This window comes from Miscanthus floridulus, chromosome 18 (genome assembly GCF_019320115.1).
Source record: "Miscanthus floridulus cultivar M001 chromosome 18, ASM1932011v1, whole genome shotgun sequence".
Taxonomy (NCBI): domain Eukaryota; kingdom Viridiplantae; phylum Streptophyta; class Magnoliopsida; order Poales; family Poaceae; genus Miscanthus; species Miscanthus floridulus.
In genome coordinates this window covers 83,499,381-83,571,469 of record NC_089597.1, presented here as the reverse complement: position 1 = coordinate 83,571,469, position 72,089 = coordinate 83,499,381, and the positions used below count along the sequence as shown (strand labels likewise).

Below are 72,089 nucleotides of genomic sequence, written 5' to 3'. Positions count from 1 at the left end.
GACCGCGTGGTGGTGAAGCTTGAGCAAGACTTGGCGCCGATGGACGATGGCAACGGTGAAGAGCAAGTAGAGTCAAGATCGATGAACCAATATGATCATGTGATGATATGAAGTGGATCATATCATTGTTGATCGTGTTGGTGCATGTGTTGCATCAACATTGAAGGAGATGGAATGGAATGCACAAGGCAAAGGTATAACCTAGGGCATTTCATTTCACCGGTCATAGGTGTGTAGAGAAGTTTATGACCAGGTTTAGGATAGATGGCCGTACTATCAAGAGGGGCAAACTTGTTTGCATATCGGTCATCTAGTGCCACTCGAGTGATCTAACTTTGCATTGTCGCTAGGATCGAGTGGCGTGGCAAGTTGAGTGGCTAACATCCTTTGGGAAATGATTGTGAAAATGCTAACACACATACACATGGTGGTGTACACTTGGTGGTGTTGGCACATTTACAAAGGAGGTGGTGTTTGCAGGGATGAGATGGGTTTGGGTCCCTCTCTCCACCTCCTAGATGGAAAATGGAATGCCTACTTTCTATTGTGCCGGATGCAAATTCTTGTGGTTAGCACACTAGAGCAAGGGTGAAGAGAATGGAGGAGATGCCAGCGTCGGTCAAGGACCGGACGCTGGATCAAATTGCACCAGACGCTGTCTGCCTGTGTCTGGTCGTGCTGACGAATGATGACGCAGAAGCTGGAGTGTGACCGGACACTATCTGCGTCCGATCAAGTGTGACCGGACGCATCCGGTCGAGCTCGGGAGCTTACTGGAAATGACCGGATGCTGAGGGTCCAGCGTCTAGTCAGTTGAAGCTGTTGTGTTCGGTCAAGTCAAGTGACCGTTGGAACTGGGACATGTGGTCGTCTGTGGGCGACCGGACGCTGAGGTCCAGCGTCCGGTCAACACGACCGGAGCGTCCAATCGGCCCGACCGTTGCCCAGTGAAGGGGTAACGGCTAGTTTAGCCCTTGGGGCTATAAATAGAAGTGGCCCTCGGCCATGGCTGTAGTTGAGCACCTCAAGGGACTTAGTGTCCATGCTTGTGAGTGCTTGGGAGCCCTCCATCACATATATACTTGATAGTGATCATTCGATTGTGTGAGTGAGCGATTCTAGTGCGATTGCATCATGAGGTTGCATCGAGTGGCACTAGGTGATCGAGTTGCAAGCTGGTGGTGCTTGTTACTCTTGGAGGTTGCCACCTCCTAGACGGCTTGGTGGTGGTCTCCGTGGAAGCACGCAAGAAGCTTGTGCGGCGCTCCAGAGAAGTGCTTGTGAGGGGCACTTGTGCTCGCCTCGTGGGAGCCACGAAGAGCAACTCTAGTAAAGCGTGTCATTGAGCTACCCTCACTCAAGGGGTAGGTTCTTGCAGCGCCCGATGTGCGGGCTTAGCGGGTGATGCTAATTAGCCGCCAAACCACCAAGTGAGCGGTCGACACAACGGGGACTAGCATGTTGGCAAACACGTGAACCTCGGGAGAAAAATCATCGTGTCAACCTTGTTCTTCCCATTGGTTTGCATCCCCATTACACAAGCTTGCTGTTACTTTTATACATATTAAGCTTGTGTAGTTGCTCTTGTAATTAGATAGCTTGTGTAGCTTGCTAATTACCTTCTTGCTTGTGTAGCATAGAAGTAGCTCCCTTGCGTGGCTAATTTGGTTTTAGTAACCTTGTTAGTCACATTGCTTAGTTTGTGTAGCTAAGTATTTGCGCTCTCTAATTAGGCATTGGTTGCCTTGTTATTGAGCATTGCTAGTGAGCATCGTTAGCTTTGTGCTTTTGCTTACTAGCATGTGTAGGAGCTCCCTTGTCGCTTAAAGTACTAGTGGCATAGGTTTGTGTAACCTTGCTCCTAGAATTGTTTAGGAGAGCTCTAACTAGCCCAGCACCTTTGTTGCATAATTGTTATCTTTGCAAGGTGCTAGTGAACATATATAGTGGGGTATAGTCTTGGCTAGACCGATAGTTTTAATTCCACATTTGTATCGGTTAGCCGACGCGATTAAGTTTTAGAAAAGACTATTCAACCCCCTCTAGTTGCCATCTCGACCCTTCAAGTGGTATCAGAGCTCGGTCTCTCATTTGTGGTCTTCACCGACCCGAGAGGATGGCGTCTAATGGGCTAGATGGTTGTGAGAATCACATTTTTAATGGCACTAACTTTGCACTTTGGAAAAATCATATGCTTGATCATTTTCGTGTAAAGGGACCTAAATTTTGGTGGATTGTCACTAGTGGTCTCTCCCATGTATTGGATCATAGAACTCTAACCAAAGCTCAAAGAGTCCTCTATGAATTTGATGCAAATGCTTGTTGTTTTCTATTGGATGCTTTACATTTTGATTTGATGAAGCAAGTAAACTACAAGGGGACCGCTCGTGAGATATGGGACTCCATCAAGGACACCTTCGGTGATTCCTCCACATGGGATGATGGAAAATTCAAGAAGGAGGATGAGCCCAAGAAGGAGACACATGAGTGTGTTGAGCATAACCACAATTTGGTGATTGTGGAAGATTGCTCCACCTCATTGTCAAGTGAGGATGATGATGATCAATCCACTACAAGTTCACTTGACAAAGTTGATGATGTTGCCACAAGTGTTGCAAGTGACGATGCTACCCCATACACACTTGATGGTAATGATGGTTCATGCTCAAGCCATGATGATGCTACTACAAGCCCATCCACTACACCACATTGCTTTATGTCACAAGGTGACACTAAGGTATCAAATGATAATGTGGTTGATCATGTTGATTCATATGATGAGCTTGTTAGTAGACTTGCTAGCATGACCATGTCTTTAGAAAATGAGAAAGCTAAAACAATGAAATTAGAAAATGAAAACTCATTTCTAAAGAACTCTTGTGAAGAACATAAGAAATTACTTAATACTTATAAATCTTCACTTGATGAGCTTAAATTGAATCATGAGACACTACTTGCATCTCATGATGAATTATTAGAAAAAACAAGCTTCTCTCATTAAAATATTTACAAAGAAACTTAAAAATAATGAGAGCTCATCACATGGGTCAAATGATCAATCACATGTTGTTGCTAACCCTTGTGATGTAGGCAAGAAGCATGTATCCACCTCTTGTGATGATTTATTAGATATGCCATGCTCTTCACATATAGATGCTTGTTCTACTTCTATGTCTTGTGAGACTAACCTTTTGAAGGAGAACAATGAGCTCAAAAATGAAGTGAAGAAATTGAGCAACAAGTTAGAGAGGTGCTACAACTCTCAAGTCACCTTTGAGCATATGTTGAAGACTCAAAGAAACTTTGGTGATAAGAGTGGAGTCGGCTTCATGACTAGCAAAGTCAATCATAAAGAAAGCCGCAATGACACAAGTGGCATTAGCTTCAACAAGAGCAAGATCAAGGGCAAAAGATGGGGCAAGAGAAGATATGAAAGAGAGATGAAGAAGCAAGAACAAGAGAAGCTCTCTCATTTCATGTGCTTCAAATGCCATGAAGTGGGACATCTTGCAAATAGTTGCCCAAATGAAGAAAAGCTCAAGTTGAAGAAAGAAGAAGAGAGGCTAAGGCATGTGAAGTGCTTCAAGTGCCGCACTTGGGGTCATCTTACCTCAATGTGCCCAACCAAGCAATTGGTGAAGCAATAAGTGAAGCCTCAACCAAAGCCACAAGTTGAGTAAGAGAAGACACCCTAAGAGCAAATCAAGATCAACCAACATGATGGTGATGATTTGATGATCAAGAAGAAGAAAACAAGAAGGGGTGGAAAGGCAAGGCATCCAATGCAAATTCAAGATGACAAGAGGATGAGCAAGAATGACAATGCGAAGAAAGTCTATGCTCACATCAAGTGCTTCAAGTGTGGAAGTATGGGACACTTTGCCTCTAAGTGTCCTAACAAGCTTGAGAAGAAGGCTCAAGCAATCCATGAGAGGCAAGGCAATGAGAAGCACCACATGAGCAAGGAAGAGAAGGCTCAATCAAAGAGAAAGTGCTACTCATGCCGGGAAAGGGGACACATGGCACATTCATGTCCCCTAGGTAAAATTTCTAAGCCTATTTCAATTGATAATCATGATATGCTTAGAAAGGATGGCAACGGTACCTCATTGGTTGCAATTGCAAAACATCCCGCTACTCATACTAAGGCGTTGCCTAAGTATGTTGCTCCTAACTTGAGAGGACCCAAACTTGTTTGGGTACCATCAAAAAGTGGATGATTGTTTGTAGGTATCATCGGCATTGGAGACTTGATTCAATTGATCTCACATTGTTCATCATATGTTGAGTCAAGATATGAAGCTTAGTGCACATCCAATCCCAATGCCATGACAAATTGAATGAAGTCCAAGTGCTACAACATACAAGTATCATATTCAAGTTGTGGTGATTTATTGGAATATTTGATGACTTGCAAATAATTGAGTTGAAGCTTGCTAGTTGGATGATCATGAGCTAACTAAGGTATATCTCTTGTTGATCATTTCATTTGGGTGCATATGAGTTGATTGAATTAGATAAATATGCAAAGTTGCTTGCTATAAGATGATTGAATGGATAATTGCTTAGTAATCAAGTTTGGATTGATTTGTGTTGGATAAATTCATGAAATGACATTTAGTAAGTGATTTGAATGGATATATGTCTTATGGAAGTATTCAAACAAGTTAGTATCAAGTTTAATTCATATTTGATGAAATATAGCTCAATTGCTTGAAATCTGTCCTATATTCAAAATCTGAGCTAGCTGTGATCATAGCCATGTTTGAGTGATCAAATCTTATTGGATTGGCTTGAAAATTGGTGTACATGCTCTAGATTTATGGTATGAGATGCTGTAGAAATTTCATGGAAATTGGATAAGAAATGCTTCGGTTTTGGAGTGGTTCTTGTTAGCTATAGTGCAGCAGTTTTCAGCATGTAGCAGTGGTGGAAGAATTAAAATTTTGGCAGTCATATGAGATCAAATGAAGCTAAAATTTTTATGGCTGCTATATAACTTAGTGAAGCTCATCTCCACCAAATTTTGTGGTATTTGGATTTTTACTTTGGGATATATGCTTATTTCTTTGAAGGGTACAAAATCTGCCAGAAAAGTGACAAGTATTGGATTGATCTAGAGTCACTTTGATTGAAAGGTCCTCAAGTTGGAAACATGTTTATAAGTGATTGAGGTACCTAAGTTTGGTTTTGAGATGATCTAGTAACATGTTAAACAAAGAGTACAAGGCCATTTGATTGAGGAGTGTACTTTGCACACTTTTGGTACTCAAATTAGAAGATCAAGATCAAACTCAAGATGAAGTTGAAGTTTAAGTTCTAGTGACTATTGGAAATCATTTGGTAGAAAGAAAAGAACTTAAACAAGAAGAAAGAAAAGGACTTAAAGAAGGAATCAAGGTTACTCATCAAATTAAGTCCATCACTTGGATCAATCAATCAAGTTATTTCAAGTGAGTATCAAGAATGGTTCTTGGAGAGAGGTCACTTCTCCCTAGTGTAGGGGCTTGCCGCCTATGTGTAGGTAAACCAAGTGTGGTACTTGGAAGGCTAACATAGAAGTGGTGATCCGAGGAACATTTGAGATGCTTAGTTGAAGCAATCAAAAGGGTTGATCAAGAAAAGCAAGCAACACCCAAAAGAGAGCTAGTCATGACATTTCAAGTAGTATTCTCAAATTGATGCTCTCATGCAAGCAAAGATCAAAAGATAAAGCAAGTCAACCACAACAAGAAAATGCACTTGATCATAAGTGGTATTCATTTCATATGGGTGATGGATAAGATTCAAATTGGTATCTATTGGTCTTCACCAAGCTTTTAATTGGACTTCACATTGCTATTGGAGTAATGAATTGGAATCTATGTGACTATCCTATACTCCAACATAGCAAAGGTATCATTGTAATATGCATGATCATTTCATCCCTTACTAGTAACCTTGTTAGTCACATTGCTTAGTTTGTGTAGCTAAGTATTTGCGCTCTCTAATTAGGCATTGGTTGCTTTGTTATTGAGCATTGCTAGTGAGCATCGTTAGCTTTGTGCTTTTGCTTACTAGCATGTGTAGGAGCTCCCTTGTCGCTTAAAGTACTAGTGGCATAGGTTTGTGTAACCTTGCTCCTAGAATTATTTAGGAGAGCTCTAACTAGCCCGGCACCTTTGTTACATAATTGTTATCTTTGTAAGGTGCTAGTGAACATATATAGTGGGGTATAGTCTTGGCTAGACCAATAGTTTTAATTCCGCATTTGTATCGGTTAGCCGACGTGATTAAGTTTTAGAAAAGACTATTCACCCCCCCCCTCTAGTCGCCATCTCGACCCTTCCCCTTGCACTCCAAAGGTGTTTCTCAGCTGAACAAATGGGCAAGAGACCTCCTATGGATGAGTGGAGTAAGTATTTATACCCCCTCATTCAAAACATAACGTTTGGAGGTTGAGTCAGCACTCTGTGGGCTGACCGAACGCTCCGGTCAGGGTGACCAGATGCACCGATCAGTTATACCCGCCACTGTGTCAGAGAGAGCCATTAAGCTCTAACCGGACTCTGACCAATGTCTAGTCAGCATCAACTGGACGCGTCTAGTCAAGAAAAAATGTTCTGGAACCTTACTGGAGTCGACCGGATGCAGGCACCCTAGCTTTTGGTGCTCCTCCACTCAGCATCCGGTCAGTACCAGACGACTGCAGTTCATCGAATGAACTGACCGAACTCACCCTCCAGTGTCCGGTCATAACCAAACCAGCGTCCTGTCAGTCATTTGACCCTCCATTCACTTCCAACTCGAAATCCTATGTGAATGAGGTTGACTCCAATTGATCTTAGGGCTATTCCTAAGCTACCTAGTGCTAGGTTTGATAAGTGTGCACCACACCTAACCCACTAGACTCGTCTAGGTCAGGCTACTAGTCCATACCCTCCTTAATAGTATGGCTCAAGGAAAAACAAAGTCCTAAACTACTCTAAGTGTCACTTCAACTCCAAATGACACTTAGAACTAGCCGTCCTTATCCTTGCCGTCCATCCTTTAAAAAATGAAATGAATTCCATCGACGGGAGCATGAAGACCATAATTGCCCAATCAATTGCCATTACTATGACCTAACTAAAATTGTCTCTGTAAAACACACGTTAGTCATAGTAATCTCGTGTCGTCATTAATCATCGAAACCCAATTAGGGGCCTAGATGCTTTCACATGTCAAAGAGTTAAAGCTAAACACCAAAGACCTGCAGGATTATTACAACCAATGAAGATACCTAAATGGAAATGGGAAGAAGTTGGTATGGATTTCATTATTGGGTTACCACGCACTCAGGGAGGTTATGATTCAATATGGGTGATAGTGGATCGGTTAACTAAATTTGCTCACTTTATACCGGTCAAGACTACTAATAATCGACCGAAGTTGGCCGAATTATATATGGAGAAGATAGTGTGTCTGTATGGAGTTCCCAAGAAAATTATGTCTGATCGGGGTACTTAATTTACATCTCATTTTTGGCAGCAAGTACATAGTTCATTGGGGACAAAGTTGAATTTTAGTATAGCATATCACCCTTAGACGGATGGACAAACTGAGAGAACTATTCAGGTATGGGAGGATATGTTTAGAGCTTGTGCGTTGCAGTACGGTACAAGTTGGGATAAGAGTTTGCCTTATACAGAGTTCTCATATAACAACAGTTATCAAAACAGTCTCAATATGGCATCTTTCGAAGCTTTGTATGGACGAAAGTGTAGAACCCCGTTGTTTTGGAATCAAACGGGAGAAACTCAAGTGTTTGGACCGGATGTTTTAAGAGACGTAGAGGAGCAAGTAAGGATGATTAGAGATAACTTGAGAGTGGCGCAGTCTCGACAGAAGAGTTATGCTGACACTCGGAGAAGAGAATTGGTTTTCGAAATAGGGGATTATGTTTACCTAAAAGTGTCACCAATGAGAAGTGCGAGAAGGTTTAATATGAAAGGAAAATTAGCACCAAGGTATATTGGGCCTTTCAAAATTATGGAGAGACGTGGAGAAGTGGCTTATCAGTTAGAATTGCCTGATAGTTTGTCAGGTGTACATGATGTGTTTCATGTGTCTCAATTAAAGAAGTATTTGCATGTACCTGAGGAGCAGATACCGTTAGAGGAGCTTACAGTTAAAGAAGATCTCACATATGAGGAATTTTTATGAAGATTTTGGAGATGATAGAAAGGGTTACGAGGAGCCAAGTTATAAAGATGTGTAAGGTTCAGTGGAATCGGTATACAGGAGATGATGCTACCTGAGAAAGAGAAGAGGATCTGAGGAAAACATACCTGCAGCTTTTTGGGTAAGCATCGTCCGAATCTCAGGGATGAGATTCATTTTACGGGGGTAGAATGGTAACACCCTAAAATTTGAATCATTTTAAAATAGGTGAAAATGAGTTATTTATGCGTTTTGTGAGCATTTAAATTTAGAGAAATAAAAACTTTGTTAAAATTAAAAATCAAATATAAGGTCTAGCTACATGTTTGTGCTACATGCTGCTGCACATTTTTTTGTGATGCTTGGTTTGATCAAAATTGCAAAGGAATTTGAATTTGAATTGATTTGGATTTGAAAATGTGTTTAAGAAAATAAAAAGGAAATTCTTTCCCCTTTTCTCCCTCTCCTTGGCATATGGCCCAGCTTCTTCCTCGCGCTTCCGCCTTGGGCCGGCCTAGCAAGTAGCCGCATCGCTCGCGCCGCTCCTTTCTCCCGCGCGTCTTGCTGATGGGTGGGCACGCTATGTTAGACGCGTCATCTTCCTCACGTGTCCGCGCCGGACTCCACTGAGACACTACGTCGCCCCTGACTCCGCCCGTGCGTGTGCGCCCCACGTCTCCCCCGCCTTAAATACCGACTCCCTGCACCGCGCCGCCTCTCCATCAAGTCTCGCCAAAGCCTCTACCTCGCTGAGTCACCTTCCGCCATCCTGAGCCGCGCGTCGCCTCTGTCCACTCCACGCCGCAATTTTTCACCGTGGTGTGTTCGCCATCGCTTTCTCTGTCTTCCGGTGCCCTTGCTTCGTGCTATCGTGACCCGTAGGCCGGTATCTAGTTACGCCGACGAGCTTCCCATCTCTGGCCATGGCGCCGTCGCCAGCTCGCCATCGATCTGCTCTCTCTCTGGTCTATTCTCAGTCGTCCATCATCGATCCAACGGCCGATATTCACCGGTACCGTTTCGGTCGGTAGTTTTGCAAAAGAACCCCCACACGTTTGTAGATTCGAACCCGCGGTCCAAAGCGTATTCCTAGAATACATTTTCTCTTTTAGAAAGCATAGATTCCCTCTGTTAGATTCAAAATACATTTTCTTCTTTTGAAAACGTAGTTTCTTCGGTTACATCCAAAATACGCTTTCACCTATTTACAATTTTGTCACTAGTTTTATTTAGGCCATAAAATCTTCGTTTTAACTCCGGTTTGATCCGTTCAAGTTGCGTTAGATTCGTAATTGTGTAATATATATGTTTATACTACTGTTAAGTATGTTTTCAACTTTTGAAATTCGAGGTTAGATTTAATTTATTATTTTATTAAAGGAAATCTTGTTTATTTCATAAATTCTTCGTTTTAGCTCTAATTTTTGTAATCTTCGCGTCTGTGTGTTTGTAGCGAGACGTAGATTCGTTCTATAAACTTTTTATCTTGATTTTATACTGTTCGTGTACTGTTCTAATCTATAGACTTTGTTTGCTATGCATGATTGCTCTGGATGCTTGTATGTTGTTGTGATTATCGAGTATAGACGATGAGCAATTCGTGGGTGATCAAGAGGACTACTTTGACGAGCAGGATCAGCAGAAACATTTTGATCAAGGCAAGTATAGTATGTGATCATCCTTGTTACCTATTCACTTTAATAATCAATCTATATTTGCATGTGTCACCTTGATAAGGATTTCCTAGAATTGTACTTATGCCTTGACTCATATGGGATATGCATTGGGTAGCTTTGCTAGTGCTCAACAAAAACCATGATCTTGTAACTTGACTAATGGTATATGCAATAAAGACTAAAACATGACTTTTAGCAACTTGGAAAAATAGGGTTGGAGTGTTTAGCTACTTTCTAAATGCTTCAGATTTCTCTCCCTAAGGACTTATCTGTAAGTGATCATCTGGGACTTACAGTACAACTGTGAGGGCCACATGGCTCTAGCTTTAGGTAAGTACGAGGATATTTTCTAGCTTGTTAGTGGTTATATTTATAGCGCAAGAGGGCCTTGACGAGACGGGTATATGATAGTCTCTACTCTTATGTATATAGCCGTGAAGGAATTGTGCCATTCGACAGGGGTTCCTATATCTGCTTGCCAATTAAAAACCTAGACGAACCTTTGAAAGGCTTCATAGTGTACCATGTCTGCTCACCTTGAAAGTGTTTTGGGAGTTATAAACCCAGGCATATGGATATCACAACTCACAGTGAAAGTGTACGGCCTCTGTAGAGTATAAAACTATTATAACAGCCGTGCTTACATTCACGAGCGGCATTGGAACTCTTATGGAATAGATGATCACTATTAAGTAATTGTTTTTGCTATATATTACTGATGTTTACATTGATCATGTGTTTTATTTTGGGATTAGAACAACTTGTTGCTACTCTTATGCTAAAATTATGACCACTAAAAGCTAAATGTTGTTAAACCTGTGTCAAGCCTTCGAGCCTCATGAACCCCATGTTACACTTGTTGAGTACGAGATGTACTTACGCTTGTTTATTTTCATTAGTTGGATAAAAATTTCGGATGGGTAACAGATTGCAATGGTAATGACGACTTTCCTGAGGATTACTAGACCTGTGGTCGACCAGTTGACGTCCCTGTGCTATGGAGTTTCTGCGAGAGAGTTATCTTTATGTTTCCGCTGTATTTATGTGAAGACTATGTCATATTATTCGTGATGTAATAAACCATTGTGATGATACTATCTATAATTTATCGGTTTATGTGTATGACTGATCTCTGAACGCACATAAAATTATGTATCCTATTTTATCCTTAAAATCAGGTGTGACTGAAGCTGCTTCTTCATCCGAAGACAAAGAAAAACTACAACAGTGAAGTAGGGTTGTACCAAATACGTCCTTAATAAGTTGGCTTCCCCCCGGTTTCTGCCACCAATCCAACTGCCTCGTCACGGTGGGCGACCAGGATGGCACGACTATGAGCCTATCATGTACGCCTGGGACCGCGAACGAACCGTAGGGGAGGTTGTACCGCCGCGGGAGCGAGTCAACCAGCTACTTCTACCTGTTGAGCGGTTGTGCATTCTAGCAGATTGGCATAGCCTTAAGCGACATATTATAGGTGATAAAAGATCATGAAGCACGTAAATATTAAAAGAGTAGCAAATTTGTTAGACTTTATGTTTGTCACAAGCTAAGCATCGTCATAGGCTTATATGGAAATTTATACCCCGTGCAACATATATATATATATATATATATATATATATATATATATATATATATATATATATATATATATATATATATATATATATATATATATATATATATCAATGTTTAAGCGATATGAACACTTTATTATTACTCACTAAATTTTCTTTAAAAAATTTATAGGTTATTAGTCCATTTTTCTTCTGATGTATTTTGAATTGTATCATGGAAGAACAATATTTATTCTCTAAATTTAAGGTGTCATATCAAAACATCCTCTGTGATCATACATGTTTTGCTATAGTTTGTGCTACCGTAATACCTTTTGGTACTCTTGGTTTATCTTCGGCTAGAGTTCGCCTCACCTAATTTTTTTTCTTAATCTACCACTAATTATAAACCCATCAGATCTAAAGATTCTATGGCCGGCCTGTTTCAATCCAGACGGAGATCACATGAAAAATCCATAATCTAAATTAAGGGGTTGTTTGGATCCAATGACTAAAATTTAGGAGGTATGTCGGGAGGATGTTGTATGGAGTATTCGGATACTAATAAAAAAACAAATTACATAATCCGTCAGTACTCCACGAGATGATTTTTTAAGCCTAATTAATCCACCATTAGCACATGTTTACTGTAGCAAAACATTGTCAAATCATGGACTAATTAGTCTTAAAAGATTCGTCTCCTAAATTAGTCACAAACTATGCAATTAGTTTCGTAATTAGTCTATATTTAATACTCTATGTATATATCAAATATTCGATAGGACAGCGACTAAAATTTAGAATGAGCCACAAACACTCCCTAACTTATACAGTGCATTCAACAAAGTGGTCTTGTTTGGCTGCTCTATCCAGTAGCAGTACACATTTACTAATTCTAGCCGTAGTTTGACTCCCCACGCCACGCACGTTGACCGCATGGCAGTTGTCAGGGGCCCACAGCCGAGACCCCAGAGAGAGTGTGCTTCGAGTCCCGGCCGCGGGCCAGGCACGCGTTTTAACAGCTTTTTTTTTTCCCCCTTTCAAATCTGGCTCGAACTCGACTGTACCCTGGGCCCTACAGGCAGCGGCCTTGTGCTGCGTCGGACGCCCTTAATCGCGTCACTACTCTACTCCCGCGTGTATAAAATCTGGCGCGGCCCTTTGGTTCTCCGCGCGGCGCCCTCTCTACTCGAACGGGTTTCTTTCTTTCTTCGATTCGAGTTAGCAACAACAAAAATCCCCCACCCGCCCCAGCGCACGGCACGCCCGTCCCAGGCGGCCGCGGAGATGACCCAGGACCTGGAGATGGCGGCGCGCCACGGCCCCGGCTTCGGCGCCGACGGGGCGCACTACTACCCTCAGCCGCCGCGGAACGGCGCCGGCGGCGAGGAGCTCGACGACGACGGCAGGAAGAAGCGCACTGGTAAGTGATCGAACCGCCACCGATGTCTAGCCCCGCCGGCCGCCGCCGTCTCTTCTGTTTGTAGACATGCCTCTCCTTTTTTTCCTGCCTTTCCTGGAAATTATAAAAAGAAACTTGGGGGGCAGTCCGGCGTCCATACGGCGGACTGCACGGCTCACCATACTCGAAGTAAACCGTTGTTCTTATTGTTTGCACTGCGCGAATTTAGGCAGGTATTCAAATCCTTCAGAACACCATTATAACTCTGAAGAATGTTCTCGGCTAGATACGTCTAGGCAATTTGCTTTGCTCTCTCTTTCGAGGAGGGCCACTCTGAAGAATCATCCCTTTCCTTTCTCTTTGATTAGCAATCTCTCTTGCGTTGTTAGCACAACACACCAACCTCAACTACGACCAAATTTAACACGGGTGGTGTAGTATCATGCATCTGCCTTGGTAATCATACTAGCCATAAAGCCCATAATCATAGTAATAAGTAGTAATGGCTTAAAACTTCGGTGGCATCGACAGAAGCAGAATCAGCAGCACCTGAAGCTTGTGGATGAGGCGTACGCCATACGCGCTACGAGTAGCTATTCGGCAGGTCTTGTATCCGTCCCTGACATCATGACGTGCACCGCCCAACCAGTTGGGGACGGCAGCTGTTGCATCGTTGCCTGATTAGCCCGATCGTGTTTGTCTTATTGCGCACCCGGAAGCCAGGAGGAAGACGCGCCTGTGGCTGTGCCGACGACCGGCGGGCATGGGATGGATCGTCGCGCGCTGATCCAGCGCAGACCCAGGTCAAATGCCACGGGCCAGATACAGGGCTGGGGCCATGCAGATACAGCGGTCGCCTTCTCATAATTGTAATGGCAGTGCTACTGCTACTTGTGGCTGCTGCTGCAGCTGCAGCTTTGAAACCAATTATAAGTTGATCACTTATTGGTATATAATATATATCTAGTATTAGAGAAACTGGATTATCTGTCTATCTCTGCCAAAAAAAAAACCCTTAGCATTCTAGAATATTTATCTATTTGTTAGACCGTCTACTATAGAAAACATTGATTATATATTTAATGCATAATTGAATCAGTTAGTTACACATGTAGCTATAATTAAGAGCCTGCCCTATCCATGTGGATTTAATTAATTAATTAATATTTTCGTGGTATTACATTAGACTGGATATATAAGTCAAAATCAAAGGTACTTGTGCTTAAAAGCGAATTGGCCTACGTACACGTTTCAGCTGCGTCCTTGTGTACTAATGTGAACATGGAACTACACGCACGCGACTTTCTGATTGTTTTCTCACTTTATAGATTCCTTCTTCACGTGTTGGGAAAAAAAGTTACCGCGCGTTTTGACACGCAATCAGCCTGCATTTCTATGCCACGGTCCCTAATTTTCAACTAAAAATATACCTGACTGAAAATTCCATTTTGGCTGATCTTCCTGGTGGTTCTCTTTGACTAGAATCTGTGTCCTTGACGCAAAACCAAACTAAACATTTCAGTGACAGAAGTCTTGGTTTCTTCTCTCTCTCTCTCTCTTTTTCACTCATTGTACTTTTTTATTTTTTGCTTCACATGGAAAACAAAAGAAATATACTGCTAGAATATTTTGGGTCAGCACTCAGCAGAGTTTATTGAGTGCACAATATGTGCTTTGACAATATGGCCGCACCTTTTTTACGGGAGCTACCCGGTGAGGAGATATCATATCCAGCCATCCAGGCAAGAGTCTGTCGACGGAGGCGACGAGCATACCAATGCGAGAATACATATATGTGCCGTAGGCCTGCCGTCTCTGACTTTTTGGCGCACCCCTATAACATCTTTTGCTCTAGGGGCCAGTTTAGATGTTAAATTTTTTTTGGAAAACGCTACTGTAGCGTTTTCGTTGTTATTTGGTAATTAGTGTTCAATCATAATCTAAGTAGGCTTAAAAGATTTGTCTCGTAGATTTCGTCTAAACTATGTAATTAGTTTTATTTTTTATTTATATTTAATGCTTCATGCATGCGTCCAAAGATTCGATGTGATGGAGAATCTTGAAAAATTTGGTGTTTTGAGGTGCAACTAAACAGGGCCTAAATCTATTTTGTTTTTTGAACTGAACAGAATACCCTTTTTTCCCCTCTGTTTTGGTTAAGCAGTATTGCCCATTTTCTGAAGAAGCATGAGTTCATCTGCTAGACTATTTTTTCTTTAGATTATACACTCGATGCATTACTAGGATGACGAGTACGTCCCAAAGGAGTGCAGTTCCCGCTTTTTTGAGGAAGTCAATTATCTTTAAGCTTTATGAAATCTATATAAAAGATATTAACATTTATTATACTAAATAAATAATTATAGAGTATATTTTTTATAATAAATAAATCTATTAGTGACATAATGATATTTTTTTATAAAATTAGTTATTTTTTTAGACTGTGAGATGAACATATATATTTTAGGCAGAGGCAGCACATGCTATTGGACGAGATAGGATAACCTTTTGTGCGCCGGCAATCTCCGAGCGAGGACAGCAGCAATCAGAGATTTTAGTACACCGGACCAACGCAAATCAGGGGGCCTTTGTTGACCAAGGGGTATGCAAGAGAGTGAGAGACCTTTGTGTCGCTGAATTATGCGGCTGTGGGACAGTGGGAGGGTGCGCTAGGAACCTTGGTCCTGCTAGAGAGGGACCGTAGGTTGTATGCGTGGGAGGTTGGAGGACGAGGTCGAAGTGCACGAGGCAGACGGCGCGGCGGCACCGTGGCTGCAGCGAGGGAGCGGCGGCGGCGGCTGTAGCCCTAGAACCCACGTGTGAACAGTAGAGGCGGCTAGGGTTAGGAACTCACGGCTCCCAGGGAAAGCCGAAAACAATAGATTATTTCTGCTTGATTATAACTGATACATGGTTCTCTTTTTATAGAGATGACTGACTTGACCCCTAAGAAAATATCTTAACCAAATCAATCTAACATATCTCTTTCCTAACAAACCAAACAATCTAATCTTCATGTGCTACAGTACCGCCTGCTACAGTACCACGTGGCCATAACATGGACGGCTCCACTTCCATAACATTGGCCTACACCTAGTATAATGGGTGCTGGTCATAACAGGGTGACATTTATCTCCGGGGTTCAGTGATTCCTTTGGACTGTGTCCCTGCTCCTTTGCTGACCGTCAGGGACATGGGTCAATGGCATGTGCACTCGATTTTTGTAGTAGGTAGCAGGTCAAAGTATAGCTTGTTGATCCTCCACCCCCTACTTATAAATTATAAATTGCATAAATGAAATCAAATAGGTCAGAGTGTGACTTAGAGTCTATTTGGATCTGCTCCATTTCTATAAAAATGTGTACCATATTACAAGGTCTAGCGATACAAATTGGGGTAGCTCGAATTTTCAGCCATCCATTTCCACCACTAAGTGTACTTTGGAGTCTACGACACACTAGTTCAAAATTGTGCCTTGTTGGTTCTAAAAGGGAGGGAGTTGTTAGTCCACAGGATCACCGGCTTAGGCGAGTTGACCACTCGCTAGTTTTGTCGAGCACCCGCTAGTGTTGCCGAGCACTCACTAGCTAAGCCGACCACGAACAAGCGTTGTCCGACCACACACACTATGACTAGAGGTTAAGAAGAGGGAGAATAGAGCATACACACAGTACAGGCACCAGCGTTGGCCGGAGCCCTGTATAGGAGATGGCAAATTTGAACTCTCTTTAGTGAGTTGCAGTGGCAAACTATTTATATAACTCTATTCTATCTAGTCCTAGTACAGCTGCCATGCTGCTACAGTTACTAGATAACACAGCAGGACTGACTTCTACGCTTGTTCTTGCATATGGCTATAGTGCGGCAGATGAGCCATTCGGCGCTTGCCTCTACAGTGGCTACAGTACCACAGCAGGGGCCCAGTTCGGCGTTGTCTTCCCTTACTGTGTGTTCACACAAGGAAGCAGTAGATTATCTAATAATTCTTTCCCTAATCCTATTGCTATCCCTTGTACTCCCTCCATGCCGATCATCTCCTTCAGCTCCGTGAGTCGAAGACGTCCAAGCGGCTTAGTGAGGACATCCGCGAGTTGCCGACTAGTTTCGACGAAGTCAATGACGATCTACCCTCCATCGACACGGTCCCTGAGGAAGTGGAACTTTACGTCGATGTGTTTGCTCCGGTCGTGCAGAACCGGATTCTTCGCGAGGGCGATGGCGGGCTGGTTGTTCACCATAAGTGCTGGTGGGTGAGCTTCCGCACCGGTCAGCTCGCCCAGCAGCCGGCGCAGCCATACAACTTGGCACGCCGCTGTGGCCGCCGCTACGTACTCTGCCTCGCACGTAGATAGCGCCACCACCATCTGTTTCAGCGACAACCATAAAATTGGAGTCGACCCGAGGAAGACGAGCACGCTAGAGGTGCTTCGTCGTCCGTCGATGTCCTTTGCCATATCTGCATCATTGAACACAGTGAGCTGCAGCATACTCCTACCGGTCTTGGAAAAAATGATTCCCTTATCCACCATTCCTTTGACGTAGCGCAGTAGCCGCTTCACCGTAGCCCAGTGATCCTCTCTAAGATCCTCCATGAAGCGACTAACGTAGTCCACGGCGAACGCAATGTCTGGCCTCGTGTGGACTAGGTAGCGCAGACCGCCGACAATGCTCCGGTAGAGTGTTGCATCCACCTTCACCGCGGTGCTGGCCTTTGTTAGCTTCAGTCGCTCTTCCATCGGAGTCACGCATGGCTTGCACTCAGCCATGCCGCTCCGCTCCAACAGCTTCGAGGCATACGCGCTCTGACCGAGCGTGAGTTCCTCCTTCTCTTGTCTCACCTCAATGCCGAGGTAGTAGGAGAGTGTGCTGAGATTGCTCATTCGAAAACGAGCCGCCTTCTCATGCTTGAAGCTGTTGATGCCCTCCGTTCGCGCGCCGGTGACGATCAAGTCGTCCACATACACGCCACCGACGAGCTCCTCCTTCCCCCATCGCCGCGTGTAGAGCGCGTGCTTGGTTACGCACCGCTGGAACCCAAGCTCGCCCAGCGTGGCGTCAAACTTGGCGTTCCACGCTCGTGGGGCCTGCCGCAGCCCGTAGAGCGCCTTGCGCAGTCGGAGCACCCTGTGCTCCGCTCCCTTAACGGCGAAACCTTGAGGTTGCCTGACGAAGACCGTCTTCGCCAGCTCGCTGTTGAGGAAGGCCGATTTAACGTCCAAGTGATGGACGCGCCAGTCCTTTGCTGCTGCCAAGGCTAGTAGCAAACGGGCAGACTCCATGCGCGCTACTGGTGCAAAGACTTCCTCGAAGTCTATGCCCTAGCGCTGAACAAAGCCTCGGGCGACGAGGCGCGCCTTGTGCTTGACAATGGCGTCGAGCTCGTCCCGCTTGACCTTGTACACCCACTTCAGGCTGATCGGATGACATCCTGGAGGTGGATCGACGAGCTGCCATATCTCATTTTCCTCGATCGCCTTCATCTCCTCCGGCATCGTCCGTCGCCAGTTTCGATCACACTCGGCCAACGCGAACGTGGGTGGTTCCTCTGCACTGACGAGCAGCAACTCTTGATCATTGAGCAGCCGACCAGCCAGGCCAGAGGGCCCTGTGCCGCCGATGATGTCGTCTAGCCTGTGGAACCGCACCTCCTCACCTTCGTGGAAGGCATCCACGAACTCAGTGATGTCACTTGGAGGTGAGGCGAACTCAATCAATGTTGATGGTGTTCCCTGTTCTGCCAGAGTACTTGGCACAGCACCTTGAGTGCTCGGCGCTCTGGTTGCAGTGCTCGGCACTTCTTCTGGATAGCTCGTCACTACTCCTACAATGCTCGGCACCACTGTAGGAGTGCTCAGTCTCAGTCTAGGAGTGGTCAGCACCACTGCAAGACCTCTTGGCTCCGCTACGGGAGTGTTCGACACCCGTCCTGGAGTGGTCGCCACCACTGCAGAACCTCCCGACACCACTCCTGACGTGCTCGGCATTTCTCCAGGAGTGCTCGGCATCCCTCCCGAAGTGCTCGGCACTGCCCCAGGAGTGCTCGGCTCTGCCGCTAGAGTGCTCAGCACCCCTTCCAGAGTGCTCGACACCTCTTCCCCAGCGTCTCCACCACCGTGGATGACCAGGTGCTTGACGACGAAGGTGTTGGTGAAGCCACCAGCTTCCCCTGTGCTCGGACTGCTCCAGTCCCAAGCCGCCTTCTAGTCGAACACTACATCGCGCAAGATAAGTACCTTGTCTCCGCGTGGGTCGTAGAGCCGGTACGCCTTGGTACTCTCCATGTAGCCTAGGAACACCATTGGTGTGCTCCTGTCCTCCAGCTTGGTGAGGATCGGCTTCGTCTTCCTGACGTGGCTGATGCAGCCGAATGTCCAGAGAAAGGACACGCTCGGCTTGCGCCCATACCAAGCCTCGAACAACGTCTTGCCCGTCAGGGCCTTGGTCGGAGCGCGGTTGAGGATGAACACTGCAGTGGTCACCGCTTCACCCTAGAACCTTGTCGACATGCCTTTGGCCTTCATCATGGATCGAGCCATGCCGACCACCGTCTGGTTCCATCGCTCCACCACACCATTCTGCTGTGGCGAGTACGGCGCGGTGTGGTGCGACACCACACCCTGATCCGCGCAGTACACAGTGAATTCCATCGAAGTGAATTCGCCGTCACGATCAGTCCTCAGCACGCGGAGCTTCTTGCCGCTCTTGGCCTCCGCGAGCATCTTGAACTTCTTGATCGCCGTCGTCGCTTTGTCCTTGCTCGTCAGGAGTTGCAGCCACATATAGCGACTGCAATCATCCACGAGCAGGAGGAAGTACCACCGACCACCGTTTGTAGCTGGCGTGATTGGCCCGCAGAGGTCGCCGTGGACGAGCTCGAGAGCGTCCTTCACGCGATACTTGGCTGTCTTTGGGAATGGTAGCCTCCTCTGCTTCTCGGCCAGGCAGCTGTCACACAGCTCATGTGGGGTAGCCCTCGGACCATCTTCTCCAGTCGACTAAGCGCGTCGAAACTGAGATATCCGAACCGGGCATGCCACAGCCACGGTTCCTCGGTGTGCCTTGCCGCCAGGCACACCGGTTGCTCTACCTTCAGGTCGAGCAGGTACAACTGGTTTTGTGACCTCTTCACCTTGGCAAGAAGTCGCTGTTCCCGGTTCCTGATCCTAAGGACTCCGTCCTTGATCAGTATCTCGCTACCGCGCTTATCCAGCTGACCAATGCTGATGATGCTAGAATATAGTTGTGGGATGTAATATACATCCGTTAGCGCGTGGTGCTCTTCGTTCTGGCACCTGAAGATGATGATGTCACGCCCTTGGATTGCCACCCTTGAGCCGTCACCAAACTTCACCGTATCGGTAACATCGTCGTCGAGCTCGGAGAAGGCTGCCTTGGAGCCCGTCATGTGGTTGCTGGCACTAGAGTCTAGATACCACCGCTGCTCCTGGTCGGCGTCCACACGTCTGAGGTGGACTTGGGCGCATGGTTCGTTGAGGTGGACAGCCTTCAGGGCCTTCCCAGGTCCTTCCACCGTCGTCGCCTCTTCCTTCTCCTCGGCCTCGACGTCGTGTAGTGCACAGAACATCGCCATTAGGATAGTGGCCTCATTATCATCATCAGCTTTGCGCCAGATGAGTCTCAGCCTTCTTCTCCTGCTTGCGATTTGGGCACTCCCGTGCCCAATGGCCCGTCTTCCCGCAGTGCCTGCAGGCGTTGGGGTCGACTTGCTTCTTCTTCTCCGAAGAAGCCTTGCCATGGCGCTTGCCATCGCCACCGCTGCTGGAGGAGGCTGCCTTCCCGGAGTTCCTCCGAGTAGCCCACTCCTCTTCTGTCAGCAGCAGTTTGCCGCTGTCCTTCGATGCTGTTGCCCGCTCCAGGCGCTCGTCCACCGCCCGCCGACGGCCTGTCACATCCTCAATGGTGAGGATGGACAAGTCCAACATCGTCTCTATGGAGAGAGCGATCTGGATGTACTTTGCCTGCACGGAGTGGAGGTACTTGAAGACCGCCTCCTCTTCATCGATGGTGACGCCGTGGCTCTTCAGCTTGCCGATGAGCGTCTGTAGGTGGAGGGAGAAGTCCTGCACCGTTTCATCATCCTTGAACTTGAGGTTGGCGTACTCCTGCTTCAGAAGCTAGGCCGTCGCCTTCTTTGCGCGGTCGGAACCGACGCGCATCGCCGCAATAGCCTCCCATGCCTCCTTAGCAGAGCTCTTTGCCCCCAACGGCTCCCTGTACTCCGCCGGTACAGCAGCGAGGATAGCCTCTAACGCTGACATGTCATCTTCCTCATTGTCGGGTTCCCTTGTTAACAGCATTCCAGAGCCGTTGGGCTCTGAGCTTGACCTTCATGGTCACCGACCATTCTCCATAGTTGGTGCGAGTCAGCGTCGGCCAACTGGTGCCGCTGACCTCCCGCACCGTGTGAACAACGACCTCTAGTCGTGGCTGGACAGCCACAGCAGTGCCACTGCTGTTGCCCATCTCCGAACCGTTCGTCATCGCCAGCGGTTAGTTCGACGACGGCGCTTGTACGGCTCCGATACCACTTGTTAGCCCACAGGATCACCGGCTCAGCTGAGTTGACCACTCGCCAGTCTTGCCGAGCACCCGCTAGTATTGCCGAGCACTCACTAGCTAAGCCGACCACGAACCAGCGTTGTCCGACCACACACACTATGGCTAGAGGTTGAAGAAGAGGGAGAACAGAGCATACACACACAGTACAAGCACCAGCGTTGGCCGGAGCCCTGTATAGGAGATGGCAAATCTGAACTCTCTTTAGTGAGTTGCAATGGCAAACTATTTATACAACTCTATCCTATTTGATCCTAGTACAGCTGCCATGCTGCTACAGTTACTAGATAACACAGCAGGACTGACTTCTGCGCCTGTTCCTGCATGTGGCTACAGTGCGGCAGGTGAGCCGTTCGGCGCCTGCCTGTACAGCGGCTACAGTACCACAGCAGGGGGCCAGTTCGGCGCCGTCTTCCCTTGCTGTTTGTTCATACAAGGAAACAGTAGATTATCTAACAGGAGTAACATGATGCTACCTGATTGAAGGTGCATGGATATGATATTAATCAGTAACATGTCTTGTGAAATATTGTTTCTGTGATCAAGTTATTTATATGTCAAATGTGAAGCTTTTCTGTTTCTTTTTATTGGAAGAAATAACCTTATGAGATGATGAACAAAAATTAGCTCTAATATTGTTTTATGATTGTATTGTGTTATATAGGGATGGCTGATTGATTTTACAATATCTTGATAATTGTTTCAGGAACGGTATGGACGGCGAGCGCGCACATCATCACAGCCGTCATAGGCTCCGGCGTGCTCTCCCTCGCCTGGTCGACTGCACAGCTGGGCTGGGTCGTGGGGCCGCTCACCCTGATGATCTTTGCCTTCATCACGTACTACACCTCTAGTCTTCTCGCTGACTGCTACCGCAGCGGCAATCAGCTCACCGGCAAGAGGAACTACACCTACATGGATGCTGTCGCCGCATACCTGGGTACTTTTTTGTGCTCCCGTCATCTCATCTCAGATAAACCAACGGCTCGTTTTCTTAATTTCGACAGTGAAGATGATGCATTCGCGTATAATGCAGGTCGATGGCAAGTCTTGTCCTGTGGTGTTTTCCAGTATGTCAACTTGGTTGGAACCGCCGTTGGGTATACAATTACAGCGTCCATCAGTGCAGCGTAAGTAATTCTTGCAATATATAGGCTCATTTAATAGTGATGTTTTGGTAGATTCAATCTCATCGTCGATTGAGAAATCCCTTTTGGCTGAATGATGATGAGCAGGGCCGTGCACAAGGCTAACTGCTTCCACAAGAAGGGCCACGCGGCCGACTGCAGCACCTACGACACCATGTACATGGTCGTATTTGGGATCGTTCAGATCTTCTTCTCTCAGCTCCCTAACTTCAGTGACCTTTCGTGGCTGTCCATCGTCGCCGCCATCATGTCGTTCTCTTACTCGACCATCGCTGTCGGCCTCTCGTTGGCGCGGACCATTTCAGGTGAACTATCTACAAACCTATAAACTTTATGAAGTTCTCACACAACCATTAAGGCCTTCTGATCATTCTCATTCTCTGATGCCACATTGTGTGCCGTAATGTACGTGTTGTCACAGGCCGTACTGGTAAGTCAACTCTGACTGGCACTGAGATCGGAGTCGACGTTGATTCAGCCCAGAAGGTCTGGCTCGCGCTTCAAGCTCTTGGCAACATCGCATTCGCTTACTCCTACTCCATGATTCTCATTGAAATCCAAGTAAGCACAAGCACTGCATACGACGTGTCTCTATGTTCAGAATTTAGCATTCTGAAGACCGATCGTCAGTCACTAAATCTGAACTGAAATTTCAGGACACGGTGAAGTCTCCTCCAGCCGAGAACAAGACGATAAAGAAGGCGACCCTGATGGGCGTGACGACCACCACGGCGTTCTACATGCTTGCTGGCTGCCTTGGGTACTCGGCGTTTGGGAACGCGGTGCCAGGGAACATCCTGACCGGGTTCGGCTTCTACGAGCCCTACTGGCTGATCGACTTTGCCAACGTCTGCATCGTGGTGCACCTGGTGGGCGCGTACCAGGTGTTCTCCCAGCCCATCTTCGCGGCCTTGGAGACGGCCGCCGCCAAGCGCTGGCCTAACGCCAAGTTCGTCACGCGCGAGCACCCCCTCGTGGCCGGCAGGTTCAACGTCAACATGCTCAGGCTGACGTGGAGGACGGCGTTCGTGGTGGTGAGCACGGTGCTCGCCATCGTGATGCCCTTCTTCAACGACATCCTGGGCTTCCTCGGCGCCATCGGGTTCTGGCCGCTCACCGTGTACTACCCAGTGGAGATGTACATCCGGCAGCGGCGGATACAGAAGTACACCACCAGGTGGGTGGCGCTGCAGCTGCTCAGCTTCCTGTGCTTCCTGGTGTCGCTCGCCTCGGCGGTCGCGTCCATCGAGGGAGTCACCGAGTCGCTCAAACACTACGTCCCCTTCAAGACCAAGTCATGATGACTGATGACTGAGCTTCTGCGTGTACAATGCAATGGCCTACCACCTTGCACTGCTCACTCAGGGTCAGAGGTTTAACAGTCGCCTGTGTTGTGCCCTGCGACAGGTTACTAGCACTGGTATGGTATGGTACCATCGCTCAGGGTAGGAGAGAAGTGTTCCGGGGAGAGGTTCAGTCATTATGGATGCATAATGTTATCTCCGGTTGTGTAGAGAGGTTTCGATGGTGTCTTGGATATGTTGTAAAGTGTGCAGAAGCTTGAGCTGATGATGCAGGAATCGAAGTGTTACAAGCCTTGTTCAAACTAAAATGAATTAAAAGGTAATGCAGCCAACGCAAACTGAATTACAGTGTTGGTTTTTCCGTCTTTATGCGGGTCGACCTGCTAATGTGTGTTGAGCAATTATACACTAATAATCTGGTTGCAAACAAATGCCTGTGGTGTAGACATCAAGCTCTGGCCACTCATTGGGCCACGTCGCCCGTTTTTTCCTGTTCCGTTGGATTTTGATCACTCATTGGGCCACGTCGCCCGTTTTTTTTCCCTGTTCCGTTGGATTTTGATCGGATGTTCATCGTCACACCGTGTAGGAGAAAATTGCTATATCGCCATTATCAAAGGTGGGCTTCGCTATTTTGCCATCTCGCAAATGGGATTCGCCCGTATGCCATTTTCAAACGCGACGCACCGCCAGAATGCCCTGAACCAGTATATATACCGTATTTTGATTTTGAATTTTTTTTCGTTATTTCCTTTCCCCTTTTACCCCTCACCCATCCCCATCAGGACCGAGATCTCCACTCCTCATCTCCACTCCTCAGAACCTTATCCTCAGGACTCACGGTCGAGAGAGAGACGCGAAACGGAGTCGTTGACTGCCACCGTCGGCGCCTTCGGCGCGGCCTCCCCGACACCCCACGCCGCCCCGCGGCCAGCACACCGCGGCCGCCACGACGCTACAGACCAGCCCGCCGCGGCCAGGTTTCACCGGCGCGTGGCCAGCAAGCTGGTCGACAGCGCCGCCGCTGCCTCCCCATCCTGCCCACCGCGGCCGCCCCCACTCGCCCACGCAGCCTGGTGTCACGACTCCGCCGTCGTCGCCGTGCTTCTCCAAGTGTTGGATGGACAACTTGCCAGATCTCATCCAAGGATACGTGTTCTTGCTGTTGTAGAAGTTCTCATGGTAATGTAACTATGCCAATTTAGTGGTGCCAATTTAGTGTAGAAGTTCTCCAAGCGTATAGACTAGCATCGATTAGTGTAGATGTGGTTGTAAATCTAACTATCCCACATTTTTTCTGTCCTAGGCTCGATGGAGAGCCTGAGCTTAGTTTAGCAGTGGTAGAACCTCCTGCACGGCAACTGCAGGCACCTCTTCTTGATTGGGAAGGTCCTGCACAGCAGATGCAGTCAGCTTGTGTTGTTTGGCAAGCCCCTGCCCAGCAGCTACACGCACCTCTTGTTGACTGGGATACATTGCGCATTGAAGAAAGTCGAGATGAAGAGGGAAGAATAGAGATTGTTGATGATGAGGTTATGTATGAATTGCTGGGGTTTAGGGCCGAGGATGCTGCCCAAAAAGGTTGTACTACTGACATAATCAATGATGGAGATGAGCATTTTGATACAACCGGGGCAGCCAATGATGTAGATGAGGATTTTGATACAACTGAGACAGCCAATGATGTCGATGAGGATTTTGATACAACTGGGGCAGCCATTGATGTTGATGACTATTTACCAGGAGAGAGGATTGTGGTGCATGATCCAAATGGACCCAGCTTGGATCTTGGTTCAGTGTATCCTAACATGAAGGAGTTTAGATTGGCTGTGAGACAATTTGCTATACGTGCAGAGTTTGAACTACACATTGTCAAAATAGACCCAACTAGATACATTGCGGACTGCAAGGGAGAAGGATGCAATGGAGAACGATGTCGTTGGCATCTTGTTGGGCGTAGACAGCTTGATGGGTGCACTGTGATGGTACTAACTTGCATTTAGTGGTGCCAATTTATTTTTCCTTTATTATTGTTTGCAGACACTAATTATTATTTATTTTTGCAAGTGACAGTGTTAGATCCTATACACATTTGTTCATCAAGTGCTAGGAGGAAGACTACGACACCAACTAGCGCCTGGGTTGCTGCAAAGGCAATACATCACCTCAGGAAGACACCAACTATGGGATGTAAGGATCTGAAAAAAACTTTACAAGATGAGCAGAAGTGTGAAATTCATTATGACACTGTTTGGAAGGATAGGCAAATTGCCTTGAGAGAATTGTATGGTAAATGGGAAGAGAGCTTTCAGATGCTATTCAATTGGAGGGCAGAGGTCATGAAGAGGTCTCCAGGTAGTGTTATTGAGATTGGTGTTAAGGAGGTAGATGGCATATTCTATTTCCATAGATTTTTCTGTGCACTGAAACCTTGCATAGATTGTTTCTTGGAAGGATGCAGGCCATATCTTAGCGTTGACTCTACTGCGCTTAATGGTAGGTGGAATGGTCATTTAGCCGCAGCTTGTGGTATAGATGGTCACAACTAGATGTACCCAGTTGCTTTTGGCTTCATTGATGGTGAAACAACAGACAACTGGACCTGGTTTATGACTCAGTTGCATAAGGCCATAGGAGACCTTCCTGTTTTAGCTATCTCGTCAGATGCATGCAAAGGTCTAGAAAATGCAGTTAACAACGTGTTTCCAAGAGCTGAACATAGAGAGTGCTTTAGACATCTAATGAACAACTTTATTAAAAAGTTTGGGGGTGACGTATTCTCTAAGATGTATCCTGCAGCCAGAGCTTATAGAGAAGAAGTTCACCATTACTTTTTCAAGTCAGTTGTTGAAGCTAGTCCTGCTGTTTTGGTTTGGCTGCAGGCTCACCATTATAAGCTGTGGATGAGATCTGCCTTCAACCCTTCTATTAAATGTGATTATATCACTAATAACCTTGCTGAGTCGTTTAATAATTGGATCAAGGACTGGAAGGACCTTCCTGTTGTGGAGCTCGCAGACAAAATCAGAGAGATGATAATGGTTTTGTGGGCAAAAAGGAGGAAAATTTCAGAAAGGCTTAGTGGTAAGATCCTCCCAACAGTCATACATCAGTTGAATGCAAGAACAAGAGGACTTGGGCACTTGACTGTCGTGGATGGTGGATATTCTACAGCAGAAATTTGGGACACTTCAAACACTCACAGTAGACATGTTGTTAAGTCATATCTGCATGAGTGCACCTGTCTTGAGTGGTAGCATACTGGTAAGCCTTGCCAGCATGCTCTGGCTTTGATAACAAGTGTGCAATCTGCTAATGTGCATATGGAGGATTTTGTGCACGAGTATTACTCTGTAGACAGGTTCAAGGCAGCCTACAAGAGACTCATAGAGCCACTGCCTGATAGGTCATAGTGGCCAAATGTTGAATTGCCTTTTGGGATTAAGGCACCCCTTGACAAGAAGGAAGCTGGTAGATACAGAAAAGTCAGGATAAAAAGCTGTCTTGAAGGTGGAAATAGCATAGGGAAAAGGGCAGCCAAGGAAGCAGCAATAGAGGCAGATAAACTAGCTGCAAATGAGGCGCAAAAGGGCAACAAAAGGATGATTAGAGGCAAAAGTAAGTGCAAGAGATGTGGAGAATTAGGCCATGGTGAAACAAGCTACAAATGCCATCTTAATGGGACTAAGAAAAGGCAAGAACTCCTATATTCACTTGCTGCCTTGATTTGTTGAGCTCATTAACTTCAATATTTCACTTGAATATTTCACTTGCAGGCAAAGGAAGCCAAGGCCAAATAAAACAAAATATGGTGAAAATGCAAAGATGCCAACAAAGAGAGCAAAGAAGGCGGTTCACAGTGCTGCTGAACCAACAATGGAAGAAATGCCACCAGCTGCCCCAAATGACCAAGAAATGGCACCACCTGCCCCAAATGACCAAGAAATGGCAACAGCAGCCACAGATGCAGTCTACAGTCCCACAAGGCCCACAATAGACCAGATCATACAGAACAGCCGGGTGAAGAGCGTACGCAACACATTAGTTCTCCTTTTTTTATAGATATATACAACTATAATCAATATTGATGCTTCTATTGCAGCCGACTCCAAACTTTGCTGGTAGAAGGTGTGGATTCAAGCATTGCTGCCTCACCAGACAAGACAATCTAGAAGAGGAGCCCAGCGAAGAAATTGAAGCCCAGAAAACTGAAAATCAAATGATGCTTTGTGCTGTTGTATTAGACCTATGTAGACCTATATAATTGTATTAGACCTATGTAGACCTATGTAATTGTATTAGAACTTAAATGCTACCTGGCTATGGTTTTGGATGTGAAATTCATGTAAACTGGCTATTTGAACCTATCTATTTTGTGATGCTTCTGTGATCATGACACCCCAAATTCATGTAAATGATGCTTCTGTGATCATGACACCCCTTGCTTTGTCAAAATTCTGTGATCATGTACACTAGAAGAATTGAGAGCTGGTAATCATGTACACTAGAAGAATTCTGTGATCATGTACAGTGGAAAATTCTGTGAAAATTCTGTGAAAAAGGGTTGTAGTCTCTTATTTGATAAGGGAGGAAATAAAATACACCATATGACTTTAGTCAGTATGATGATGTTCTGTGAATTTGGACCTTTCACATTTTTAGTAGTCTGACAGATCCAGTGCTTTTCGTTGCAGCTCTTGTTCATTATCTGCAGAACTATTCTGGGACTGTTTCCATATCAGCAACAATGCACATGAATAGACTAGAGAAGGAGGATCACCTATTTAAAGCATCTGTGCAATGATATTCCATACTTGAAAAGTAACCAGTCATGGTTGACTGCCTTTGTGTGCCCATCTACATGGATCTCATCTCATCTTATTTAAAGCTTTGTATGACAGTCCCAGATGATGATACCAAACAAAATTATACTTTGTATGACAGTCCAAAAGGATGTTGTATGAGCTTATGTGAAATCATTACATTTCGGTCATCTACAAGATGATATACTCTGAAATGAAATACGACTAACAGAATACTCAGGCTCTAAACCATCAGATGAGATGATTGGAAAACAACTTCATTCCATAGTGCTTACATGTCATTGCAACACATCTACTAGTCATTTATTAACCAGGAGTCTTACAGCACAACATTACAACACACTTGCTTCACTTGGTAATGAGCACTACCACACCTAGAAGAACTATGACAACAATTACTAAACACAGCACCACCAACAATTGGACCAGACCAATAAGCTTGTCCATCTTGAGGTCCATCCTCCCTTCATGCTTGTCCATCTTGAGATCCATCCTCTCTTCTTCATACAGCCTGCTTTTAAGCTTCATTTCGACCAAGCCTTTAGATTCACCATTACCTTGGTATGGCAATGCTTTAGTTTCACCATGACCTTCATATGGCACTGCAGCTTGCAAGTCTTCTTTAAGCTTCTTTGTGACTATTTTCTTGTAATCTGCCAACCAAGCAAAGAATGGACATTTCTTCTCCGCATGTGGATGATAACACATAACACAACTTATTTATCCAAACCTTGACAAAGTAACTAGTTCATTCAGTTGGATACGACAAATATAGCAATACATACTCACATATTCATTGTAGTTTACGCATTTGAAGAAGACTTCGCCTTTGTTCTGCCAGAACTTCGCCTTTGTTCTGCCAGGATTTGCATTCCACTACTTTATCACCGCATTTTGGGCATGGAATCAGGGGGACCCCACTAGGACCAACTGGATACTGGGAAAGGGCAACTGTTGGGATGAACGACGAACCAGAAGATGGCTCACCCATAGCAGGCTGGTGTCGGGGAGAGCGTCGGGGCGTCGCTTGCGGGCTGGCTGTGGCGTGGATGGGGCGGCCATGGCGGTTGGCCTGGAGGAGATCTCGGCCTAAAGCGTCGACACGGCTGCGGCGGGCCGCGGCGCAGCGTGGAGCGTCGACGCGACCGCGGCGTGCTGGCCACGGGGCGGCGTGGGGTGTCGGGGAGGCCGCGGCGAAGGCGTCGGCGGTGTCAGTCAATGACTCCGTCTCGCAGATGAGGAGTGGAGATGAGGAGTGGAGATCTCGGTTCTGATGGGGATGGGTGAGGGGTAAAAAGGGAAAGGAAATAACGAAAAAAAAAATCAAAATCAAAATACGGTATATATACTGGTACAGAGCATTCTGGCGGTGCGTCGTGTTTGAAAATGGCATACGGGCGAATCCTATTTGCGGGATGGCAAAATAGCGAAGCCCACTTTTGATAATGGCGATATAGCAATTTTCTCCACCGTGTAGCTAGCGTTTCCAGAGGATTCGATCTCCTCCAGGTTGCGCGGCCTCCTCGGCACCGGCCTCGTCCCACTGCGAACGGCCTCCGCTGCAAGTGCTGGCTAGTAGCAGCGAGCACGCGTGAATCAGCGCCGCGCTTGGAAGTTGGAACCGCAGAGCATGGCGAGCCAGCGATGAGACTGCCACCATATCTCTCCGTCTGGATCCAGCCGCCTGCTGATGGTTGCCGACCACCCTCCAGCCCTCTTGATCCATAAAGCCCGCAACTCCACGTGGGATGGCCGTCTCCAGTTCTCCACCACTTCCAGCTTGAACTCCACGGGGAGGACCGCTGACAGAGGCAAGGCAAGGTAGGGACGAAGAGCGCAGGGCGGAGCGTCCACGGGAGTAACACCGAAATCGGCACATTGGAGCAGACGAGCAAGCGGATACAGCTTGGGTGTGGCGTGTCTTGCCTGCCCACGAATAGTTCGACGGAATGCCGCCGAGCTGCTGCGGACAAGGTTGACCTGTCGCGTCGGGAATTCGGGACCACGCGGTCGAGGCACGGCCGCTTCGCACGGTTGGACCTTACCGGTGCCGCGCACCAGGACCACACGGTCGTGGTGACGCCCGCTTCCCCATGTTGAGCTTCGCCGTACATAGCAGTGGCGTTGCTGCCCATGGCTTGATCGTCGTGGCCTGTCGCGGCTGCGTTCACTGGGTTGAGTTCATGGCGAGGTGCCGTGCCGGGAAGGGTGGCCGTGTGTTCAATTCAGCCAATCGTGCTACGTTGCTACACCAGCTCATGGTTACCTGCAACTGTACAAGCAATTAAAATGTAAGTGTATCGCTGCATCTTAGCTTTATTTCTTTAAAATTTTAACATGAATCAAATCGACAAGTGGTGGTCTGATGGATGCAAATCTCTCGCACAGAAATAGAAAAAGGCATCAAACGTGTCTCAGATACATTGGTCTTACTTCTTCACAAACATATACACTATCCTCCTTTTGCTTGTTGAAATACCTCTTACAAAATGCTTCTGTGAATATTGCATTACAATAAGGTCATTAAAATTTTGAAAACTTGGAACGGGACAAAGTATTGGTTTGCAGGCTTTGATATATACTACTGTTTCAGCACCCAGCATCTGTACTTCATTTCGTTTGTGGGATGCTAGACTGAATTATCTTTGGACAAAGACACTAAAAAATACATCTCTCAAACGTTCTGTAAATTGTTTACTCAGCTATTGATGTATAATGGTGTTTAGTTAGAAAACTAAGAGTTGAACTAGGGAGTACGATGGGGCATAATTGTTCATATAGTTAATTATTTTATCAGTTGGACTTTTGCATTGCCTTTTCATCTCTCTGTCCTATGTTTTTCTGTACTTATTTTTGAAACTATTTTTAATGTGTTCTTTGTAGGAGTCGAACTTAACTGAAGACAGCATCTTTGGGTCTCAAATTGAACAAAGAGGTAAGGAATAAATTGTGCTCTGGCCCAATCCAGAATGGAAATATGATCTTCGTCTTCTCAGAATTATCGTTGATGCAATACATATTGGTGATGTGCCTGTTTTCGATGGTTCCTCCTACCGTTTGGGCTGCTGACCTGCTGTGTATGTAGCCAGGCCCACTCTCAAGAGGGCTCCCCTCTTGACTTGTTTGGTACGGCTCCAAGAGGCTTCGGCTCCCACACTGTTCACGCACTGTAGCGTGCCAGAACCGGAGACGGAGGAGCCAGGAACTGGAGCTTCACTGTCTCCGTGAACAGTAACCGTGCTACAGTGAGAGGAAAAAGGTGGGAAGTGAAAAACAGCCCCGCTGCTACAGTGTTCGCCATAGGGTGTCAGCCGGAGCCGGAGCTACCGGGAGCCCGCCCAAACAAGTCACACGATCAAGCACCTCGCACTCTTCATAGGATCAGATCCCATTGCCACGCACCGTCTCTCAATCATGTCGACATAAATTCCATCTAAAGAGAAAGCCGAGGTTATATATGAAAGAAGCGGCCAGTTTTCTAGTATATATGATAAATGGATTAGGAAAGTAGTTAGGTCAAATAGCATTGTTGCTTTCCATACTATATTGTAGAATTAGATCGTTTATGCAAGTATAAAAAATATTCAGCAAGAAAAAAGGAGAATAGGAAAAAAAACTGTAAGTTATTTGCATTTGTTAGAAGATAAAAAATGGACTACAATTGCAACTAGAGGAAGTATCTAATTAAAACGTCTGAAATAATAAATTTCCCATTCATGTCTTGATAGTGTCTAGTGAATAGTGATGGTTGACAACTTATATGTAGTTAGGTGAGGATATAAGATACAATTATGATTGTTGAAACCTTAACTAAGGTCTCTTGGCTCTTTCATGACTTCTCACCAAAAAACATTATTATACAATATACTAATTAAGTTTTCCTTGGATCGATGTTTTTATGTTAAATGGAGAGTTTAAAGATCAGGATCCTATGTTGCGTAGTGAATCGACATGGACATGCAGATAATTTCAAGATGAAATTAAATTCAATGAATCTATCAATAAAACATTTATGATTGATGTAGCCTCCACCAAATAAAGTGGAGGCTATAATCTCATTTTTTAACAATAATATATTTTACTGAAAATAGTAGTTCCCAGCACAACTAGCCCCATCATCGAACAATTAGGAGATGAATTGTGAAGATACAAATTTGAATTAGAGCTTCATTCTTCAATTTGGTCTCTTACATGCATACTCCTAAGAGCATCTCCAGTGGTAACCCTCAAGACAGGGCTCCAACTTTTTATTTTAGGACTCCTATTTTTGAGGGCTTAATTTTTTTTACATGTCCTCCAACAGGAGCCTTCAAGTTCGTCTCAGTAGACAATGACAGATAGGACCAACTCGTCATATTTTATTCTCGCTCTTATCAACAGAGCTACCATCCGAATCTCGGCCATCTTGGCGGTGGAGGGGAGGAGCGATGATCCGCCCGTCGTGGCGGTAGAGGGGAGGAGCCAAGATCCACCCATCATGGTTGTGGAGGGGAGGAGCCAAATCGGTCGGTTGAGGAAGAGGAAGATTCGCTAGTTGAGGAAGAAAAGCATGCGAAGATTCGTCGGAGAAGAGGATCCATACAAGATCTCCTCCTTGCTCGTGACTCGTCAGGAGGATCTCACCCAGCCCAAGAGGAGAGGATCCGCTGGAGACCTTGCTGGAAGATTGCTTCGCCGGGGAGGGCGGATTAGTGCTCGAGGGAGGACAGAGTATGGTGCGGATACTAGCGGGAGGGCTGCCGTGGCGACATCATGCTGGGCTATCGAACATTGATGGGTGTGAAACTTCCTCCAACGGCTGAGTATATGTTGGGTGGAGAGTCCCCAAGAATGTGGACCAAAGGGTGAGAGTCACCATGATTTTTGAGGCAAAGATCCACTTCATTCCATCTCTACAGACAGGCTTCGCAATTCCAATCTAAACGTACAAAGCGCTCGAGATCATTTTGGACTAAAGATGCCTCCAATCTCCCTCCTGTAATAGCGACTAGAGTAGTAGGAGCCGGCTCTGGAGTTTCCAACTTGAAGTCAAAATCTGGTACTTTTAGGAAGCCAAGTTCAGTTTTCCCAAAACCGAACATAGAAATATTAGGCTTGGGCATCTTGGTAAGCGGGCATTTGGATGCAAGGTGTGCGTCCTTCTTGTTGCAAACAGAACAATTGAGGTCCGCCTTGCAGGCATCATTCAGGTGTCCATTACACTTACAACGAAAACGGTATGGCGGGCGTGGTTTCTTCGCTTTGGTGTTCCCTGCCGCACCAGATTGCTCAATTTGTTTCGCCGGCAACAAACCTTCTCGAACCGGCGCACCCCTGTCCTAGGTTTCAACCGGTTGCTCTAGTCTCTGATACTGGACCTGTTGTTGTCTGTTCTGAGGATTGTTGTAGCGATTGATTTGATTGTGTGGCTACCAATCACACCATTGGCATCTATTGCCATCTGATACTGTTGCTCGATCGTTACCTCTATGTGGTTGAAAGGGATCATAAACTTTTGCCCGGATATGATGTATGGATTTCATGAATGTATCTTTATGCATTGTCAATATGCTATTAAGCTTGATTTCAATAAATATTGTGAACATGGTCAGTACCACCGCCATAGCTATGTCTGCCAAAAAGTGGCGGTGATGACATGCTCATCAACGCGTGGATAGAGCTATGACGACCCGCGTTCATTTAGTACTAACCATCGCCAGTTCAAGCAATGATCAACATTCTTAGAACGATCATCAGCGCCGGTTCAAACAAAAGGCTGGCATTGATCAAGTACTCAACAACATTGGATCAAACAAACAAATGGCGGTGATGAATTACATATCATTGCCAGGTTGGTCATCACCGCCAGAACCAACCTGTGAACCGACTACGACTGGACGATCACAGTCGCATCACACGCCAAACCAACGGTGATAACATATTATCACCGCCAGTTTTAAATCTTCGGTGATGAGGTGGGCTATCACTGCCAATATATCATAGCCCAGTGTAAAATCCAGTGATGATGGGGGTTCAAACTGATGGCGAAGACATTTCTATAGTAGTGTCGGGATAGAAATATTATATAGAACAGTACAAATAAGAGAAGTGAAGAGTTCTGTCCGCTCATACATGGAATCCATTATTTTGCAATACACCAAACATCATCTGTTTGTGCAGCTCTTTGTGGTGCTCCCCAGTTCTTATCATCGTCATCTTTTCTCAAAGTTGAGCTTCATGATGGCAAAGGCCGGCGAACAAGGCGGCAAAGAATACGCTAAAAGCCACGACAATGGCAGCGGCCCACCCCAGCCAGCTGTGCTTGAAGTCAAAGTAGTCCTCTAGGAATACATTCACAGTCCTGCCATCTTCCATGGGTGTGGTGATGTCACCATATTGTGAGACAAGCCCATATAACGTCCATGCGGCAGGGCGTATCCAACAGTACCATCTCCACCAGATCAGTGTTTTCTTCATGTAAAAACAAGTCCAGAACACAAATGAGACATGTGTTTCTAATAAGAGGAAAAGAAAACGTAAAGTTATGGCACTTACAGGGCGGGGGATAAAGAACCCTGAGAAGAGGTTCCAGATGTTGTAGAATGCCGTAGAGACAATGGAGGCTATGTGGTAATTTGGCGTGAGCCCGACGCCCATCATGCCGTAAAATGTGAAGTAGAGCAGTGTGAAGTACATGAAGAAGAGGTACCAGAAGAATTTGGTAGCAGCCCACTCAAATCCGATCATTGCATACACTATTACCCTATATATGGAAGCCTGAACCAAAGCATATGGGAGCTCGACTACAACCTAAAAAAAAGAGAAACCAATTAGTATATGTATATCTCGGCCTCCCAAGAATAATGCCAAAACAAGTAGCATGAATGGGGTTACGAATTGATCTTCAGGAGGGCAACATCTTAGTTCACCTGGCCAAATACGTAAGGGAAAGCTGAGTACATGCCAGCTGCTCTCTCACGGTAAAACTGTTATGACGGGCCTCCTGTACAACCGACGACAGCCAGCCAGTGGATAAGAAGGCACCGCATGGGCTGGCCTAGGACCCGGATCAGTTTCTATTTTTTAGGAGATCAGTTTCTATTTTTAGGAGAGAAAAGATTATATATATATAGGCTGTAAGACACTTTGGGGAATTAAGCAAGAGCAAATCTAATTGCTCGGCTTCCTTTAGGGAGCCGGGAGATCCCAGAAACCCGCATAGCCGCCACACTCTTTTCCCTCGCGCGTCCCTGTCTCTCTCGCACGAGGAACCACGGCGCCTCGCCGCCGTTCGTCGTCGTTCAAACCTCGCCCCTCCATCTCCCACTCGCAGATGACGGCGGCCATACTTGACCTGGGGCGGGCTGTGGCGGGCATTCATGCCTTCCTCGCTGGTCCGCACGGGCCGCAGCCGCCGGTCCAGCCCCTGTTTCCGCAGCAACCGGCGCTCCCGCTGCCCTATAGCCAGCAGGTCCTGCCGGCGCCGCCGCTGCCGTCCATCCAGCACGCGTCGTTGGCGCCACCCCTACCGATGCCGCCGTCCGCGGTCGTGCCTGCTGCGGCTGGGTACATCTACGGCATGCCCCACGATGGCGCGACCTCTTCCGCAGCACTGATCGCACCGCCGCCTCCGCCCCACGGCGTGCCGATCACCCAGATTTAGTTTCCCCGATCGCCATCGCGCATTCCGGGCTGGACTTCGTAGCCGGCACCCGTCTACACCACGGCGAGTGCACAGCCCTACGTGCCGCCGCTGCCTTCATCGGGGCCAGTGGTTGCCCACGGTGGGGTGCCTGTGTCCGGCGTCCAGTACGGGGGCGTAGACGGACCCCTGTTCCATGGGGAAGAGGTGTCGAGCACTCTGGGAGGAGCGCCGAGCACTCTAGCGGTAGAACCGAGTACTCCTAGGGCAGTGCCGAGCACTTCAGGAGGGATGCCAAGCACTTCGGGAGGAGTGCCGAGCACTCATGGAGGGATGCCGAGCACGCCAGGAGTGGCGCCGGGAGGTTCTGCAGTGGTGGCGACCACTCCAGGACGGGTGCCGAGCACTCCCGTGGCAGAGTCAAGACGTCTTGCAGTGGTGCCAACCACTCCAAGACTGAGGCTAGGCCCTCCTACAGTGTGGCCGAACACTGCAAGAGTTATGACGAGAAGTCCAGAAGTAGTGCTGAGCACTGAACCTAGGGTGCCGAGCACTTCAGGTAATGTACCAAGCACTCCGGCGGAACAGGGAACTTCATCAATGCTGATCGAGTTCGCCTCACCTCCAAGTGACATCACTGAGTTCGTGGATGCCTTCCACGAAGGTGAGGAGGTGTGGTTCCACAGGCTGAACAACATCGTCGGTGGCACAGGACTCTCAGGATTGGTTGGTCAGCTGCTCAATAACACAGAGCTGCTGCTGGTTAGTGTAGAGGAACCACCCACATTTGCGCTGGCCGAGCGAAACAGAAACTAGAGACGGGTGATGCTGGAGGAGATGAAGGCGATCGAGGAAAACGAGACTTGGTAGCTCGTCGATCCACCTCTAGGATGCGGTTCGATCAACCTAAAGTGGGTGTACAAGGTCAAGCGGGATGAGCTCGGCGCCATTGTCAAGCACAAGGCATGCCTCGTCGCCCGAGGCTTTGTTCAGCATGAGGGCATAGACTTCGAGGAGGTCTTTGCGCTAGTAGCGCGCATGGAGTCGGTCCGTTTGCTACTTGCTTTGGCAGTAGCAAAGGACTGGCGCGTCCATCACTTGGACGTTAAATCGACCTTCCTCAACGGCGAGCTAGCGGAGACGATCTTCATCAGGCAACCTCCAGGTTTTGCCGTTAAGGGAGAGGAACACAGGGTGCTCCGACTGCGTAAGGCACTCTACGGGCTATGGTAGGCCCCCCAAGCATGGAACGCCAAGCTTGACGCCACGCTGGGCGAGGTTGGATTTCAGAGGTGCGCAACCGAGCACGCGCTCTACACGCGGCGGCGGGGGAAGGAGGAGCTCGTCGTCGGTGTGTATGTGGATGACTTAATCGTCACCGACGCGTGCACGGAGGACATCAATAGCTTCAAGCGCGAGATGGCGGCTCATTTTTGAATGAGCGATCTCGGCGTACTCTCCTACTACCTCGGTATCAAGGTGAGACAGGGGAAGGAGGAACTCACGCTCGGTCAGAGCGCGTATGCCTCTAAGCTGTTGGAGCAGAGTGGCATGGCTGAGTGCAAGCCATGCGTGACTCCGATGGAGGAGCGGCTAAAGCTAACGAAGGCCAGTACCGCGACGAAGGTGGATGCAACACTCTACTGTAGCATCATCGGTGGTCTGCGCTACCTAGTCCACACGAGACCGGACATTGTGTTCGTCGTGGGCTACGTCAGTCGCGTCATGGAGGATCCTAGAGAGGATCACTGGGCTGTGGTGAAGTGGCTATTGTGCTACGTCAAAGGGACGGTGGATCAGGGGATCATCTTTCCCAAGACCAGCGGGAGTAGACTGTAGCTCACTGTATTCAGCGATGCAGACATGGCGGGGGACATCGACGGACGACGGAGCACCTCTGGCGTGCTCATCTTCCTCGGGTCGACCCTAATTTTATGTCTGTCGCTGAAATAGAAGAGGGTTGCGCTATCTACATGTGAGGCAGAGTACGTAGCGGCGACCACAGCGGCGTGCCAAGTTGTGTGGCTACACCGGCTGCTAGGCGAGCTGACCGATGTGGAAGCTCACCCACCAGCGCTGATGGTGGACAACCAGCCCGCCATCGCCCTCACGAAGAATCTGGTTCTGCACGACCGGAGTAAATACATTGATGTGAAGTTCCACTTCCTCATAGACTGTGTCGATGGAGGGCAGATCGTCATCGAGTTTGTCAAAACTGGTCAGCAACTCACGGACGTCCTCACCAAGCCACTTGGATGTCTTTGACTCACCGAGCTGAAGGAGATGATCGGCATGGAGAGGGTACAAGGGTTAGCAGTAGGATTAGGAAAAGATTGTTAGATAATCTACTGCTACCCTGTGTGAACACAACAAGGGGAAGGTGGCGCCGAAAAGGCCCCCTGCTGTGACACTGTAGCCGCTACAGGTGCAGGCGCCGAACTGTTCACCTGCAGCACTATAGGCACATGCAGATGCCGGCACAGAGTCAGCCCTGTATGTTATCTAGTCACTATTGCAACAGGGCAGCTGTACTGGGACTAGATGGATAGAGTTGTATATATAGACCACCACGGCAACTCAATAAAGAGAGTTCAGATTTGCCATCTCTCAGACAGGGCTTCGGCCAACGCTGGTGTCTTGTACTGTGTGTACATGCTCTGTTCTCCCTTCTTCTTCTAGCTCTAGCCATAGTGCGTGGGGACGGACAACACTTGTTCGTGGTCGGCACGGCTAGTGGGTGCTCGGCAATACTAGCGGGTGCTCGACAAGACTGGTGAGTAGTTTACTCACCTAAGCCGGTGATCCCGTGGGGCAACATAACACACTTTCGCTGTCCTCCGGATATGCCCCTGAGCATCTCATCTCCAACCATTGTGTCTGCACACAACTCCAGTCCTAGTATCTACATAGAAGTGAATTGTGTCGTCAGGTCAAGGGAAGTTATCTGAACACAAATGTTCGGCTATTTGCATGGCTCATGCATCTCTCAAGGGTGGTTTAGCTAGGTCAGGCCTTCCGATTTGTATTCTTGGTATAAGCCTAGACTTTCTAGTATCATGGATAGTAACTTGTAACTTCCTCTTGCTCTTAATGAAATACGTATTTATGGATTGTAAGCTATAACTTTATCTTGCTACTCATGAAGGAAAAATACATGGCCAGCTAGGAAAAATACATGTAGCAGGTTCATACTCTGGACAGCAAAAAATAAAATAAAAAAGCCAGAAGATGCATGTACCTTAAGAATATAGTCAGGGACCACATTGGCCTCGTGGCCTCCCACTGCAGACGCCTGATAATGTCAATCAATCGCATAGGGTTATCCTAGGCCTTGGATTGAGAGTGAATAGAAATAGAAATTAAATCAAATCTTAGGACCTGTTTGGATCTCATAAATTAAAACCGATATCAAGAAACTACTTCCTATTTTATTATTGGATTATTTTTTAATTTCTCTCAATTCCTAAAGACATTTATAGACTTTTTTTGGGTCTACGTGATCTTTTTATCGAGAACATGCTTAGCACGTGTTTTATGGGTCTGCGTGATCTTGCCTTCCGAATTTTTTACTATTTTGCCATTTTTTTCGAAAGTTTCTCACAAATAGACCCCTGGCGGAAAGAATTTCGGAAATGGACCCTTGGCTCGACGCCAGAGTGACTGGCGCCGAGCTCGGCGCCACGGTCACTGGCACCAAGGTCCTGGGCACGGGGAAATGGCCTGCCAGGGGGCTCGGCGCCAGAGTGACTGGCGCCGAGCTCGGCGCCGTAGATCTCGGCGCCAGTCACTCTAGCGTCGAGCCACCTGCATTTAACCCAACCCACCCTTCTTCCCCGAGCGTTATTCCTCTTCTTTCTCCTCCCTCTCGGGTTTTTCTCTCCCCACTTCATCCTACCTCACGAATTGACATATTGGACCTTGAAAACCTTGATTTGATCCATAGATCTTCGAGAGCAAGGTATACTCGCTCACCTCCTTGTTTTTTTCGTATCGATTCGGTATATATTAGTCAGATTTTTGAACCTAAGAATCGTCATCACTTAGGGTTTCATTGTATCCCTCAATATATGTATTATACAACCGTAGGTTGATTTCAAGGCGTGGGAAAAGCTAGCAAACCAAGCCGCATGTAGTTATGTTATGGGTTCATTGTTGTGGATGAAATGAGAAACCCTAGGTTTAGGGTTTAATGTTAACTGCTTTCGGTTCTTAGAACGAAATTGGTTGTATTGTATTTATGGTTCTCATTGATATTTATTTGTGATGTTTTGATTTATGTTTGTTAAATTACATCCATTTTGTTAGATGCAAGAAATGTTTCGGGAGTAGTTTTGGCGAAAACGGGGTCGACCTCGAGAATTATACCCCGACGCGTGTAGCAAAGATGCCCCCGTCCCTCCTGACCTTCCTGTCCCTAACTGTGACTGTGGTTTGCCAGCCCATGTTTTTCAATCGAAACATCCGGACACAGCCGCACGTTGCTTCTACACATGTAGTTGGTTTAATGTAAGAAATTGTTTGTACTATCCTTTTTCTTTATTTGTTTAAGTATGGTACTAATATTTTATTGGAATCTCGTTGTGTAGGACCATGAGAGGTGCTTTTTCTTTCAGTGGATCGATGGTGCAGACAAGTTTGATCCTAGGTACCTCTTTTTCGACAATTGGTTTAGAGGGAGACATCCACGTGAGCACTTCAAGCGGTGGGTTCCACCCCCCTAACCCTCTGGCAATAACGGCTAAGAAGAAGCACCTAGCCGCAGTTAGATGACTCGAGGAACCTCCTCTGTGCGATTGCGGAGATCAAGCTGTGATAAACCATGAGAATACGTTGGAGTTTGTGTGTCCAAACAAGCATAAAGTAAGTGCAAAGTGTATGTGTTAAAATCTTGAGCTATATGTGTTCATCTACTAATGTCTCATTATTTAGGTGTATTCAATGGCGAAGTGTCGTTTCAAGGAGTGGTTGTATGGTCCTAAGAACCAATGGCCGAAAGAACCACGGAGGGTTAAGGAAAAGAAGAAAGAACGGGTAATCTACAAAGCACCTCCTGTCATGTGCGAATGTGGTGTAAAATCCAACTATAGCCTAGTCCCTTTGGAGCTTGGAATAGGCCATTATTGCGGCCATATGATTGAGTATGATGAGGTTCATTATTTTTCTGGTAAACATGAAATCGTATTTTGTTTGTTTTGCTAAGACATATGATATAATATTTCTTTTGAACAGAGCACTAGGAAATGCAGTTGGGAATGTTATGATGGTCAAGCTAAGTTCTTGGATGAACTGAAGAAGAGGCAACTAATTGCACGGAAGAGGGGATATGGACCTGACTACGTCAACCTATTTGTTAAACATCACAAAGAAAAGATGCGTGAGTTTGCTAGACAGCGCGGTATTTGTAACCCGATCGATGTTGGGCTAAACAAATGGGGATTGGAGAGGCAAATGATGTTAGAGGAGGAGAGGGCAAGGAATGAGACAAGGGAGGAGACAAGAGTACAGATGCAGGTCTTGAACGAGCATGTTGCTACATTATGTGCCAGTGAGTGCTTGAAAACCTTTTTTTCGTTGCCTAGTTTTAAATGTAATATAATCGCGTTGCTAACTGATTGTATTTTATACATGAAGGGATTGGTTGCAGCGGGGAACATGCTGCAGAGGTGGCTCGTGCAAGGTATGAGGAGAAGAAGTTAGATGGCCATAGATCATGAGCTGGTCGCACCGTTCAATCACCGATTGTGTTGTGTGATGACAGAGACGAGGATGAGGACGACACTGGCAGACTGAGTGAGCTCATTGCTCTAGCAGAGGCGGGCATACAGGCGCAGGAGGCTGAGGACGACACTGGCAGACTGATCGAGCTCATCGCTCTAGTAGAGGCGGGCATTCAGGCATAGGAGGCTGACGATGACACTGGCAGACTGAGCGAGCTCATCGCTCTAGAAGAGGTGGGCTTACAGACAGAGAAGGATGACGACGCGTTCTTCACTCAGGCCGCAGCGGCCGCAGATGAAGTGGAGGCCGCTTACTACAAGCGATAGGTAGGTCAGAGCAACGCAGTTGAGCCTAGCCACAGCAATAGGGTTATAGTAGAGGACTGATACTCGAATGATGAGTTGCTTACTCAGTACGTTTCAGATTGAGGATTTGAAAGTGCTTTTGCCCCTATGTCTACTGTTGGCACATAGTTGTAGTATTAATATGTTGTGTAATGTGGCATAGTATCGAACTTTTCATTATGTGGTTGTTTTCATTATCAATGGTCTTAATATTCTGCTTAATGATATGGACGTATTTAAATTTGAAAACGTGCTGCAAAAACACTTAACGACGTACGGCATTATAGAAATCAACACACGAACCACATTAAATGGCATGTGACTACATGTACCGAACCTGGGTATAGAGTTTTCTTTGACTAAACCTAACATGCCTTAGGTAATTAAACCATGCCTTAGGTAATTAAACCTAACATGCCTTAGGTAATTAAACCTGGGTACATGTGAAAAAGATAAAGTCATCCTAGTAGTGTGTCCACATAGCAAATTGTGTTGCACCTTCTCCATAGTAGCCTCCCGTTGTTGTTGGTGGTGGTGGCAGGGGTGACGGGGGAGGCCCCTTCTTCTCGTGGTTAGGGCAGGTGCAATATGGATCATTGTAGAGTGCCTCCTATGAATCGGCACCATTGTTGTTGTCATCCTGTTCGTCGTCCTTGTAACCGCTGCTAACTTCCCTTTCTAGATTGAAGATACGGTCTTATAGGTAGTAGATGTACTCCGCATATGGATAAATAGGTCAAGGATCAACCCACCTACTGAACCCATAGTTTTCTTTAGTCAAGGAAGACTACAATAAGTATGTCGTGTAAGTGATATACAAGACAAACATATTGAAGAAACAAATAGTAATAGCAATTACCCATGCTCGCGGGCATTTGAAGAAACGACAACCTCCATCTATTCCCTCGGTGAACATCTGCACTAGGCAGTCCTCACCATGCATGCATTTTGGCCACTCTTCTTTCCTTTCATCGTATCCTCTCAGTGGTGCCTCTTTGGTGAAATCACTTTTGCTCTCAACTGGGAACCTCTCATAAAGAGCTTCCTCAAAGAAATTAGGACCAAGAGGACCCTCCCACCCCTAGGTAGTTTCCTTCCCCTTTCCTCTTCCTCTAGACGACCCTCCAGACATTGGTACTGCAATGAAAGCAAATGCTAAGGAGTGTTCTTCTTCCTTCTTGTTTGTGTGAATGAGAGGGAGTGAGTGGTTATTTATAGGTTGTGAGGAGGAGTGGAGGCCTGTCAATGTGCCATATTAGCGATCTGTGTGCCTCTTCACCTCAGCCCTTGGATCAAACAGTAATAAGATGGATGGTGGAGATAGAGTGGAGTTGTGCTTCCTTGCATGTTGTCCGTGTATCTGAAAAGTCTATATCGGTGATGTGATAATTCGATGCTGTCCGTGTATCTGAAAAGTCTATGTTTATTGTCTGAAAAGCATAGATTCGTTCACTGTTGCTTGGTAATCCTAGATTCTTCTACACAGCGTATGTACAAATATTCCTGGATTATACACGTAATAAATTTATAGTTAATCTGTGTACTACATTTGTGCCTTTGTACAAGTGTAGTATGATTAAAGGTTCACGCAAAAAATTCGCAAGATATGGTCTTGTATTAGGAGCATCCACAGCTACAAACAGAGACATCAATATATATTCCAAACATTTAATCATCCAACGAGCATAATGCAACCACAACGAATATCACAACCAACATAATATGTCATGCAAAGTGCAAATAGTCCACAATGTCCATACAATCCCGAATAGTTACAGAAATGTAAATACAAAATTCACAATAGTTCATATTAACACCTACCACATCCCTCACTGTCTCCTACTCTGCCCCCTACCCTTGTGACCCAGAGTGCTGGTGCCTAGAGTGTAGGGGTCACGCGGATGGCGTCACCTAGTGCCTAGAGGCGGTGTAGGATGAGTCGATGGAGCGTCATGGAGCTGAGAGGGCCCAAGCTCATCGTGCCTCTTGTCCATGTCATCGTCATCATCGTCCTCCTCATCCTCGTCCCCATCCCCTATAGCTGCTTGACTAGAGGAACCCAAGGCTCCTCTTCCTGCGGAAGGATCGTACACGTCATGCGTCGTGTTTGTCCTGCAACCACAACAACCAACAGCACGACGTAGAAGACGTGACAGCCTCTGTTGTACAAAACTATGTTAACTGAAAGAATATAATGTATTAATGATTTGTTTGAAAGAATATTTTAAATCTTACGTCTAGGAAGCTTAGTATGTAGTCGTCATTGACTCTCGGCCGAACGCGCTCGATCTCTTCAACTGAGCTTCTCAGTGTATTGCCCTGCAACAAAGTTTTCAATAATAAGACTTCTGAACATATAGCATTTAGTTTTGTTTTCTTTTGTACAAGAATGTAACTTATTATAAGGGTTATATGGCACGAAGGTTGCAATAACTACAACAGATAACTCCTAATGTCGGTCCAAGAACGCCTAATGTATTGTTATGTAACTCAACGTAACAAAATAAGGCGATTGGCTTACCACTCTGTCCAAGATCGGTCCTGCCTCCACTTGCCTTCCTGCACGAGTGGACTGGTCGTACGTCATGTCTTCATCGTCGAAGAACTCGATGTCGGCGTAGTCAGTTTCAGTCCACTGTAGCCTGAGCCTGCACCATGTCGAACGCTGGTACCAAGCTTGGTACCGCCTGAACTCACGGTTCGTGTGTGGCTCGTTGTTGTCGTCCATGTTGTCGTGCATCTCCTCCCATTCCTCAATGTAGAACTGGTGGTGCCTCTCCTAGTCAAAAATCTTCTTGTTTCTTTGACGATCCAACCTGCACGTATGTCATCGTTACATTAATCCATGTACGCGGCACCATATTATAAGAAATGGACCATCATCATGAGACATTTGAAATATCAAAACACTTACTTGTATAAGTCAACGCCAGTCGAGAACAGAGGCATAGGCCAAAGTTGTCTCACTCCAAATTGGTGTGCAACCCTATCTGGCAGGTGGTACTCAATAGCATAGAAGCAGATTAGAGGGCACCTCATCCTATAGAAGTAGTCATCGGCCCCATAGACATTGCTCAACTGAAAAGGAAGTGCGTCCTCTCCACCATACAACTCCCACTCCACCTACAACATGTCCAAATAAGATGTTAGATGGTATACTAATCATTTTCAAAGCAGCATGGAAAATAAAATTTGCTTACACTAGACGCCGTCAGTGAATCTAGTTCGTTCGTGTACTCAATGTATGCCCGGTCTATCCTCGTGTGCAGAACCCTGACCTAGTCCCAAAGGTACACCCACGTTGGCTGGCGACTTGGAGGCTGACCTTGGAACCACTCACGACAAGCTAGAACCTCTAGACTGATGAGTACAGGCCCGATCTTCCGAGAGGTAGCCGGTAAGTTCGATTTGTGGAGATCTCGACGTTGGCGATCCGGCTTCAAATCAGACACGATTCGAACCCTGCAACCGTTACACCACTGCTCCGTTGGTTATCAACCAAGCACAACTTGATTGACCTCGCCAAGAAGGCTTTTCCTGCAAGCGAATCGAAGAGCACAAGCAAGAAGGTAAAACACGCAATCTGAAATTGCAAATATGAATGACGCGAATATCAATAGAGGGTTCAAGAACTCGGTTCCAAAGGACTAATCGACACAGTGGAGGAGATCAAGAACGGGGGCCCTGGATCACTGCAAAAGGATTTGTCACCACAGTTACAATGAACGATTCAGTTTCTCGATGGAAAACTAAACTCTAAACAAAACCCAATTGTGTAGCAGCGGCGGCGGCTGTGTTTATAGTCTAAGACTCGACCTAGGGTTGGGGACGGCCAGGGGTTGGGCGCCCACAACTTGGGCTTAAGGCCCGACACGATACATGGCCAAGTTGGCCCAAATAGGTGACGTAGCACCTTGCCGTGGTCACACAGAATGATCCACGGACCTTCTGGAGCTGAGACCAGATCCAAAACGACGGCGTCGTCGTCCCCTTTCCAACGCATCCAAGAACGGCCCGTTTCGATGTCGTATGAGGAAGTTATGACCGAAACAGTGACGACGTGTCTGCTGAATCCGAGGACGACGTGGCAGCTGAGTTGGAAACGAATTGCAACTTGGGGAAGACCATGGCGTCGATGTGTCCAGCGTGGCGATGTCCTCATCATCCTCCCCTTCTTGAATTGGAGTCGTCCTCGACTCCATCTTGGCGATGTCCTCATTATCCCCTCCTTGTAGAATTGGAGTCATCCTCGACTCCATCCCATCATCAGCGAACTCCTGCAAAAGGTTAGTGACAGCAGGCAATGCACCAGACATAAAAGGTTGACAAAACATAGTATAACATGGTGCATCAGGATTATCACATAACTCAGCAGTAGCAGGAGTTGTAGCAAGAAAAGCACCTCCTTTTAACTTAATCCCATTATTTTTAGCAATGTCTGTTGGAGGTTTATTTTTTATCTCATTAGCATGTTTAATAATATCCGTAGGAGACAAAGGTAGCAATGTAATTTTCTTGTCCTTATGTATGATAGTGTATGTATTAGTTCTACCATGGTGTAAAGCATCATTATCAAATTCCCATGGGCGACCTAACAAAATAGAACAAGCTTGCATAGGGACAACATCAAAATCAGCAGTATCATGATAAGAGCCTGTGAAAAAGCTAATGCGTGCTGATTTAGATACCTTAGTCTTAGCACTATTATTGAACCATTGAAGTTTATATGGATACGAATGTTGTCGTGTGGTCAAGCCAAGCTTGTCAACCAAATCTGAACTCACCAAGTTGTTGCAACTCCCGCTATCAATGATAGTGAGAACACGACAACCCTGCACAATGAGATACATGTGGAACAAATTGTGGCGTTGGATCTTCATCTCTTCTTCATGTACCACATGTGTACTCAACACACGCTGCACAAGAAGGCTAGGGTAGTCCGCGGCAGCAGCCACGGAGTCAATGGTGATGGCCTCCTTGTCTTGATCGCCCTCGATGGGATCTGCATCAATGTTAGCAGCAAGGGCTAAATCATCTTCAACATCACTAGCACTTACATATCCATCCTCGGTAGCAATGAAAGCGCGACGACTGGGGCATTCCTTCATGACATGTCCCATGCCTTTGCATCGGTGGCAAATGATTTTAGAGCTGGACGAGGAGGAGCTAGTAGAAGCACCCGGAGTGCCACCTTTCTTCAGCTGTGGAAACTGCACATTAGACAATTTACTTACCCCGGAAGAAAATGGAGGTGTAGATGGCTGTGGTGCAACAGGAAGCTTGGGCGGCTCCGGCTCGGAACGCTGCTGAAAATTCCTCCCATTGTTAGACCTGAAAGGCTGGTGTTGTTTGCGTCCCTGTACTTCTCGTTCGGCCTTAATAGCAAGATGATACAATTGGGAAAAATTGCGCCATTCTTTGTAATCAAGTATGTTCTGTATATCATGGTTTAAACCACCAAAAAATCTAGCACTAGCATCATCATCATCTTCATTTATACCACAACGTGCTAAACCAATAAGCAATTGTTGATAGTATGCTTCTACTCCTTTATCACCTTGTTTTAAAGTTTGTAGTTTCAAACGTAAATCACGTTGGTAATAAGGAGGAACAAAACGAGATTTCATACGTTGCTTTAAAACATTCCAAGTTTGAGGCACAGCAGCAGCATTATTAGCATTGCAAAGATCACTCCACCAGAACAAAGCAAAATTAGTAAACTCACTAGTAGCAAGTCTAACTCTATGCTCAGGAGGAACATTATGAGAATCAAATTTTTGTTGAACAGCAAGCTCCCAATCTAAATATGCCTCTGGATCAACATTACCAGCAAAAGGAGGTAGACTAAATTTAATTTTAGCAAAAGGATCATTATTACCATGATTATTACCTCCCATGCCGCGACGATTGAAGTTGAGGCGGCGACGGGCACCACCGTCAGCATACGCATCTTCATCACCAAAAGCATCCGCATCTTCATCATCAGCACGATAAGGCGGAGGGCGTTGCTCAAGCTGTTCAATGCGGGTGACCAGATTATTCACGTTGCGCGTCAGCTCGGTCATAAGATTGCGTTGTTCAGTCATGAACGTTGCAAGCTCGCCCTTGGACACGCACTCATTGAAGTCCGTCGGAGTTCCTGCCATGGTTAGAAGATAGAAAAAGACAACACCAAAGTATTATCCCTATCAACTAAAAGGAAACAAGTGGTGGTGATGGTGGTGAAAGTGGAATGCAAAATCACAAGCGGCTTACCACCGTCTTGCCTGTATTCTTACCAACGCCAAACAGGAGCAAAACCAAAGTGGCGAAGCAATCTGTTGTTGAGCGTGGGTAACAGTTGCAAGATGAACCTGTGCTGACAGAAGAATATGTGGAGCTATGGGTAGGCACACAATATGACAACAAGGATTAGCAATTAACGAGTGGAGAGTAGCGATTGTTCAATCTGGATCCAAAGTACAAATCACAGGTGCTGGCTAAGACGTGTCGAGACGTAGCGCAACAAGGTGAAAACAAAGGACGATCGAAAGAACTCACGGAACAAGCAAATAGCCCGGATTTCGCCTTTTTCCTGAATTTTTCCAAAAGGCACTAGTAGGAATCAAATTTTTTTTTTACTATTTTTTTTATACTTTTCTCTGAACAAGGATCACAAAAGATGCAACCACAAAAATTGGCACCTACAACTGAGGTGGGATGTGGTCTACAGAAATTCAGCACGTTCTCTGAAAAGCGTGCAAAAACCTTGACAATTTTTTTTCTTTATTTTCCCGAATTTTTTTGGCAATTTTGACGAAACCAAACAGGGCAAAGCCCAGTTTGGGTCGGGTCCAAATGGTGTCAAGAAGCTGCACAAAAAATTTCAGATTTTTCTGATAAACGAGCGAAAAGTTATGCCTGTTTTACCGAAGGTATCTCAAGGTATGTTTTCCGTGAGGCACAACACGGCGGCGGCAGTTAGGGCAAAACGTCCCTAAACTCTAACACCGATCACAGTAGTAGGTATTCGCCTGATGATGTAAGGAGGGCTGCGATGCAGGCAAAATAAGAGCGGCTGGCAACCTATCTAGGGTTTGCGCGGCGGCGAGAAGTTACACAAGGCGGCTAGCGGGGCAAGTCGAGTAATGTGGTGGCTTCGACTTGTTGTTTGGGAACGGTGGATGGGATAGCGGCGGAAAACAAAATCACAGCAACGGGCGATTGAACTACGACCACGAACACAATCCTAAACCAGCAACAAGACTCGACCACGGACACAAACTCAACAACACGAATCTGAAACGAAATTGCAAAGGCACAAAGGGCGATAGGACAGCGGAAATTGAAATATTTTTGGGCTTTTTGTGGACTCTAGGTAATGAACAAATATGAATCTAAGGCAAACGAGATTATACCTCGCGGTAAACCTGAAATATCTGATACCAATTGATGAGTACAGGCCCGATCTTCCGAGAGGTAGCCGGTAAGTTCGATTTGTGGAGATCTCGACGTTGGCGATCCGGCTTCAAATCAGACACGATTCGAACCCTGCAACCGTTACACCACTGCTCTGTTGGTTATCAACCAAGCACAACTTGATTGACCTCGCCAAGAAGGCTTTTCCTGCAAGCGAATCGAAGAGCACAAGCAAGAAGGTAAAACACGCAATCTGAAATTGCAAATATGAATGACGCGAATATCAATAGAGGGTTCAAGAACTCGGTTCCAAAGGACTAATCGACACAGTGGAGGAGATCAAGAACGGGGGCCCTGGATCACTGCAAAAGGATTTGTCACCACAGTTACAATGAACGATTCAGTTTCTCGATGGAAAACTAAACTCTAAACAAAACCCAATTGTGTAGCAGCGGCGGCGGCTGTGTTTATAGTCTAAGACTCGACCTAGGGTTGGGGACGGCCAGGGGTTGGGCGCCCACAACTTGGGCTTAAGGCCCGACACGATACATGGCCAAGTTGGCCCAAATAGGTGACGCAGCACCTTGCCGTGGTCACACAGAATGATCCACGGACCTTCTGGAGCTGAGACCAGATCCAAAACGACGGCGTCGTCGTCCCCTTTCCAACGCATCCAAGAACGGCCCGTTTCGATGTCGTATGAGGAAGTTATGACCGAAACAGTGACGACGTGTCTGCTGAATCCGAGGACGACGTGGCAGCTGAGTTGGAAACGAATTGCAACTTGGGGAAGACCATGGCGTCGATGTGTCCAGCGTGGCGATGTCCTCATCATAGACAACCAACTGAAAAACGAGCCCACATCCACAGCTGTAACAGGTACACGCATCCACCAAGTGATGGGTTCGTCGTAGACCGACGACACCCCTCGCACAGCTGCCAGTATAGAAAACATAAGACTATAGAGCCCCAGCTGTACTGACCCGCCTGGTCCCAGTCACTAAGGCAGTGGATCCACATCCAGGACGCATTGTCACCTATCGCGTCGGGACAGAGAATGCAAGCAAAAAGGTGTAGGATCCACGCCCGGCAGTAGTACCCAACCGTCTCCTCATTTGCCTCCTCGGAGCACTGTGCGAACTCTGTATGTAGCCATGAGATGGGAACTCTAGAAGTGCGAGCGCCTTGCTCACCAAGCTCACGCCCAAGGAAGACCTCCACTCGTGCTCTCCAACCCTCTGACCTGCACTGCCCGATGACTGGGTTCCCTTGAATCCTTAGGCCTAGCATCTTCTGACAGTCCTGAAGCGAGACTGTCATCTCCCCAAAAGGTAGGTGGAAGCTGTGAGTCTTTGGCCGCCACCTATATTTAAGACCAAGCAAGATTACTTGTCAAAAAGTCAATCGCATGAACAAATGGCCATGAATGGAGCCAATGATTCACTTTAATACCTATCTACCAACGCAGTTATCGCCGCTGAGTTGAACTTGGGCAACCCACGATGAACCTAAAAGGAGATGGCATCTAGGCCAGCTCTTTGCAGGAAAGGAGTGTACCTATCATCGTACCAAATGTCCAAGAACCCACTATGGGTCCTAGAACAAAGGTGCGGAAGGTCCTGTATCGAATAAAACATAGTCACATGTTACTTCATGAACACATGTATGAATAAAACTTATAGATTATTACCTGCCCCAGCGCAACGAGACGTCCTCGGTGGGTCTCCTCGTACGTCGGGTCCAGCAGGTGGAATTGCTCCATCCTACAAAAAAAATGAATGAATTAGAATTGCAATGTACAATGAAACATGAACTTATAAATGTATAAGTAATTGACACAAATACAAGCATAAATTGAGACATGCATAATTAAATATATGAATAAGACAAATATAAAATAATACTATAAACCAATAGTCCTACCTCACTAATCTACCAACGGCAACTTCATGAGTTGTGGCCAAGTCTACCGCACTTGCCGCACTCATACTGCTCGGGATCAGTAACAAATGGAGTTCCTCTCCCACGCCTAGTTCTTCCGGGTATCTGATCCATAACCATCCTATGCCTCGTCATCTGCCTTGATCCACGCTTGTTCCAACGGTAAGCTGGATCTGCAATGTACTTCGGCCCATCATATGGAGGCCACTCTCCAGGGTCTTGGAAAGGCACGAAGCGGGGGCTCCATGTGTTCACAAGCGTGTTGACACTGAACTCGTGAGGTATCCTCCTCTCGATATTATAGTTGCAATGCCTAGCTGCTGCCACCAAATGAGAACATACAAAGTGGTATTGCCTTGGTTTACCACAAGTGCACTTGAAATCTTGGAGGACAACCACATGTATCCTCGACTCTCGGACCTCGCCGTCGGACGTTGTACCGCCCCTATGCTTGACCTGATAAGTCCCTATGGCGTGGTCAAAGCATGCAACCTCATGTGTGCTAGCCCTTTCTCTTGCCTTCTCTAGGTGTGCCTTTGGTTTCGGAGCCCATATCTCTCCATCACTCCTCAACTGTAATGCATGGGCGTGTCTATCGTTGAACCAGGCAATAAGCTTATAGAAGGTGAATTGAACAATTGCATTCACGGGCATACCATGCATCCCTAATAGCAACTTATTGAATGACTCTACCATGTTGCTGCACTGAAACTCGTACCTCTAGCCACCGGCGTCATGAGCTCTCGTCCATTTCTCCAAATCCCTCATCAAACCTGAGAGCCATTGTCTACCTTCTGCATTTGATGCGGTTCTGACCTGCTCCAACTTTTCCCTAAAGTACTTGTCCTCAAGCTGTCGAGCAGCCTCCTGGAATAGATCAAAGTTTTTCTTGACACCATCCTTCCATAGTAGATTCTCGGCAAGGTGTCGAGTACACCAACGATGGTGCAAAGGTGCATACCCCTCTAACTGCTCTCGCACGGCATTAAGTATGCCCTGATGCCTATCAGATATGACGCCAACCTCCCTGCTAGGCCCAACCACGTGTATCCGGACTAGCCTCAAGAACCATCCCCAACTGTCATTGTTCTCCTTCCCAACCAAAGCAAATGCCAAAGGAACCAACTTGTTGTTCGCGTCACATGATATGGCTATAAGAAGTGTGCCCTGGTATTTGCCAATCAAAAACGTACCATCAATGGAGAAGATGGGAAGACAGTGCCTAAAGGCCTCGACACACTGAGGGAAGCAACAGAAGGCACGGAAAAATATCTGCCTCCCATCCTTCCATGCATTAGGTTTTGGGATGTACTCATAATGCATGCCTGGATTCACCGCTTTGATTGCATTGAAAAGAACTGGCAGCTGCTCATACCCATCCTCCCAGTCCCCATATATCATCTTCCATGCTCGCTGCTTAGCCCTCCATGCTTTACCATAAGTTATCACATATCCTCCATACAACGTCTCAACGGTCCTGATAATTGTTCTCACCTTCATGTTGGGTTCTCCCTGCAAAATTGTGTGGCCCAACAACTTTTGTGATCTTCCATTTTCTGGTCACCTGTTGCTTCCTTGCACAAACCCTCCATGGGCAGCGTTCCTTGTCACACACAACTATGTAACGGCGCTCCACATATGAATGCAATACCCTGTAAGGCCTCTTTTGTATCACTGCAAAAGCCTACAACCACCTCTTCAAAGCAGGGAGGTCATTGAACACCCTCCCCTCCCCAATTACCATGTTAGGACTGGCCTCAGGAGCTTCTAGGAGCTCATCATCACGTTCTTCTGCAAACACTAGATCCGAATGAGCAAGATCACTGAACTCATGAACTCTAAGATCACGGCGGTCGGGAAAGATACGCCTCATCATCTCAACATCACTCTCTATTAGCTCTCCAACAGGACGATCATCATCAGAATCAAGAGCCCTAGCCATCTCATATTTCTCCGAATCATTCATAATTTCAACACTATTGGAGCCATGAAATCCATCTCCAAAGTGCACTTGCACAGCAACATGGGGCACATCCATATTCTCAGGAATGTCTCCTGCAACGTCATTACAGAAATGAGGAAAGAATGAAAGAAATAGATGTAAGGAATGGGATAAGCTCCCCAAAACCATGCGGTTAAGACACTTACTCAGATGATTCTGTGTCAAAGGGATCTCATAAGGAGGATCTGCCATGAAAACATGAGTATGACAACCATCTCCAAATACCACATTGGGGGCAGATTGAGCATCATGAACTGTAGGCGCAATCTGCACATGCAGGTAAGGTTCCGGAACGGGAGGGTCGATGTGTGCCGGATGATCCATTGCTGGGGTAAACCCATGAGGGATTGGATCAACTAACACCCGACGCACAACCACGTCCAAACATTGCAGCTGGCTCTTCATAGCCGATCTCACATAGTTCTCCCACTGATCCGCACAACCAATTGAGATAATTCTTCTGAAGATGTTTGGAGAACAACCTAGGTGCAGTACACCATCAACTGCAATGCCATCATCTCCAAAGCAATGTAGCTCCTCCCGAGCCCTTGCAACTATCTCACTAAATGAAGGCCTATCATTGAATAGCACAGGCACGCTTTGCATGTCAAGAAACTCAACATATCCATAGCGATCGCTTTCAACCATGCCTCCATGATATATAGTCACTAGGTTGTCCATCTATTTCAAAAACGTAACGAAACACATGTCCTTTAGTCCAAATTAGACGATAGATATATTTATAGTGTACTCACTAAATAGCTAGATCATATGTAGTTAACTACAAATATAACTACATATCTAAGTAGCTATCTAACTATATCTATTTACAAATGTATCTATGTTTCTATCTATCTACATATATATCTCACTAAATCAACTAACTGAGTCATCACAGTAACTAGTAAATAATAAACACCAACTAAATGGGTACATTGCATATTCATAATTTTTACCTTTCCGAGTCGGCGGATGGCAGGCGTAGGTCAAGGCGAAGACGGGCCCGCGGTGGCGCGCAGCGGCCGCGGGGTGGCCGGCGCTCCACGCGGCGGGACCGGCTCGACGGGCGCGGGAGGCACGCCGGCGGTGGACAGCAGCAAGGCGGGGCGAGGCCGGCGGTGGAGGGGGGCAAGGCGGGGCGAGGCCGAGGCCGCCGGTGGAGACCAAGGTGAGGACGGCGGTGGAGGACATGGCGGCGCGGCGCTGCAGCCAACCACGGGCAACGGCGCGAGGGCACGGCGGCGCGGTGCGGGCTCGGGCGAGGGAGCAGCAGCGGCGGCGCGGCGTGGCGAGGGCGTGGGCTCGGCCGTTGAAGCAACAGAGACGACGCGGCGCGGGGAGGGCGCGGGCTCGGCCGTCATAGCAGCAGCGGTGGCGCGGCGCGGCGCGGGCGGGCACGGTGGCGCGGGCGCGGGCGTGGTGGACGGCGCGGACGCGGCGGTGGAGCGGCGATGGCGCGGGCAGGGAAGCCTAGGGCGAGAGGGAGAAGAAGAAAGGTGGAGCGGCGGCGGCGCAGATATTTCCGAGCTCCCTGGCAGGCCATTTCCCGTGCCCAGGACCTCGGCACCAGTCACTCTGGCGCCGAGCCAAGGGTCCATTTCCGGAATTCTTTTCACCAGGAGTCTATCTGTGAGAAACTTTCGAAAAAGGACCGAATAGTAAAAAATTCGGCCTTGCCTTCATGAATGCATCAATATCAGCATCAGGCTTAATATTAGCCACCTTCTCTCGCCTCGACAGCTCCATAAGCATATCTGGATTATTAACAAAATATAAGCATATCTCATCAGAGGCCCAAATTAAATCCTGCATATATATAGAATGCATGTCTATGCAAGAGGCACGAGTGAAGTATTATTACCAAAGCGGGAGCCAACACCCTCAGTGGCGGAGCCAGGAATTATCCTTAGGGGGGGGGCTGGCCGTCAGGAATTATACTTAGGGGGAGCCGGCCAAAAGAGCCAACATGTAAAAACTAAGTGTAACTCAACTCGTTAGGTTCCTTGTGATGACTATCAGAATTAATTCACTGACTTGAACGGGTGCTTGCAATTTCTTATATGTATTCTAGGATCTAAGACGTTATTTTTTCAGTGGTAAGTGATATGCCCGTTAACAGCAAGACGTATAGGATGACTTTGTAAATCTTGAGCACCGACTCGGTCTTTTTTATTGCGATAATTTTATTATCTAGTTGTGTTTTGTATGATTATATTATCTAGAAGATATTAATAGGTATATATGACAAGAATTTTATATAATCTCTCTCTTAATATAAATAAAAAATATTAAGTCATACTACTATTTTTTTTGTTGTGAAATATTGGGGTGGGGGGTGGTGGGTGGGGGGGGGGGGGGGGGGGGGGGGGGCGGCCATGGCCCCTGCCAGCCCCCCCTGGCTCCGCCAGTGAACACCCTGGTAGCGTGCCGAGAAGGCGAGCGTCTCCCTCACTGTTATCTCTGCGATATGGAGGTCGTGTTGGCTGATGTACACGCAGCCGTCCTCTGAGGCACAAATTCCTCCATGCCATGCTCGTTGTAGGACACTCTGCCAGAAACCTTGAGGTCTTTGTCGAGCCTTCCGGCCAGTGCCAGCAGCAAGGTGGTCTTGCCTGATCCGGGTGGGCCTAACAGCAAAGTCATCCTATATACCATGCCCATGCATTTTTTTTGGGAAATTAATTAACACACGACAGAGCTATTAGTAACGGAAAAAATTAAGTAAAGAATAATCCTTGCCAAGAACTAGATAGATAGAACACAGAAATATCTGGCTATTAATTAATTAATTGTTGTGTAAGTGTAAAAAAATTGTAATTAATTAAAAAGAGAAACCGATGAATCTTCTGCTGTATGATGATGCCACTCACGTCGTGGAGGATGGGCAACGCCCGCTTTCTGCTGCGCAGTAGGTGCAGCGCAGTGGCTGCTTCCTCCAGCGTGTTGGTGATGGAGTTGAGGACGGTGGGTATGCCGCTGCTGCCGACGCGCACCTCCGCCTCCACGTTCAGGTGCTCGAAACGCACCTCGATCGTCGGCATGTCGATCCCAAACCTACAACACAAACAACTCACAATCCATCATCTACAGCAACAACAACTCAACAGCCAAGGACGGAAAAGGAATGAACGTCGTCGTACCTGTCCAGGCGCTCTCTAAGCTTCACAAGGAAGCGCTCGTGGTCCTCGTCGGCGACGCGCACCAGCCGCTCCAGCAGCGCGCGCCGCTCGCCGGGGCCCAGGCTGAGCACGTCCACGTCGACGAGCCCCTGCCCCGTCCCCGCGTCGTCTCCAGCAGGGAGCGGCGGGAAAATGATGGCACGGCGTACGCGGTCGCGTGTCGGCAGTTTTTCTAACGTGGCCCAGCGCAGTGCCTCCTCGTCGTCGTCCATCTCTCTTCTCGACGAGCGCGAGAAGATGTCGTTTCCGCCGCTCCGCCACACGGAGCCGCCACTGTCCCGCCGCATGCTAGACACTTTCCGGATCTACCCGGACGGGTCCATCGCCGGCCGGATGTATGAGTATGATGATGTGGTGGTAGATAGGCAGCTGGTTAGCGAGAGCAAAGGCTAGCTGATCAGTAAGTTTATATACTCCCTCCCGTCGCATTCTACTATTTAAAATTTATTCTCAAATATAATGCATTCTGGAGGATAAAAACCAATTTTGTATTAAATACTTTTCATTTATCAACCAATCACCATCGATCACGTTGATGATAGCGTCCGATTAGAAAATAAAATAAAAATATATGTGTCTTTTAGGCTCTCTCTTAATTTATCCTAAAATTCCTAGAATGGACTGTATTATAGGACGGAGGGAGTAGAGATTAGAAAGAGATGGGGCGGCTGGGGTCACCATCGTCCCGTTAGCAAGGCAACCAACATTAACACGTGCCTCGATGGACTGAAATGCATGTTCCTTTGAGTCTTTAGACGTTTCTTTTTTGGTTCTAATGGGTCCATATATAAACTTGGACAATGTTAAGGTACTCTCTTTACTTAACTAATACCTTAAACAAATCTGATCCTTTGATTTTTTTAGATTTTTGAATTAATTATGAATTAATCTATTCTATGAAAAGAAAAGGAGATATTGTCAAATCCTCCGAATCACGGGGATACAATCCCTTTAATGACAAGGATACAAGTGCTCATCCGCCTCCTTGCTTGCCACAACTTTTTTCTTCGCACCTTTCCTTTTCTGTTATTTGACTATGCATAAGTATTTATATCCTACTAAAATAACTGATAAAGCATATATCTTGAATGCAAATTCAAACGATCTATTTTTAAGTCACATACCCGGTTAAAAAAAATACGCTATGTACATAAAAATATCAACCGCTAACATGTTAAATGAATCATGAACGTAGACGATTTAAAACATATTACACGCTAGCACGTAAAATGGAGCTATCATATAGAATATTATACTATTTATATAATCGAGAGGCCCATCTAACAGAATATGGAGCTGTCATATATATATTGAACACGTAAAATGGCCATGTAAAATGTCATATACCCACATAAAGTTTTTTTTTGTATGTTGGGCATTGGACACGTACGCTGACGTTCACGTAGATTGAGCACCTTAGTGCGGTAGGGATGACATGCATACAAAAAAAATAATAGGTAGTGTATCTTAATTAAATTATGTCATATATGAATTTACAAAATAAAAAGATTTACCATATCTAGTAAATCATGTATGCATCATTTAGATCTAAAAAAAGATCTTTATATCTAAAAATTTCCTTACTTATCCTATTTTACAAAATTAAAAATTAAATATACATATATATTCACATATTACCTCCTATGAGTATGAGTAATAAATGACTCTAACCATCCGATCTAACTAAATGAACAGGCTCACAGTTATTTGGATGTACCACAACAAAGCTCAATAAACTTTTACTATGATCATCCGAATCCTTCATCTTTTCAAAGCGGTTTATTCTAAAATCACTCTTCGTCCAACCATGCATGAACCCCAATTCACACTTCCAATGCGCCACTTAAGAAGTTGTAGGGTCCATATGATCACTTTGGGAGTTTTAGACCCAAATTAAAATGCTGGAAAAGTTTGGAGGCCCATTTCACTCAGCTATCTATTTGCATCTTACTATGTGTTGCGTCCACCTGATGGTTCTTCCTCCTAGATTGGTTGGTTTATGTTCTTCATTGACGAAGATTAAACAAGAAACTTATCAATTGTTTTCTCATCTTATTTAATGTACACACATCAAATTGTTGACACACATGGGTGGTAGTCTAGTCAACAGATTCATAGTCACTAGAGTGTATTTGGTAACTTTTGTTATTTCCATTATCGAAAAACATCAATTCGTTTTTGCACCTTCTAATTCTTTTTGTTAAATAGTCCACAACTCTGGAGGAACTTGATGGTCATCCATCCCTTCTAGGCTTTAAGGCATCCATATACATCATCGATTCCCTTCATAATAATGGTTAAATTGCACACAACAGTGACCACCCCGATTATTTTTAACTACTGCAATTTAATACCACTACATAAAAACCTCACAACTTGTCTTGCACACAACAATGACCACAATAGTTTTTTAACCATTACACAACAATTTAAATCTTGCACACAACAATCCTAGATGCCAGACTAAACTGTTGTATTAATACCACTACAAGAAAACCTCAAAATTTATTAGTAATATTAGTTATAAAAGCCATAGGTGAGTACTCATAATTGTACCAACTGTGAATATATAAATTTACATGAAAAATATTCATCCTAAGAATATTGTCAGCAATATATAATTATGTCTTGTCTATGATTGTTCTGGCAAAAAAAAACAACCGCTAATATAGTCACACATAATTCTTTTTGAAAAGTGTGTGAAACATGGCAATTACATTCCATGAAAAAACCATTAGTGTGATGGCGTTTTAAAATAGAATCTCTAGTTATTATATATCAATGGTTTCTTAGGCGTGCATTTGGTAGGTACTTGGTATGTTTTAAATTATTGTTCATTTAAGTTTTGTCCAAGTCAAACTTAATTTGCTAATCTTTGCTATGGTTCTCGAAAAATATATTAACATCAACATATTCAAAGCAATAGATTATCAAGACATTTCATCATATATTTAATTAAACAAATTTAATATGAGTGTGGATTTTCTAGGACGGGTGGTAACTCTCTCCACCCAGGTGTGGTAGCTACCCACACATGCGGATGAGGGACGCGTGTGTGTTTAAACGACCAGATGAGAACTACCAAAAGCAGACATACAGTATGGGGCACTGTCTTCTCATGAGGCCTACTTGGCTGCGTGCGCATGCAAAGCTGCACCTGCTGCCTGCAACACGCCTCCCCTCTCTCATCTCACGTTACTTTCAGTGATGAACACAAATCTAGCTTTTTCCATGATATTTCTTCATGATAATATTTAATTAGAAAACGGTTTTCACGATTAGATCTGTCATACGTCTAATGGAGGGCCCAGGCCGGCTAGTCTAGGCTGACCACGCCACCAGGAGGGGGGCGCGGCCAGCGGAGGGGCGGCCTCCCGCCGCTCCACCAACATCCAGATCCAGAAGGATAGGATCTGCTTGCTTGGAGGACAAGATTAGATTGCTTATGGGCTAAGTCTCTCAGGACTATAAATATAGGGGCGATGTAGCCTTTCAATCTTAAACAAGAGTAGAATAGGCCACCAGCCTTCTATCCCCTCCTCTCCCTTCTAAGCCTCGGTCCTCTTCCCCTGTGCCTCTCTCTCTCTCCCCCCTGTGCCGACACACCTAGTCCCCCAAACCCTAGCCGCCGCCATCTAGGCCCCCTCCCTGCCGAACTCTGACACTGGTATCCGGAGACCAGATCGATCCGATGACTACCACCACCAAGATCATCAACATAAACAAAGTCTGCAACATTACCCACAATATCATCGATCAATTGGCAAAACTGGGCGACAAGTTCTTCGCCGCCAACATCAGCAGTAGCCCGCTACTGCCCACTACCGCCGCACCCTTGTTGCTCGATGCACCCCGCAGCGACCATGCAACAAGCAGCGTCGCCGCTAGCCTTCCATGCAGCGGCTTCGCCGCCAAGCTGATGGACAACGATGCTCGCCTGAGCAACATTGAGCGTGCACGTTCTAAGGAGGACCTCGACATCCATAACATGGCCAATCGTTGGAAGACGATGTTTGACGAGTTCTTCGCTCGCCCCAACAATTCTCCACCAATAGCAGATCCACCTCAACCAGAGATCCCCACTTCAGAGATCACGTACAAAGGAGTTGGAGCAGCCATCTTCCTCAAGCCCTATCAACGATCAAGCAAAGCTGCAGCGCGAGGAAGCACTGCCAGGAGAAGGGGGAAGATATGTCATATGTCTAATGGAGGGCCCAGGAGAGGGCCCAGGCCGGCTAGGTCTAGGCTGACCACGCCACCAGGAGGGGGGTGCGACTAGCGGAGGGGTGGCCTCTCGCCGCGCCGCCAACATCCAGATCCAGGAGGATAGGATCTGCTTGCTTGGAGGACAAGATTAGATTGCTTAGGAGCTAAGTTTCCCAGGACTATAAATATAGGGGTGATGTAACCTTTCAATCTTAAGCAAGAGTAGAATAGGCCAAGGGTGCGTTCTTGGCTGGGGTTTTAGTCTTTAACTGAACTTTTGTACTATCTTTTCTCTCTTAATGAAATGACACGTAGCTCTCGTGTGTTGTTCGAGAAAAAAGAATAGGCCAAGGGCGTTCTATCCCCTCCTCTCCCTTCTAAGCCTCGGTCCTCTTCCCATGCGCCTCTCTCTCTCCCCTGTGCTGACGCACCTCGTCCCCCAAACCCTAACCGCTGCTATCCAGGGCCCCCTCCCTGCCAGGCTCTGACAAGATCCTTTATTTGTTTTTACATAAACTGATATTAATTTTATCTAGAATCACTTTTAAAATTTTCAAACCCTATTTATAGTGGTTCGTGCTTGTCTTTGCTTGCTTTTTAGGGAAATGCATGCAGCGAGTGGTTCATGCTCAGCAGGTTCATATAGTATTACAACGTTTGCAGATTCGTGTCCTTTCTAAAAGCTTTGCAGGCACGAAGTTTGAAATTTTTAAATAGTCCATCTTGAAATGCAAATATCTATTTATTGACACAAAAATGTGGTGATGTGATCAACACACAGCAAGCCGGAGGATCTGAGTAGAATGAGACCAGAGATTTGCTTGGCTTCAACACAGAACCAGCCGATTCTAAAAACCCAACGACGTGCCAGTCAATTTGACCTGCAATTGACAAGGAAAACAATCTTATTAGTAATTTAAGGTGGAACATATCGGTGTTGCACCAGATAGTTCCAAATGTATGGCTAGATAGCTGATTCAATAAGGCTATCGACTAAATAGTCGATATCCAGCGTATCCATGAAATGAAGATCTTTAAATCAAGGATTATTGGCTAATATTAAATGATAATAACATGAATCACAATAACCTGATGCTCATGGATCATAGCAGATTTATGATGACTAGATTAATCTAGACAAAAACAAGTACAATACACCCAAATACAAAATCAGAAGATCTTTCATTAAAATTCCACATATAGTGACCAAATGGTCGATTGATGTCATCAATCGATTAGAGAATTGATAATCAGCAAAGAAGCGATATAAGAAAGCATCATCGGCTAAATGGAACATGATCGATATAAAGCGTCGAGCCGATAAGTTTGATGAAAAGAGTATAACATGTGAACAAATCGACTGTCTAATATAAATGAATCTACAAACAGTTAGAATCTAATCTATTATCATCAACAGTGAGGTTCGATCAGATTAATGCAGCTATGATAATGATAACAAATTAAAGCCAAAAAATCTATAAAACCATCTATATATTGATAGATTCATGAAAACATGCTGTATACGTGAGAGTATAGGCAAATCGGCTAAAATAGCCGATGCAGTCATAGCAAACAAACAGAGTACATATTTTGATCATAAACAAGACCACTAATCGATAATTTCTAATCTAAAGTCTTACCAGTGAGGTTCGATCGGATCGATGCAACTATGGTAGTGTCATTAGATTAGATCTCATTAACAAGTGAGTTTATTCAAGATTTAAATATGTCTTTGGATGCATACTATGTTTGATTGGAATAGAGATAAAACAACCGAATCTAGCAGAATTAAGCCATCAATTATAAGATTTAAAGCATGACCAGATCAAAGGGCGACCAATTAAGATGATATGATGTCGATCTATCTCTATCTCAATCGGGTAATTTTGTTATAATTAATAAAACATTAATTATAACAAGATCGATAACCGGTGAATCAACCAAAAAATAGCAAGGAAAATCTTACTAATCTTAGCAGATTCGATAACTGGTGATATTGTATTAAACAACAAGTTATTTAACACAAGATCGATAACTTTGATCTATATTATGATTTGTAAGAGATCAATCAGCTGATGCAGCCTTACAAACTAATGATATAGATCTGATAACTAACTTATATTATAGCTCATAAAAGATCAATCAGCTAATGTAGCTTTATAAGCACAATACAAGTCAGTGACGGTACTCACTAAGCAAGCTGGAGGTCGATTAGTCGATGCAGCCCTGTTTGCTGAAGAACTCACTGAGATCTATAGTACTCCTACTCCTAATGCGATGGTGAAAGCCAGAAAGATTGTATTGATTGAGTGTCCGTCCTTTGTACAATAACTAGGGTCTAATATTTATACCCGGAACCTAAATATGAATCCTACTCAAATACGACTCATTATAATTTTGAAATAAAAGAAAACTTCCTAACTTAATAATAACATGGACCCCTAATTTCCTTATTTGTAGAGTCCGACACATCTTCCTAGCGCCATTCAAGCATAGTCCATTGACGCCGTCTGCTGACGTCATCTATAAAATAGCCGATTCTGTCATCGCATCTAAATCAGTTGATACCGATTCACATCTAATCGATTCCTTGATGACACAAGCCTGGAAGCATCGAGTTCTCGCGTTCTTCTTCCTAAATTTTGGTGTAAACACATGCCCCCCAATTTTGGGATAAAAATAATTTTATTCTAAAATTTCTATTTATCTACTCACCGTGTTGCAACTGCTTATTCTGAAATATACACGTGACTCCTAATTTCTCGGGCTGAATTCTATATAATACCCTAACAGTATCATTTCTAACTTGCTCGGCCTGCTTACTTTCCCCTTTTCTCTTGAGCAGCTTCAACAGTCAAAACCACCACCACCAAAGCCTTAACCCTAGCTAGTCTTCTACTCTACCAAACTACTGTTCAAGCCACCTTTCTACAACCTCCCTCAGATTCAGATCCATTTCGGCTGCAATGGCGACCAGCAATCACGTTCCTGAGGTATGCCTTAGATTTCTGTCTTTTAAGTATTAGCCGCTACTCTGTATTTTCCTTTCTTCTTAAATTCATCCCAACTGGTTTCTAGGAAATGAGGAACGAAATTTTGATTCCATCAGCTGTTGTTCCTAATACCTATTATCTTGGACCTATGGGCGATCCTGATCCATCTGATTTTATCAACCAAGAAACCAACCGAATCCCCTTCAAACAATCTATAATAGATTTATCTTCCTAGAACACCAAAACTCCTTTTAGAAACTGGCCCAAAATGCCTAAAGGATGGAGAGATTGGTTCCATAGGGTATCAGAAAAGAAAGCTAGAGATTGGGAAATTTCTGATTTAAACCAATGCTTGACACTCTCACTGTCTGGAATGGAGAGAAATGATTCACTTCTGATCTCTGCATCTTATTTTTGGTCCAACACTTTGAATGCTTTCGTTTTTGTCATGGTCCAATGACCATTACTTTGGCCGACATCTACATGTTAACCGACCTTAGAATAACAGGATCAATGCAACCTTATGATTTCTTAAGTGCTAGATCCAAGAAATTAGCCAAAATATCAGACTGCACAGGATGGATAAGTTACTATTTTGAATCATATTGGGGATGGATCGACTGTTGATGATAGAGAACATGTAGCTTTCTTGAATATATGGCTGGAAAAATTCATCTTTTGTGGGTCATCCTATGGTCCAACCTATAATCATAAATACTTGGCAGAGCGTTTAGCAACCTGGTAATGGAATCCCCCTTGAAAATATCTGCTGGGATCTGCTTATCATCTGATGCACCAAGTAGCTGCCCAATTGCTGAAAAATGAACCAGTGCATACCATCAGTGGCCCTTGGTGGTTGATACAATTATGGCTGAATCTGTACATGCATAAGATTGTAAGACCCAATCTCAGGAATCTGAGCTTCCCTTCTTCTAACTTTGTTGAAGATTATAAAGGAAAAGAAGGAAGAACTCGACAGTGTATGAATTATGGTGAAGCTGCATCAGCCATAACAATTGCTGTTGATGTAGGCCACCTTTTCAAGAAATTTTATAGAGGGTTTGATGCAAACATCTTGGCTTGGCTGCCTTATGATGAAGATGAAGATAATGAGCTAGTTCTGCCAGTTAAATTCTGGTTTGAATCAGGCTGTTCAGATGAAACAACTGCTGCAATTTTTAGTTGCATCATCAAACCCTGCAGTGCTGCCTACGAATTTCGCCATGGTCGTGGCAAAATGGCTACTGGTGCTTTTCTCCTAGATAATCTCTCAACTTATGAATTCTATAACCCCTCTTTTGTGGCCCATCAATTTCGGCCTTGGTCAACTACCCCCTCGGCTATTCTTTAGGAATACTCTGAAGCCAAGAGAAGGTATCAGTGAAATAATAGAAGCTTCTAGAGTCTTTCAATTAGGGTCAGATCTTCCTTCTCTTTGTCTGCATGAATGGACAAGAGCCACCTTCTCTTCAAACCTGTTTGACTCCTGGTGGCAAGAATGACACTCTTACCTCTTCTACAACTCAATTCATCCTAACTGTTTAGCCCTGGATGATGACTTTGCTTCTGATAGTGAGGTAACTCACCACTTTCCTTTTAGAAGGATTATCAAGTTCTCCTTGTCAGTTCATCTAACAATTTTTTGTAGGATACCGAATTTGATCCCCCAAGTGTGGATAGGAAAGGGCATCCCATAGAATATTATCCACCATGTCCAGCCTCAAGAATGGGATCAACTGCACCCACTCTAAAAAGTTGATGAAAACCCCAGCTGCCCCTAGCAATACTCACATATCAGTCTTCAAAACGCAAGGCAACCCAAGGTGTAACTCAGAAAACCACCACTAGGAAGAGACTTTGCAGAACAAAATCATCAATTGCTTAGGTAAATTAACTTATCTTCCCTCTTAAGATGATATTCAACTTCTAATTCAATTCCTTTCTTGCAGTCATCGACTATTGCATCTCAATCTACTTTCGGTGCTGAACTGCTGTCCTAGGCACTTAAATTAGCATATGCTAATCTCTCATCGGCTAATCCCCCTAAGGTGCCGATTACAATTGAAGCAACTAATGTCCCTGACAAATCCTAGATGACAAAAGATGAGAACCTCTCTTCACCACCTGATACTACCAAGGTATCTCCTCAAGCTTTCCATCTTATGCAGTCCTCACTCTTCTCTGATCCTTTTCTTTTATCAGACACCACCTAGGAAAACGTCTACACAAGAGCAAAGATCTAACAACTCACCAGTTGAAGAGGATCATGTTGACACTAATACTCAAACTATCGATTCTCCAGCTTGACAAACAATCGATGGTAAGAAATTCATATGCTCATTTTATCCTTCTATAGCAATTATAAACTAAAAGCTTCTTGATGCCTGCAGACACTAGCATCGAAAGTCTAGAGCCAATTCAATTGGATGTTGAAAAGGATGTTGACACATTATCAACTATTCCTTCTCCTCAGCCAGGATCTCTTTCAGAAAAGGTACTGTCTCCCTCTCACCATCCATCTCATTGTCAACTCATTTGCTATTTCTAATAAGACTCCTTTTGTTCACATATAGGCACTTAACTCTCTAGCTTTGAGCTATTCTTTCAACTTTGAGGAATATATAGATGAAAGCGAGATAAGCTCATCAGCCATTTCTTCTCAAGAAATCTTATCAGATGAGACAAAAATTGGCTAAAAGACATGCTGCCAATGCTCGAGAGGAACATAGCCGATTTGGTCCAGGATGCAGATCCAATGAGAAGAATCTTCTTAGCCATTAAGGATGATCTGCCCCCAAATCTTGCTGAAGCCTTGATACCTCTGTCCAACATCGAAGATCAAGCTCCCAAGGTGAAAAAGGCTCAAAGAAACCTGACTGACCGTGAAGCTTTGATGGCTAAGAAGAACTCTAACAAGCAGGAAGCCAAAGAATTAGCACAATTGATCGATAATCTAAAGAATTCTTCTTCTAAAATTGAACCAGAACTGACTCAGCTGAGAATTAGGCATGCTGAGCTTCGAACAGGAACTAGAAAGTGTGAAAGCCAGCCATTGACCGTCATGAGTCTAAGCTTGACTCAGATCCCTAATGCCATCAAATAGAAGAAATAAGAGATGCTGACCAAGGTTAAGGAAGGCAAAGCTATTCGCAAGCAGTCTTGAGAGCATTCTCGGATCAACCTAAAGAAGGACAAACAACAAATTACAGAAGTTGATGCTATTCGGCTGAAAGCACTAAGAGCAATTCAATGATGCTCTTAACTTGTAATTTATGTTCTTAGCATCTGTAGTATATATTCTATGTAAATCTAATGATAACTTGTACTCTTCCTGTTGGTCTACTGTACTTCTTGGTTTGGCTAGAATAGCAGATTTAAATTAGCCGATTCCCGATTCTGACTTTACTCTGACTTAACTGAATCTGAAAATGGCCCTTATTGCAAAACCCTTCAAATTCCTTCTCAGTCATCAACGCCTTGTTCCCCTCATTATTAGTGAAGCAACGCTTCCCCTTCCATTAATTGGGGTTCCTTTCACATGTTCAGGATATCTACCATCTTGTCATTATGGCTATAAATTCTAGCCAAGGGCCTTGACCTCAAACACATCTGTATCTGAAACTGTTTCTCATTCTCTCATGTCTTTCTACCTTCAAAAACCATATAGTGGTTTCTTCATCTTCCCTCTCAAGATCCAAACCGAAACCCATGGCTGGTGAAGACAACCGCGGTAAGCGAGCGACGGAGGAGGTCCTGGAGGAGAACATGTCGATGAGCCAGTGCCTCCACTGCATGTGGTAAGATCAAACACCTTCTATTCATGACAACGAATCATCTTCTAACTTGTTTACAGGTTTTGTCTTGAATGACAGACTCCAACCTCTTCCTCCTAGGGCCATGGGCCCTCTAATGCTACACCTACCGCCGCCCCCACGCCGGACTCATCGTCGGACTCCTCCGACTCGTACACTGGTGACGGCGCCCGGTGCTTCCTCTGGGATTGGAGGGCTGCCAAGGACCATTATTCTAAGGCAACTCAGGAAAACGGTCAGCTTGAAATCCGTCTCGAGGCCTCCTAGGCCACCCTCCTTGCCACATAGGAGTAAGCTAATGCCGCTCGGGTGAGGTTGGCCGAGTCTGATGCCATGATGGCAGGTAAGCCTAGTTCCAAGAAAACCCTCATTCTTATCGTCACTGCCCCTTTCTTGACAATCTTCTTGCCTCTTTGACTACTAGCCTTGACGGTACAGTTGGAAGACCTCCAACTGGTGGCGAATGTAGCTACGGCAACCGTCAATGCTCGGGGCCCTCTACTCATCAACCGTTTGCATGACATCCCAGCGCGCGCCTAGGAGATTGCCCTCCATGGCATTCTCCATGGCACAGCGGTGGCTCTAGCCACAACACAAGTCCAGACCAGGCACGACCTCCGCACCATGGAGCCAGGCTTCCCAATAGCCGATGACCTCGACATGCACAAGGAGCTGATTGAGGACTTCTACGATGCCGCGACAGCCATTGTGGATATCACACCAACCCAAGATGTTGTGAACAAAGTGTTCGATTAGTTTGTACTAGGAGCAAACGATGAATGAATAAAGTTTTGCCTTTTCCTTATGAATTCATCTCTGAAACTGCCATAATATGAATCATGATTGTCCTTGTGTGTGTTTTTGCTCTATAGGCGATACATATCGTATCGGCTTTTACCCCTTTGGTTCAATTTTTTTGAACTAAAGGCGATACCCTCCTGGTACCGGCTAATAGAGCCGATGATTAAACAAATCGGCTATCAAGTATTAAACAAAATGCTAGGATAATACTTCTTTAGAAAATTTCCATTGATTTCTCTATCAAACTCCTCTTCCCCTTCTAGCATTTTCAAAAATATAAGCATTGCCAGGCGCACAACGTTTAATCCGATAAAGACCTTACCAATTAGGCGACCATTTGCCAAACCTGTTGTCTTTAGACCCAATCGGCAATCTTACTTTCCAAACTAACTCTTCTTCGCAAAACTATTTGTTCTCGACCTTTTTATTATAATGCCTCGCAACCATTAATTTATTGGCCTCAATATTCTCAAGAGCGCGCAACTGATGACAACTTAAGTCCTCCAAATCATCCATCATAAGGTTTTTATAGACTTCGGCTAGTCAAATCATTTTGCAATGTAACACGTCTTGATCCAGTCTTAATCTCTCAAGGAAGAACTACATTATGCCCATATACTAACTCATAAGGTGATGATTTAATCGATCCATGGCAAGCCATCCTATATGCCCACAATGCTTCATTAAGTGTCAGGCACCACTTCCTTGGTTGCTCTTCAATTTTCTTCTTAATCAACTTAATCAAAATTTGATTGATGCCTCTGCCTGGCCATTAGCTTGAGTATAATAAGGAGAAGAATTTAGTAATTTAATTCCCATACATGGCAGCAAAATCTCTAATTCTTCTGATGTGAACATTGTCCCTTGATCAGTAGTAATGGTTTGAGGAATTCCAAAATGATAAACAATATGCTCCCTGACAAAATCAACGATATTCTTTGAAGTTACTATTTTCAAAGGAATCGCCTCAACCCACTTGGTAAAATAATCTGTTGCTACCAATATAAACTTGTGCCCTCTACTTGAAGGTGGAAAAATCTAGCCAATTAAATCAATTCCCTAGCCTCGGAATGGCCATGGCTTAATTATTGGGTTCATAGTCGATGCAGGCGATTTCTGAACATTACCAAAACGCTGACAATCCTAACACCCCTTGTAATATTCAAAACAATCTTCTAATATTGTTGGCCAGAAATATCCAGACCTATGAATAACCCATTTCATTTTATAAGCCTATTGATGAGCTCCGCATATTCCTTCATGTACTTCTCCCATCAATACTCTTGCTTCTTCTTGACTTAAACATTTAAGCAAAACTCCATCGACTGTTTTGTAATACAACTGATCATCTAACAAAACATACTTAGTCGATTTATATCTCAATTTTCTGGTAACCTTCTATGATGGATTCTTGAGGTAATCGGCTATTTCAACTCTCCAATCATTAGCCAAGGTCTCACTACTTAAGATTTCTTGGAACACTCGATAGCCTGACGCATTCTGAGCTAACCGATTGGCCTCTTGATTCTGTGCTCTTAGAATATGCTGAAGAGAAGTAAGGGGAAACTCCTTAAGTAACTTTCAACATTCATCATGGTATCCCTTCAAATATTCATCTTTACATTCATATAGGCCGATCAACTGATTAATAACTAGGTGTGAATCTCTAAATATTTCAATTGACTCGGCCTTTACTTCCTGAAAGAAGTTGAAGTCTCTTAAGAATAGCTTCATATTCTGCTTGATTATTGGTGGTCATTGGTTTGGTTTGAAAGGCAAACTCAAAACTTGCCCCTCGAGATGAAATAATAACAATACCAATGCCACCACCTTGCTTGCACGATGATCTATCAAAGAATAACGTCCAAGGCATAAGTTCTACATAGCCAATGCTTGGTTTATGGTGTTGAGTAATAAAATTGGCCATCACTTGCCCTTTGACTGCTTTAGCCGATTCATACCTCAAGTCAAATTCTGATAATGCAAGAATCCACTTTCCCATCCTCCCATTTAATATCGGCATTGACAACATGTGTTTGACCACATCGGCTTTAGACACAACTGTACACTCAGCCGATAATAAATAATGTCATAATTTAGTGCAGGAGAAATATAAGCATAAGCATAACTTTTCAATAGGATAATATCTTATTTCTGGATCCAAAAGACTTCTACTTAAATAGAAAACAACCCATTCCTTTTCTTCAAACTCTTGCATTAAGGCCGGTCCAATCGTTTGGCCATCGGCCGACACGTACAACTTAAATGGCTTACCTTGCTGAGGAGGAACCAACACAGGTGGAGATTTCATATACTCTTTTATCTCCTCAAATGCTTTTTGTTGTACGTCACCTCATTTAAATTCTTGATCATTTTTCAACTTCAACAAAGGAGAAAATGGTGGAATCCTTTCTGACATATTTGAAATAAACCTTCTGATAAAATTAATCTTATCAAGCAGAGATTATAATCCTGTTTTATTAGTTGGAGGTACTACCTCATCAATTGCTTTCATACTTTTTTGACCAATCTCAATTCCTCTCTCGTGGACCATAAAACCCAAAAATTATCCAGCTGACACTCCAAAGGCACACATATTAGGATTTATCTTTAAGCCATGTTTTCTTGTGCAGTCCAAAATCTCCCGGTAGATCAGCGAGATGTTCTTTGTACTCTTTGGATTTCACCACCACATCATCAATATAGATTTCAATAATCCTACCGATCAACTTATGATAAATATAATTCATTGCCCTCTGATAAGTTGCACTAGCATTCTTCAATCCAAAAGTCATCACAACCCATTCAATAAGCCGATTGCGCCGAGGCACCTAAAGGTTGTTTTTGCTATATCTTTTTCAGCCATAAAAATTTGATTATAACATGCATTACCATCCATAAAACTAATTACCTTATGCCCAGCTGCTGCATCTACCAACATATCGGCTATTGATATCGGATAACCATCCATTGGTGTAGCCTTGTTCAAATCTCTGAAATCAATACAGACTCTCAACTTCCTATTTTTCTTATACACAAGAACTACACTCAATATCCACTCTACATATCGGCAAGGTCGGATAAATTTTGCTTCTAGTAGTGTTTCAGTCTCCTTAATATCATCAAGAACATTTGGATTAAATCTCCTTAGAGCTAGTTTAAATGGCTGATATCTAGGTTTGATTGGCAACCGATGTTCAACAATTGATCGATCTAAGCCAGACATTTCATAATATTCCCAAGCAAAATAATCTTTAAATTCCTTTAATAAATCTATCAATTCTTGTTTATACTCAGGATCTAATTTAGTACTTACATACGTCGGCCTAGGCCTATCTCCAAGACCAATATCTATTTCTTCTAACTCATCGGCCGACATAAAGCCATGTCCTAGTTTACCATCT

At 45.3% G+C, this 72,089-nt stretch overlaps 2 protein-coding genes and 1 pseudogene across 4 annotated transcripts; 2 read left to right on the top strand and 1 right to left on the bottom strand.

Moving 5' to 3' along the window:
* Positions 1 to 12,596: 12,596 nt before the first annotated feature.
* On the top strand, positions 12,597 to 34,009 carry LOC136520801 (amino acid permease 8-like). 3 transcript variants are annotated; one of them, XR_010775383.1, is made up of 9 exons: positions 12,597 to 12,839; positions 22,102 to 22,335; positions 22,432 to 22,525; positions 22,631 to 22,848; positions 22,965 to 23,104; positions 23,200 to 24,166; positions 30,148 to 30,961; positions 31,554 to 31,605; positions 32,974 to 34,009. XR_010775383.1 is itself a non-coding variant. In XM_066514453.1 (6 exons), exons 1-6 carry the CDS (start codon positions 12,704 to 12,706, stop codon positions 23,842 to 23,844), a joined length of 1,467 nt encoding a protein of 488 aa, XP_066370550.1. In that variant the 5' UTR covers positions 12,597 to 12,703; the 3' UTR covers positions 23,845 to 24,230. The 3 variants fall into 3 exon arrangements, 1 of the variants encoding a protein (XP_066370550.1); XR_010775382.1 differs by lacking the exon at positions 32,974 to 34,009 and having other exon boundaries at positions 31,554 to 31,721; XM_066514453.1 differs by lacking the exons at positions 30,148 to 30,961; positions 31,554 to 31,605; positions 32,974 to 34,009 and having other exon boundaries at positions 23,200 to 24,230.
* Positions 24,496 to 28,070, top strand: LOC136524109 (uncharacterized; annotated as a pseudogene).
* Positions 34,010 to 54,680: 20,671 nt separating the features above from the next.
* On the bottom strand, positions 54,681 to 55,292 carry LOC136524108 (uncharacterized). Its single transcript, XM_066517576.1, has one exon. The coding sequence runs from the start codon at positions 55,290 to 55,292 to the stop codon at positions 54,681 to 54,683; it is 612 nt and encodes a 203-aa protein (XP_066373673.1).
* Positions 55,293 to 72,089: the final 16,797 nt, after the last annotated feature.

Coding starts and splice junctions, on each gene's coding strand:
- LOC136520801 (XM_066514453.1), top strand. CDS start 12,704: ATGACCCAGGACCTGGAGATGGCGGCGCGCCACGGCCCCGGCTTCGGC. Junction 22,336..22,431: donor TGCTGTCGCCGCATACCTGG/GTACTTTTTTGT, acceptor CGTATAATGCAG/GTCGATGGCAAGTCTTGTCC. Junction 23,105..23,199: donor TGATTCTCATTGAAATCCAA/GTAAGCACAAGC, acceptor CTGAAATTTCAG/GACACGGTGAAGTCTCCTCC.
- LOC136524108 (XM_066517576.1), bottom strand. CDS start 55,292: ATGGACCCTTGGCTCGGCGCCAGAGTGACTGGTGCCGAGGTCCTGGGC.